The following is a 72,089-nucleotide window of genomic DNA, read 5'->3' on the forward strand; positions in this document are numbered from 1 at the left end:
TTGCTAATATGGAAACAGTGTGGGAGGAGAATGGGCAATTTCAAATCATTCCATACAGTGGTTTTGTGCTTAGAGCATACAAGTACAATCAAGCAAGGTCTTGAAGAAGCAGGATATGTTCAGAGACACAGTAGCAGTTCAACCATGCAGGTATTTTCTTCGCAGGTTTTGTTGGTTTCTTCTTTTCATGGTGGGAGGGAGGAAGATGTGACTTTTTAAAGTCCTGTAATTCTTCAGTATGTCAGTTTCTGAAATACAGAAGTCTGTACAAGTTTTGCCTAACTGTTAATCTGGAACAGCTCGTAGAATTGGTGTGCCAGGACCAATTTGACACACGCATTTAGTGGAGATGGCACAACCTGTCAGCTTGGACAGCAGCTTTTGAAGTAGTCTACATACCTTTCACATTCATTTCTAGTTCTGCCAAACTGTCATCGTGCAAAGACAAGTACATTTGTGTACCCGCTCCAGTCCTCAAGTGTTCGTAAGTTAATCTCTGTAGGTGATGCACTCTGGGCAAGACATTTGGTCAAGAAATTTCACTTTCATACTGGAAGAACAAAAATGTGAGCTGTTTGAATGACTTCTAGGAACTTCTCTTGCTCAGGGAACTCCTCAGTACGAGATGGCTACAGAAGCTGAAATCTATGTTCTGCTGAGCTGTGCCCAGTCATATTTAACAGGTTTATATTTATTTGTAGTATTTCACATAGCATTACTGAGGCACATAGATGCCTTTAAAATAATTGATGTGTACGTGATTGATGGTCAGTTTTGTGTCTGTAAGCAAGAGCATTACTCTGCGTACTCTTCTCATTATCCCACCTGAATAGCTTAACAGAAAAAGCTAAACCAGAAGTAATTTTTTTAGCCTGTATACTTCCCACAGTCTGGACTCTGGAAGCTTTACATAGAAGCTTTACATAGAATAAACCAGGTTGGAAGAGACCTTCAAGATCATCGCGTCCAACCCATCAACCAGTCCAACACCACCCAAACATCTAACCCACGGCACCAAGCACCCCATCAAGTCTTCTCCTGAAAACCTCCAATGATGGCGACTCCACCACCTCCCCAGGCAGCCCATTCCAATGGGCAATCACTCTTTCTGTATAGAACTTTTTCCTAACATCCAGCCTGAACCTCCCCTGGCGCAGCCTGAGACTGTGTCCTCTTGTCCTGGTACTGGCTGCCTGGGAGAAGAGACCAACATCCGTCTGTCTACAACCTCCCTGCAGGGAGTTGTAGAGAGCAACAAGGTCACCCCTGAGTCTCCTCTTCTCCAGGCTAAGCAACCCCAGCTCCCTCAGCCTCTCCTCGTAGGGCTTGTTCTTGTGTTGAAGGCCCCAGAGTACTCCAGGTGAGGTCTCCCCAGAGCAGAGTGTCAGTATTACCTCTCTATCTGCTAGCCACTGTACTTTTGATGCAGCCCAGGATGCATTTGGCCTTCTGGCCTACAAATGCACATTGTCAGCTCATGTTCAGCCTACCGTCAACCAGCACCCCCAGGTCCCTCTCAGCCTGACTGCTCTCCAGCCACTCTGACCCCAGCCCGTAGCTCTGCATGGGGTTGTTGTGGCCAGTGTGCAGAACCCGGCACTTGGATGTGTTCAGTCTCAAGCCCTTGGACTCTGCCCCTCTGCCCAGCCTGTCGAGGTCCCTCTGCAGAGCCTCTCTACCCTCCAGCAGATCAACTCCTGCCCCCAGCTTGGTGTCGTCAGCAAATTTACTGTGATGGACTCATGCCCCGTCGTCCAAGTCATCAATAAAAGATGTTTGAAGAGCATGGGGCCCAGCACTGATCCCTGGGGCACACCACTGGTGCCTGGCTGCCACTGCTGTGGCACCATTCACCACCCACTCTCTGGGCTCAGCCCTCACAGCCAGTTTCCTAACCCATTGCAGTGTGCTCCCATCCAAGCCATGGGCTGACAGCTTGGCCAGGAGTTTGCTGTCGGGGAACGGTGTCAAAGGCCTTGCTGAGGTCCAGGTAGACTACATCCACAGGCCTCCCCACATCCACCAGGCGTCACCTGATCATAGAAGGAGATCTAGGTTGGTCAGTCAACGTCGCTAGGCGTAACTAGACAACTGTACCTCGGAGCAGCTGGGAGAATAGCCCATTTGGGGTATAAGGTTGTTAATAGAATTCATTCCTTACAAGCATGTACTGTCTTGTCTGTGAATCACGAAGGAGGACTGTGAGACAGCTTGGGATACCTCAGCAAGCCTTTCTTCAAGGCTGCAGGTTCTGTAAAACTTGGCATCAGTAGTTCGTCCTTGTCATTTTATTCCTAATGGCCTATTTTTGCCAGAATTAAGGGTGATACCTTACTTAGTTTGGCATAACATTTGGGATATTTTAACTGTCCTTTTCTCAAACTCTGCATCAGGAAGTAGAGTAAATGAGTGATATAGATAGTGTTAGGGTATAGTCAGAGGTTTCAGCAAGGTGGCCCTTCATATTTAAATAAGCTGGGTGTGTAAATTTGTGCAACCTATTACTTCAGCCACTTAATAGAAAAATAAGATCAGTGTCTCTGAGGGCCTTTATGTTTAAGTAGTATAGTAATGTGACCAGTATTAGGCTATTATTGAAGGCTTTGCCAAGTCTACCCTTCTCATTTCCTGCTATCAAGCTTACTTACTTGGTTCCCTTCTCAGTTTCTTAGCTGTCTGAGAGTTGGGAGGAAGTAAGAACACTACTTTAACGTAGATAAATGTGTGGGATCTTTATAGCAGATTAGGCTGGGCTCTTTCTGAACAAGTACCTTCATTGTGACTCATTCTGCCATCTCTTTGCTCAGAGGGATCTATCTTTAGAGGTAGGCCACCACTAATTATGTGATACTGAAAAGCATATTGTTTATGGGACTACAATCTAGTTTTTGTTTTGTAGTTTAAAAATGTACTGTTGATTTTAAGCCTCAGATACATGTGAGAATACACTGTGGTTTGGAGTGTTAACTTCTCAAAACAAGTTGATTTCAAAACAATTGATCATAATATGACATGTTCATAAAGTTTATTTTCCCTATAAATAGGTTTGAGTAAATCTATTTATAGCAGAACTGTAAAGACAGAAGACATGCAAGCGCATACTCTTTGAACTCAAATGTGACATTGTATGGGTTTTTAAATGACTGTACTTCAGTATTTACTTCTGTGTGAGGCTTCTGACAATGTGCCTCTTCTTTCCTGTAAATTAATTTAACATAGGAGAAAGTGAAAGTGGTAGTTTTGTACTGTATACAAGCTGGTTGTAAATGTGGACTTCCATCCAGAAGAAGTCTTCTCACTGCTTCTGTTGATACTTATCTGATGATTGTGTAGCCTTGGCATTCACCTGGCTGGATGGAGGATTGTATGCGAAAAAGGGGAAAAACCTGTGTGTTGTTGAATGCGCAAGAGCCACGACAGCTGCACCAGATGGAATGTGGCCTAAAAAAAGTATCTTTAGGAGTTCATATTAAAATCCTTGTGAGATCACAAGGGGATTTCGAGTAACTCCATACAAATGTGACATGCTTTGTGAAATTTTGGTATTCATTTAGTTTGGGTCATAGTAATAGAATAGAATAGACCGGGTTGGAAGAGACCTTCAAGATCATCGTGTCCAACCCCGACAGGCTGGACAGATGGGCAGAGTCCAAGGGCATGAGATTGAACACATCCAGGTGCCGGGTTCTGCACGTTGGCCACAATAACCCCATGCAGTGCTACAGGCTGGGGTCAGAGTGGCTGGTGTAAAAATAATTTTAAAAAAATAACAAATTTGTCAACATAGGAGGATTTCAGAGGTTGATTCAGTATTTTGTCACATGTTAAAAATCCAGGCAGTTAATTAACCTGGCATTTGTAATTTGCGGGTCTGATCACCAGCAATGTAACTTTCAGCGGTGTCATGCTGGCAGTCTGAAAGCAGGGGACTTTAGAATTCTTTCAAGAGGGGATATTTTTAACGTCTGGCTTTTGTAGTACATGTAACTTGTTACTGGTCCAGTGTAGAATCAACATTTGGAAATGTTCTTGTTCTTGCTGTCTTAATGATTTAGCTGGAAAAAAATTAACTGTAAATCATTCCCCTAGAGAAAGTTTAGAGGGACAAATTTCACTTTCAAATCTTACTTCCTGTAAGCACTTTAACTTTTTAGACATATACGTATATACACATTCGTATATGCATACATGTATTTGTATTACAGACACACAGAGAGAAAAAATTGGCAATCTCATTCTTAGTTGTGAGTGTCTTCCATTTTGGATGAGCAGCCATATCCTGAACTGTATTCAAATAGGTAGGACAGGTATGGATAATGGTTTGTCTAGGGATCTTGAGGTTCAATTTTCAGTGTTTGAGGACAGCATTATTTTTGCTTCTGTCACAAGATGCTTTCCAGTGACCACTTTCAGGACAGTAGTCAATTGCAGCTAACTATTTTTGTGAAATTCTGCTTGAATTCTGTAACCACAATGGTTTTAAGGACCATTTTGGATTTTGTTTCCAGGGTCTAAAGAAGATTCCTACTTGACTCATGAGATAATGCGACCTTTCTTATTTCCAAATCTTTGAGATCAGAAGAAAGGAAAATTTCATACTCTTGATGTCAGGTAAATTACGTAATACTATTGAAGGCAGATATTAAGCAGACTGGATGGAAATGTTTAAATAATAAAGGATTTGCCAGCATTCAGGTCACCTGTTCAGAAAGATTTGAGTTATGATATGAATTAATAGAAATGAAGATTCCCTCTTTCTAAACCAAATTGCTCTGATTTGATTGGAAGAAGCAGCTTCAGGAGCAGCATGAAGTGTTGAAGCAACCTTATCTGCACTTTTCTCCTTACGCAGCCACATGACAAAGCTGTGATTGACTGCAGTCTTGTGTAGTGAAAGGTGGTTTGGCGTGTTACAACAGTCATTCTGTCTGGAAATGTAGGTCAGTCTCAGTGGTTTCAGGGTGACTCAGTCTTACTTCAAAACTGATGAAGTAGAGAGAAGTTTTTGTGTTTGGTGTAGCTGTTCCTCAACTTGGTTACGTTAACTTTATTGCAGTCTATAACTTATGGCAAAATAGGCAGGTAGACAATGGGGCACTGACGTTTTATGGCACTGCAGTGATGTTCGTCAGATATTGGTAATTAAAGTCGGAAGTTTTGTGAGAGGAGGTCATATTTTCTTCTCTCTCAATCTTGCATGAACTTTGATAACCTTAATAGAACATAAACATATGTTTTCCAGGCAAAGGATACTGATGCTTACGTCCCAGAAACTCCCAATACATTTTAATACTGAAGAGTATATTGTTTGTACTGCACCAGTAATATTAAACAGATTTATTACAAGAACTGTGCTGTGTAGCATTTCATCAGAATTTCAGCTCTAACCCTATCCTCCACAAGACTGGTGTAATTCTTTTGTCAGATTTAAGTTCTGGGATGCAGTTTGTTTATAACGTCCGATCATAGTTACAATTGTTGTTTGTAGTATGCAAGACAGAAGATTGTACTACATCTATAGGATGGCTAAATATATTTCCCTCCCTGCCCCAATCTGTTGCTTGTACAGCTTTGGAAAACACATCAGCACTGCATTATCATATTGTAGATACAAGCTTCAGTCTGAGTTCCACTGGGTTTCCCCACCTGAGCTACTTAGCTCACATTAGACACATTTAATTGAGTTCCACCTCTGTGCTTTTAATCAGAGCACTTTGGTCTGCATGTGCTGGGCTAGTTTTTGAGCTGAATTACTAAATGTGCCTTTTTCCTGTGCAAGGCTGATGGAATCTGGGAGTAAAATTGGTGTAAGGTTGTATGTAAGTCTGTTGAGAATTCTATCAAAAAAAAAGTTCCACTGATTCTTTGTTTTGTCATTGCTCCTCTGTGGAGAATAACGTGTTGAAAGCATCAGAAGGGATAGAGATATGCCCTGTAATACTTAGAAATCTAGCATTTATTTCTAATGCAGAATACAATTATGAAATAATCTTTCTATTTTGTCTCATTGAATGAGGTTTCTCTCACTGCATAAACACTATGGTAGTGTGATTTCCTACAAAATCTCTAGCCTGTTTGTAGGTTTTTTGGAGTGTGTTGCTTTAGCCTAAATAAAGTATTTAAGAGCTACCAGGGTATTAAATCCGGGTTTACTACGTCACTTTCAAAAGTTATTTAGCATGACAGGTTATTCAGCAATCAGATCACTGCTAACATTGTAAATGTTTGTCGTTCACTATATGGCAGTATTACATGTATCGCTCAGTCTTGGGGGTTGGGAATAATTTCTAAGTAAATTGATTTATGAATACAGTTTTGTAGTACAGATAATGTCAAATGCTGTTCTGTGATAAGGTGGCTGCACAGATGCATTTGTTAAGGTTAGTCTTTGATGTGTTGTCGTAGTCCCAACAATAAACTGAAAAGAGTGGCGTTAGGATAGCAAAGGATGGTGTAATGAGTTTTTGGTGTCTCTGCATCTCAGGAGCCAATGCCTATAGTGGGTATGCCTTACTGATCTCTTAAGTCAGACGCAGAGCAGAGCATATAGGTATCAGAATTTTTATTTTCTGATGAATAGAAATGATGAAAGATCTTGTAAGATTGCCTGGTGGATTTCTCTTGTCCCTACAGTGTTGAAGTACCTTTTTCTCTTGCCTTCGCTAGTGTGAGTTTTGTCAGATGTGGAGGAAGGTTGAGAGTACAGGCTGTGGTGTTGTAGAAAGCGCAAAATTAAGAGTTGTCTTTTTTTACAGGATTGTGATGAACCAGCAATAAAACTCTGAGATTTAATGGCTTAATTTCAACAGAATTGCCTTACTTGATGTCTCTTATTTTTGTAATAACTCCTGTGGACGGTTTGTACCCTGGGCTGAAAGCAGTTTATTGGGAGGAGGGGGGGTGTTCATGTATTCAAGTAATTTTCAAGGGGCTATACATAATCACTAAATAAAATTCTCTTTGAGATTTTTTTTCTGAACATCTCCCTGTCTAAAATATGCAGAGCATCTATATAATACTCAACTAGCACCTTCACAAAAAGCTGTCGTAGCAAAGAAGCATAACACAACTCGTTACTTTGGCCGTCCATTGTAAGAATGTGTAATCAATTAAAAACTTTGAAACCAGGCTGGCTGCAAGGTGGTAGGGACAACAGCTTGTGTTTATTTTGCTGTCAGTGTGCTTTTTTAGCAATATTATAGATATGTATGCTAGGATCTGCCCTACTTGCTGTGCTTTTAACCCATTAAACTTAAGTTCAAATTATGAAAGACTTCTACCTGTTACACTGCCTTGTGCTCTTGCGAAGATAGAGGCCTAGGAGTAACCATGTAGTTACAAGGAACTTAGGTCAAGATGTTCTTAGCATATGATGCAAAATTGCAAATATATGAAATTTTGCAAAGAAGGTTTGCGAGCATCTTGCAGAGGTCAGAGCAGAGTCATGCCCTTAGAGTCCTGTGGCTCCTTCATAAAAGAACTTTTTTAAATATAGTTTGTAAACTTTTTTTTTTCTCAAATCTGAATTCGATGGGCCATTGAAACTCTTGGATGATTCTATTTCCCAATTAATTTTCTTTTTTATATCCTAGTTGTGTGAAAACAATAGATTCAATATTAGGAAAGAATGCAAGGCTAATGCAGCTGAAGGTAGGCATGGCTGTGCATGAGCTGGGGACTTGCTACCTTGAGCACTAGAATGTGTACATCACGTGAAGTAGACTAGGCTTTTTGTCCTGATCATAGTTTAAGTCTTCTGTGTCTTTAGGTACTAGGGCAGTAAGTCCTGCTTGCATTTAAAATACCTAACATTTTTTTGGAATTTCCACAATCTAAATTATATATGGAGTCTCATTAGCCAAGAGTTGGCGTGGTGAGTGCTGTGGATTAAGCAAAGGATGATGCATTCCATGTGAAGCAGACATTTTCAGCTGCCATTTGGAGATGTTTAGCCTTCCTAATACCATGCAGTCAGTTTTATAACTGTTTCAGGCATGATCCAACAAAAGGAACATAATGTATTAGTAGTTAATTAATATTCAAATAGTCCTTAATTCAGGCTGTGTCATACCCCTCTCGGTTATATACTGCTACTAATGTTGCATAACTGTTGGTTGAATCTAATTATTTCTTTTATATTATATAATAACCCCTTTCTGGGATGGAAAACAAAAAGGATTTTTAATGTCAATATTTGTTAGTAAGGGAAAAATGTGACATTTACATAGAAGGTTAATGTTCTAATGACAGGTGTCAGCTGTTCTGTTGTATTTGACTTATGTTCCTAGGGGAGGAGTATATGTTAGCGTTTTCAAATACGAAAACAGGGCATTCATAAAAATTTGCACAAATATAGCTAAAAGGTCTATATTTAAATGGAAGTGAAAGGAATATTAAAAATTGTACTGCTGATTTGTTTTCTTTATCCTGCCTGCATCAATGAATCTTTCCAGAATAACTTCACACCAGATACTTTATTAAGAATAGTATTCAAAGATTTCAAGCCAGTTCTGTCATGAAACACTCCTGTGTTTTGAATGGCAGCCTTTCACATACTGGTAAACTAGTCTAGGCTCACTCTCAAATTGTTGCCTCAGGAGGGGTTGCTCTCTGGGAATGAGAATAGGTAAGTCTTGTTATGCAAAGGAGGATGTTCACCTTCCGCAGGACAGGGCAGTGGGAACGCCAGCTGGAATGACTTGGTGTAGGGGAGTGTGCCCTCCTCTCCATCCCCCCCCTCCCCCCCCCAAATTCCTGTAAGGCTTCCACTTAGTGCTAAAAGCTCCTCTTAAAAGATGGATCTTAATTGTATTGACATATATGTCAGAGAGTGTTAATAGTTTATAAATGTGGGACTTGGCTGGCTAATTCATAGAATCAATAATCTAATTCATGGATTTGAGTTCAGTAAAATAAAATCTTCTGTAAAACTGCTTAAAAAGGGGCAACACCAGAGATGAGAGATTTCACATTACAATAGTACATCCTGTGGCCACCCTAATAAGGTATTCCTGGTGAATGACCCATTAGTATAACTTTTCACAGAAAACTGCTAATAGGCTTCTCTCAATTTTTTTACAAATGCTTGATCAAAAAGTAGAGGAACAATTGTTTGGATTGTATTACTGCTTAATCTGAAGGTTTGCAATCAGACACTTACTTTCTGGTCTAAGCAGCAGTGCAGCAGAAAGAATAAAAGATGAAGAATTTGGTTTTCAAGTAGCAAAACACACTGAAGAATTGACAACAATGGGGGCAAATTATTTGACTTATGGTTAAATTTATCATCTGAAATTCATAGCTGCAAAGGTTTAGTGCAAGGGCTAAACCACCTGCTCCCCCAACACAAAAGTGAGGGGAAGCGTAACACACACAACTCACAGCTGAGGAAAAAAGATCAGTCTCTAATGTAACATAAGATATCATAAGCACAATGTGTAATTACCTTAGCTAATCATCTAATCTAAATGTACAATACACGATTACCTTATCTTAGCCTATTTGCAGAAGCAGCACAGTAAAATACACGGGGGGGAGAGGGAGAAACCAGCATAAACCAGAAAACCAAAACCAACAGCTACCTGACTCCTACTCTTTCTGCCACCACCCCTGCAGAAAAGAGACCACAGCCAAGAACCAGAGCCCAGAAGCAGCAACTGGAACAGGAAGCCTCCCATATTGCAATCTGAACTTCAAGCCCCATAATCTTTGCTCTAGGTAGCACTTTCCTCTTTTTGAAGCCGGTATGAGTGCAGCTCAGTATGAATAGCAGCGGCAGGTTCAACTCGATCTGTGGCACTAGTGCTTTTGTGAAAAGCTATCTTATATTTCAAGTGATACTGTATAAATAACTGTCAGTTGACATGCTTGACAGGAGTCTATTTAATATGTGACTTAAATCAGCAAACACAGGGCTGTAGCTGATTTGCTTGAAAGATTTTAGGATGTTCACACCAATGATTAATTTGACTAGAATTGTGTCATAAATAATATTGAAGGCATAGTACCTGATACTACTACTTCAGTTCTCAGCAGTGAAACTTTCAGATGCTTCTTCAATTTTACTTGGATTTACTGATCTTTTATGGGATCTCAGTGCATTGTCACCACCTCAGAGCTGAAATGTCTCTGTGCTATGATTGCTGCTCTCACTTGGGGCTCTGGGTAACCAAGTTACCCAGCCCAGGTTTGGCTAACATTGCTGATATCACTCTTAGGGGTGGGATTAGATGCTGACACCATAATCTGGAAAGTGTATTGTTTTTATCTGTTTGGGGTGGAGACTAGGCACTATGTACTTCTCAGGCCCTCAGAGAACACTGCTGTTAAGGTGATAATCACGAATACTCATTAACTTATTTTAATAGCATTTAGGTCTGATAACATTATGTAATGGGTTGGGGCAGATCCCCTCCCCACCACAGGCAGAAATAACGACTCAGACAAATGGATTGCAAAAAGCGATAGAAAGTTTAAATAGGAAAACAATAAAAAACAACAATGAAAGTTTTACAGAGACCCACAAGCACCATGACAAAAGAGAGAGAGATCCCAGAACATACCCAAGAACATCCCATCCCCACCTGGGGGTACACCCAAACCCCCCCAGGGCTTTTTCCTCCCCCCAGCCCAGCCTTGGTCCTGGGCAGGCCCAAGGGAGGCAGCTCATGCCATTTTACCTAGGCAGCAGCAGGGGACAAAAGAGGAAGTGAAGACCCCGCATGGACATTTTATAGGGGAGCAGGGCATTATGGGAATGGAATACCTGGTTCCCTGTGACCACCCCCTGGGCGGGGCCCACCCCTTGGGACCTCCCAGGTGTGGCCTGTGCAGTGGCATCTGGGCCAGCACCCAGCCTAAACCACCACACATTACAAGGAAATGACTCAATAATTTGGGATCTTACAGAAGTATTATTGTTGAAGTTTCATTGAATTTCATGTTTTTCTGCTTCAGTGTGTTCCTTGTGTTTGACATCTGCATATATCTGTTTCAGCTGTGATTTTAATGGATTTAGTATCATCAAAACTTATGTAAGTTTCTAGATGTGATTTTTTTCTGAATTTGCAGAAGGAACAGATCTGTGCAGACAACACTTGTATGCGTATTTCTTTAAAGCAGGATAGATTTTTGGAACTGTTAAGAGTACTTAATGTACAGTGGATTGATTTTTCTAAGAGATACTGGAATTAACACCTGTGTAAAGTGTTGGCAACACGTGGGGTTACTTGGAGTATTTTTTTATGTCGTACATGTATGCATGCATGTATAAATAAATGTCCTATATATTTAGTTAGAACGAAACCTGTGGTCTTCCATGTAACATTGAAATGTGAATACAATTCTCTTTTAATTTGGTGAACTTTCATAGCATTTCCAGTACATATGCAATGTGGAGGAAAAAACCCCACCTTCTTGTGTAATCTAAACACATTAACTTACGACAAAGACTTAACTTATGAAATGTACTTAACTTACCAGTGTTATAGGTAGCATGCATGTAGTCTTGGCATTTTCCAAACACAACTGTATCCAAAAGTCTTTACCTCTTCTACTTATTATTTGGTTTTATTCATTATATACTTTTTATTGCATTTACATCCTAGTTTAAATTTGCCGTCTCTTATCTTGTGTCTCTCTTTCCATCCCCCTTCTACAGTACTAGAATTTCCCTCTTGCCCTTTGAAGGGAACACACGCCTGAATTATGGGCTTGGATTAGTTCATCTGGACACAGTACTCTGCACAGAACAGATAGTGGAAATAAATAACCTGTTAGCATGTCTATGTGAGCAATATGGATATCTCATTTCTAGAACGGATTATTGAATTACATTACATAGAATTACATAGAATAAACCAGGTTGGAAGAGACCTTCAAGATCGTCGCGTCCAACCCATCAACCAATCCAACACCACCTAAACAACTAACCTATGGCACCAAGCACCCCATCAAGTCTTCTCCTGAAAACCTCCAATGATGGGGACTCCACCACCCCCCCCAGGCAGCCCATTCCAATGTGCAATCACTCTTTCTGTATAGAACGTTTTCCTAATATCCAGCCTGAACCTCCCCTGGCGCAGCCTGAGACTGTGTCCTCTTGTCCTGGTACTGGCTGCCTGGGAGAGGAGACCAACCTCTTCCCGTCTACAACCTCCCTTCAGGTAGTTGTAGAGAGTAATAAGGTCACCCCTGAGTCTCCTCTTCTCCAGGCTAAGCAACCCCAGCTCCCTCAGTCTCTCCTCACAGGGCTTATGTTCCAAACCCCTCACCAACTTTGTTGCTCTTCTCTGGACTCGTTCCAGCAAGTCAACCTCCTTCCTAAACTGAGGGGCCCAGAACTGGACACAGTACTTGAGGTGCGGCCTAACCAGTGCAGTGTACAGGGGCAGAATGACCTCCCTGCTCCTGCTGGCCACACTGTTCCTGATGCAGGCCAGGATGCCATTGGCCCTCTTGGCTGCCTGGGCACACTGCAGGCTCATGTTCAGTCTACCGTCGACCAGCACCCCCAGGTCCCTCTCTGCCTGGCTGTTCTCCAGCCACTCTGACCCCAGCCTGTAACTCTGCATGGGGTTGTTGTGGCCAATGTGCAGAACCTGGCACTTGGATGTGTTCAATCTCAAGTCCTTGGACTCTGCCCATCTGTCCAGCCTGTCGAGGTCCCTCTGCAGAGCCTCTCTACCCTCCAGCAGATCAACTCCTGCCCCCAGCTTGGTGTTGTCATCAAATTCACTGATGATGGACTCAATGCCCTCGTCCAGATCATCAATAAAGATGTTGAAGAGCATGGGGCCCAGTACTGATCCCTGGGGCACACCACTGGTGACTGGCCGCCAGCTGGATGTGGCACCATTCACCACCACTCTCTGGGCTCGGCCCTCCAGCCAGTTCCTAACCCATCGCAGTGTGCTCCCATCCAAGCCATGGGCTGACAGCTTGGCCAGGAGTTTGCTATGGGGGACGGTGTCAAAGGCCTTGCTGAGGTCCAGGTAGACTACATCCACAGGCCTCCCCACATCCATCAGGTGGGTCACCTGATCATAGAAGGAGATCAGGTTGGTCAGGCAGGACCTGCCCTTCCTAAACCCATGCTGGCTGGGCCTGATCCCTTGGCCATCCTCTAAGTGCTGTGTGATTGCACTCAGGATGATCTGTTCCATAATCTTGCCTGGCACTGAGGTCAGGCTGACAGGCCTGTAATTCCCTGGCTCATCCAACCGCCCCTTCTTGTGGATGGGTACCACGTTGGCCAGCTTCCAGTCGTCTGGGATGTCTCCAGTGAGCCAGGACTGCTGAAAAATGATGGAGAGTGGCTTGCCCAGCTCATCTGCCAGCTCTCTCAGCACCCTAGGATGGATCCCATCTGGTCCCATGGACTTGTAGGGGTCCAAGCTGCTGAGGAGAGCTCCGATCACTTGCTCATGGAACATAGGGAAACTATGCAGCTCCCTGGCTCCTTCTGCCAGCTCTGCAGGCCAGCTGTCTGGTAGATGTTCTGTCCTGCTAGTAAAAATTGAGGTAAAGAAGGTGTTAAGTACCTCTGCCTTATCCTCATCCTGTGATACAACATTTCCCTCCATGTCAACCAAGGAGTAGAGGTTGTCCCTGCCATTTCTCTTGCTATTAATATATTTATAGAAGGACTTTTTGTTGTCCTTCACATCAGAGGCCAATTTGAGTTCCAAATGTGCTTTTGCCTCCCTAATTTTCTTCCTACATGCCCTGGCAACCTCTTTAAACATTCCATGGGTTGCCTCACCTTTCTTCCAAAGATGATACACCCTCTTTTTTTCCCTTAGTTCTGTTAAAAGTTCATTACACAACCAGGCTGGCCGTTGTGGTGGTTTGAAAGGAAAGGCTCTGCTTTCCCTCCCCCACTGAGAAAGAGACCACGGCTAAACCCAGTCGGAGAAATGAGAGTATATTTTACAAGGAAACAGATTCTATGTAACACAACCAATACAGGTATTTTACAATATATACAGGAATATACAGCCAATGAACTCAACCAGAAACCAGACCCCCCACAGAGGGGGCTTCCCCCTGTGCCCCCCTTCACCCCCTACCTCCCTTCTCCCCCAAAGAGGTAGAAGAAGAGATGTGGACGGTTAACAGGGCAGGAAAGGAAGAAAGGCCTTGCACAGGAGTTAGTATCTTATCTTAGTTGGCCAGAATCCCAGAAGCAGATCCAGCCGAGAGGGACAGTGAAGGAAGGAAGACTGAGAGAAAGTTCCCAACTCCCCTGAGTCCAATCTCTCCTCCCACAATCCTACCAATGAAATTCGTTTAGAAAACCAAAATATTTTACAAACATTTAGCCAGTGTGCCCCTTCCTTAAAGGCACAGCGTCAAACGGCCACAGCCGTCTGCCCCGGCGGCTCCTCTTCCGGCACATTGGCACAGCCTGCTCCTGAGCCTTCATCAGTTCTTTCTTGAGGCAGGTCCAGCCCTCCTGGACCCCTTTATTTTTAAGGGCTTTGTCCCAAGGAACCCTCTGAATTATTTCCTTGAGCAACCTGAAGTCTGCCCTCCAGAAGTCCAGAGTGGAGGTCTTCTTGCTGCCCCTCTTAGTTTGACGGAATACTGAAAATTCAATTCTCTCGTGGTCGCTGGCCCCTAAACAGCCTCCGACCACCACATCACCCACCATCCCTTCCCTGTTGGTGAAGAGGAGGTCAAGCATAGCCTTGGCCCTGGTAGGCTCATGCAGCACCTGGGATAAGAAGCTGTCCTCCATGCACTCTATGAACCTCCTAGACTGTCTCCGCTCTGCTGTGTTGAGATCCCAGCAGATGTCAGGCAGGTTGAAGTCGCTCATGAGGACAAGGTCAGGAGATCTTGAGACAGCCTTAAGCTGTCTATAGAATGCTTCGTCAACATCATCCTCCTGGTTGGGTGGTCTATAACAGAGTCCAACCAGGATGTCTGCCCTGCTGGTCTTCCCTCTAATTCTTGCCCACAAGCATTCAACCTGATCGTCCCTAATCTCTAGCTCAATGGCATCTAGTGCCTCCCTGATGTACAGGGCCACCCCTCCACCCCTTCTTCCTTGCCTGTCTCTCCTGAAGAGCCTGTGGCCATCAATTGCAGCACTCCAGTCATGTGAGCTATCCCACCACGTCTCCGTGATGGCAACTACGTCATAACTTTCCTGCTGCAACAAGGCTTCCAGCTCCTCTTGTTTGTTACCCATGCTTCGTGCATTAGTGTACATGCACCTCAGCTGGGCTGCTGGTTTGGCCTCTGACCCTAGCTTACTTCCCCCAGACTCTTGCCTGAGGGGACTAGTTTCAGCCCCTTCCCCCTTCGAAACTGGTTTAAAGCCCTGTCAATGAGACCTGCCAATTCCCTTCCCAGAATCTTTTTACCTTTGGGGGACAGGCCATTCTCATATACTGTGACCTTTCCCCTTCTCTGGGACAGATGTACTCCATCTGTTGCCAGGTGGCCTGGTACAGTGGAAAGTTCTCCAAGATCAAAAAATCCAAAATTCTTTTGGCTGCACCAGCCTCTAAACCACTTGTTAACTATAGCTGCTGACCTGCTCCTTATGGTATTCCCTCCTGCAACTAAGGGTATTGAGGAAAAAATTATTTGAGCACCTGACCCCTCAACCAGATCTCTCAGGGCCCTGAAATCATTTTTGATAGCCCTGGGAGTTCCAATTACAACATCATCATTCCCTATCTGCATAAGTAGCAAAGGATAATAGTCAGAAGACTGTACCAGCCTGGGCAGCCTTCTGGTAACATCATTAACTTGGGCTCCAAGGAGACAACAGAGTTCCCTATGAGATGGGTCTGGCTGACAAATGGGGCCCTCCATTCCCCTCAGAAGTGAATCGCCAATAACAATTACCCTCCTCTTTTTTGGAGGGAGCAGGTCCTGATGTTCTCTGATGTTCTCCTTTCTTAGTGGTAGGATGGGATACGTAGATGTATACATAAAAGTTGGGTTGAACTTCAGGTAAAAATAGAAATGTGTGCACCATCTGTTCCTTTGTCACACTTTGCATAAAATTGCTGTGTTGTGTATGTTATTATTCATAGTCAGAAATAAACCCCAAAACTGCAGTTCTAACTGATTACTTGACCTTTTCAAACATATGGCTTGGTTTTGTTTACAGGTGTAAAACAAAAGTGTATGCGGACGCCCTTCCCACAACAAGCGTTGTCATTGTTTTTCACAATGAGGCGTGGAGCACACTCCTACGGACAGTTCACAGTGTGATAAACAGGTCACCACGGCACATGCTGGAAGAGATCGTCCTCGTCGATGATGCCAGTGAAAGAGGTAATAATGTTGATGCCCTAGCTTGCTGCTCTCTCTACTTCAGAGATTGAGACTGAAGGTCTGTGTGTTTAGCTGTCCTCAGCAAAACAGTTGTTGGGGCAGGCGAAGACAGAATGAGCAGTGCCCGTTGTGAGGTACAGGTGGGTCATTCCCCACTGAAAACTAGTGTAAATGTATGTCTGCTTTTCTGTTGGCAGTGCAGAGCTTGTGTTTGACAGTGGCTTTATCCTATTACTGATTTTATGCCTTGTGTTTACAATTTTAACACAAAGTCTAAAGCCTGAGCCTGTTCCTCAGACATCATAATTTGCTGTCATCTCTAACCACATGGAAGACAAGAAGGTTATCAGGAGTAGCCAACATGGATTTATGAAGGGAAGATCCTGCCTGACTAACCTGATAGCCTTCTATGAAATTATGACCAAATGGGTAGATGAGGGAAGAGCAGTGGATGTCTTACATCTTGGCTTCAGTAAGACTTTTGATACTGTCTTCAGAGAAAAGCTCAGGAAATGTGGCACAGACAGCTGGTCTGGGAGGTGGATTGAAAACTGGCTCCACAACAAGTTTCAGAGGGTCATCATCAGTGGCATAGAGTCAACTTGGAGGCCTGTGCCCAGTGGTGTTCCCCAGGGATCAGTACTGGGCCCAGTTTTGTTCAATATCGCAGAATCAACCAGGTTGGAAAAGACCTCAGAGATGATCCAGTCAACGTATTGCCTAACACCTGACAACTAAACCATGGCTCCAAGTGCCACATCCAGCCCTTTTTTTTGAACACCTCCAGGGATGGTGACTCCACCACCTCCCTGCGCAGCACATTCTAGTGGCCAATTACTCTTTATGGGAAGAACTTTCTCCTCACCTCAAGCCTAAACTTCCCCTGGTGCAGTTTGAGACTGTGTCCTCTCGTTCTGGTGCTGGTTGCCTGGGAGAAGAGACCAACCCTCTCCTGGCTACAACCTCCCTTCAGGTAGTTGCAGAGAGCAAGAAGGTCTCCCCTGAGCCTCCTCTTCTGCAGGCTAAGCAACCCCAGCTCCCTCAGCCTCTCCACACAGGGCTGTGCTCCAGACCCCTTCCCAGCCTCGTTGCCCTTCTCCAGACATCTTCAGGTATCTCAATGTCTTTCTTAAATTGAGAAGCCCAGAACTGGACACAGTATCTTTATTAACAATCTGGGTGAGGGGATTGAGAGTACCCTCAGCAAGTTCCTGATGATACAAAACTGGGGTGGGTGGGGGTTGGCTGACACCCCTCAGACTGTGCTGCCATCCAACGAGACCTGGACAGGCTGAGAGCTGGGTGCAGGCAAAACTCATGAAGCTCAGTAAGGACATGTGCAAGGTCCTACATCTGGGGAGTAATAACCACAGACACCAGTACAGGTTAGAGGCTGCCCTGCTGGAAAGCAGCTCCACAGAGGAAGACCTTGGACAGCAAGTTCTGCATGGAACAACAGTGTGCCCTTGTGTCCAAGACAGCTAATGGTGTCCTGGGGTGCATCAAGAAAAGTGTGGCCAGCAGGTCTAGGTAGGTTCTTCGCCCCCTCTACTCTGCCCTGGTAACACCACACCTGCAATAGTGTGTCCAGTTTTGGGCTCCCCAGTTAAAGAGTCACAGGGATCTACTCAAGAGAGTCCAATGGAGGGCTACCAGGGTGATGGGGAGTTGAGCATCTCCCCTATGAAGAGAGACTGAGAGCCCTGGGCCTGTTTAGTCTGGAGAAGAGAAGACTGAGAGGGAGAGCAAAACCACAGGACCACCAGTGGGCAACAGAGCTATTGGGGACTGGCACCAGGACTGGTGTGCTCGAGCTGAGAGGTGCTCTATTTTGGTTTCTTTTTGGGGCTTTTCGGGGCAGGAGGACCTCGGCAGGCAGCGAGGACCGGCAGGGTCCTCTTCTGGATGGGTGATGAGCTTCTAAAAGAACTAAGGGAAAAAAAGAGGGTGTATCATCTTTGGAAGAAAGGTGAGGCAACCCATGAAAAGTTTAAGGATGTTGCTAGGTCTTGTAGGAAGAAAATTAGGGAGGCAAAAGCACATTTGGAGCTTAGACTGGCCTCTGCTGTGAGGAACAACAAGAAGTCCTTCTATAAATACATTAATAGCAAGAGGAAGGGCAGGGACAACCTCCACTCCTTGGTGGACACGGAGGGGAATGTTGTAACAAAGGATGAGGAGAAGGCAGAGTTACTTAATAACTTCTTTGCCTCAATTTTTTCGAGCAGGACAGAATGTCTTCCAGACAGCCGGCCTGCAGAGCTGGCAGAAGGAGTTAGGGAGCAGCATAGTCTTCCTCTGTTCCAGAATGGGGTAGTTGGTGATCTGCTTAGCCACTTGGATCCCCACAAGTCCATGGGACCAGATGGGATCCATCCCAGGGTGCTGAGAGAGCTGGCAGATGTGCTGGCCAAGCCGCTTTCCATCATTTTTCAGCAGTCCTGGCTCACTGGAGACATCCCAGACGACTGGAAGCTGGCCAACGTGGTGCCCATCCACAAGAAGGGCCGGTTGGATGAGCCAGGGAATTATAGACCTGTCAGCCTGACAGGCAAGATTATGGAACAGGTCATCTTGAGTGCAGTCGCACAGAACTTGGAGGATGGCCAAGGGATCAGGCCCAGCCAGCATGGGTTTAGGAAGGGCAGGTCCTGCCTGACCAACCTGATCTCCTTCTATGATCAGGTGACTGCCTGGTGGATGCAGGGCAGGCTGTGGATGTAGTCTACCTGGACCTCAGCAAGGCCTTTGACACCGTCCCCCATAGCAAACTCCTGGCCAAGCTGTCAGCCCATGGCTTGGATGGGAGCACACTGCGATGGGTTAGGAACTGGCTGGAGGGCCGAGCCCAGAGAGTGGTGGTGAATGGTGCCACATCCAGCTGGCCGCCAGTCACCAGTGGTGTGCCCCAGGGATCAGTGCTGGGCCCCATGATCTTTAACATCTTTATTGATGATCTGGATGAGGGCATCGAGTCCATCATTAGTAAATTTGCTGATGATACCAAGCTGGGGGCAGGAGTTGATCTGCTGGAGGGTAGAGAGGCTCTGCAGAGGGACCTGGACAGGCTGGACAGATGGGCAGAGTCCAACGGCATGAGATTTAACACATCCAAGTGCCGGGTTCTGCACATTGGCCACAGCAACCCAATGCAGAGCTACAGGCTGGGGTCAGAGTGGCTGGAGAGCAGTCAGGCTGAGAGAGACCTGGGGGTGCTGGTTGATGGTAGACTGAACATGAGCCTGCAGTGTGCCCAGGCAGCCAAGAGCGCCAGTGGCATCCTGGCCTGCATCAGGAAGAGTGTGGCCAGCAGGAGCAGGGAGGTCATTCTGCCCCTGTACACTGCACTGGTTAGGCCACACCTCGAGTACTGTGTCCAGTTCTGGGCCCCTCAGTTTAGGAAGGAGGTTGACTTGCTGGAACGAGTCCAGAGAAGGGCAACAAAGTTGGTGAGGGGCTTGGAGCACAAGCCCTATGAGGAGAGATTGAGGGAGCTGGGGTTGCTTAGTCTGGAGAAGAGGAGACTCAGGGGTGACCTTATTGCTCTCTACAACTACCTGAAGGGGGGTTGTAGTGAGGCGGAGGTTGGTCTCTTCTCCCAGGCAATCAGTACCCGAACAAGAGGACACAGTTTCAGGCTGCATCAGGGGAGGTTTAGGCTGGAGGTTAGGAGGAAGTTTTACACAGAGAGAGTGATTGCCCACTGGAATGGGCTGCCTGAGGAGGTGGTGGGGTCGCCGTCGCTGGGGGTGTTCAGGGCGAGGCTTGACAGGATGCTTGGTTGTATGGTTTAGTTGATTAGGTGGTGTCGGATGATAGGTTGGACATGATGATCTCGAAGGTCTCTTCCAACCTGGTTAATTCTATTCTATTCTATTCTATTCTCACGTGCCTGCTTGGAGGAGGTGATGTCAGCCACGGGAAATTCACACGAGGCAGGGCTGAGCTGCTCCATCACCGTCGGCAGGAGAGCCTTCTGGCTGGACTGCAGTGAGTGGCTGTGCTGGGTTGAGGCAGCCCCCTCTCCCCCCACCACGGGCAGGAATAAAACACTCAGACAAACGGATTGCAAAAGTGATGAAAGTTTAAATAGAAAGCAGTGAAATGTTACAGAAAACCCAAAGCGCAGTGACAAAGAGAGATCCCAAAGCAAACCCAGAGGCATCCCATCCCATTCCCACCTGAGGGTACACCTGAGACCCTCAGGGCTCCTTCTTCCCCCTCCCTCTGCTGGGCTAGTCTCAGCTGGCCAGGCCTGAGACTGCCCATCCCCCCGTGGCCTTGGGCCTAGCCAGGCCCAAAGCCAGGAGACATCTCCCCCAGTTACCGGCTGGCGGAGGAGGAAGAAAAGAGAGCGTGCTAGACTCCGCACTGGATCTTATAGTGGTGCAAAGAATTATGGTAGGAAATACACAATTTCCTGTGTCCATCCCTCTGGGCTGGACTTCTGGACACAGGAAGTGAACACACCAGGGGGGCACCCAGCTCAAACTGCAACATGCCACCCCTGTATTTCATACCATAATCTCTGCACCTAAACACATCATCAAATCAGAAATCTTCCTGATGACTATGTCCGGTGAAGTCCACATCTTCATCTGGGCGTCCACTCAAACAGTCTCTTCCTTCAAGGCTCAAGTGTCAGTCCATTCCAGTTCTTCTCCTCTCATCTAACGGAACCTCCCGCGATGCAGAGTTCACTCTTCTGCAGTGCAAGCTCTTCATGGATCCGTTGGACATCCTGGTCACCTGGAAAGAACCTCACAACTTCTCAACCAAACCTTTATTCCCATCTCTATCTACTCAGCGGCATATTTCCACCCGTGGGGCAAGTCAGCCAGAACAATCAGGCTCTGCTGCTTTTCCACCCCTCCAGGAAAATAGCACGCTGAGCCTCTCTCAACAGTGCACGGACCTATCCCAAGCCCAGTGCTGACCGCTTCCAGCCGCGGCCCGAGGCTCCACAGACGCATGCCACAGGTACACCGCCCCTCCACTGGGCGTTCGCGTACCGCAGATGTGGCAGCTCCAAGTACACAGCCCCACCCCGGGAGGGGAGGGGCTGCTCCACAACCTGCTGAGAAGAAGGGAGGTGGAGCCAGGTGCTAGGCGCCATTTTCGGAACTCGTCCGAAAACGTTGGGGAAGAGAACAGGGCTGGCCCCGCCGCCGCTCCGAGTGCACGGCCCGAGCCGCCGCCGCCGCTCCGAGCGCACGGCTTGGCCCTCAGCCACCGCAACCCGAGCATAGAGCAGGGCTCCAGCCACCTCTAACACCGCGGTACAGAATCAAAATCGCCTCCACCCCTCGGGCATTCAAACGGCTCCTCCAGAGAAAGCCATAAACGCGTCCCCAGGGCCCTTGAGAACAGCTTTCGAACTGAGTTCCCGTTCGCCCTTCCTGGGTATCGGGAGTCGGGCTCGCCCGCTCCGCCGCGGCTGGCCCTACCCCGCAGCGAGAACGGACCCGACTTTGATCTGCTCGCCGCTGCCCCTTCCCCCACTTCACCCCCCGCCGCTTCAGCCGCTCCGCAGAGAGTAAAGGTGGAGGAGGGGCAGGTCCCGCATTCTCAAGCGATGCCCCAGTTCCGATGGTTAAGAGCCACCCCTGCTTGAAATAGCAGGAGGGGCTCCGTGCCACCGGCTACGCACCAGGTGCCCCCGGCAATCCACGAGAACTCGCACAATCGCCCCAACAACAACAACACTTGAGCCCCAACTGCCAGAGAACCAGAACGACGCCCAGAACTAAATTTAAACTCTCTTATCTTTTGCAATCCGATCTGCAGAATGCACAATAACAAAACTCCTCTCCTGGCTGGCTCGCCAAGAATGTGGTGGGTTCAGAGGCAGACCCCCTCCCCACAACAACCATCCTCTGCTACCAAGAATGTGCTGGGTTGAGGGAGCCCCCTCTCTCCCCACCACGGGCAGGAATAAAACACTCAGACAAACGGATTGCAAAAGTGATGAAAGTTTAAATAGAAAGCAGTGAATATTACAGAAAACCCAAAGCGCAGTGACAAAGAAAGATCCCAAAGCAGACCCAGAGGCATCCCATCCCATTCCCACCTGAGGGTACACCTGAGACCCTCAGGGCTCCTTCTTCCCCCTCCCTCTGCTGGGCTAGTCTCAGCTGGCCAGGCCTGAGACTGCCCATCCCCCCGTGGCCTTGGGCCTAGCCAGGCCCAAAGCCAGGAGACATCTCCCCCAGTTACCGGCTGGCGGAGGAGGAAGAAAAGAGAGCGTGCTAGACTCCGCACTGGATCTTATAGATGGTGCAAGAGATTATGGTAGGAAATACACAATTTCCTGTGTCCATCCCTCTGGGCTGGACTTCTGGACACAGGAAGTGAACACACCAGGGGGGCACCCAGCTCAAACTGCAACATGCCACCCCTGGAGGTTCCACCGGATAAACGCCATAGACGAATCACCCACACTTCCTTCTTTCACTTCCTACTTACACCTGAGCTGACGTCATATGGTATGGAATACCTCTTTGGCCAGTCTGAGTCAGCTGGCTCAGCTGTGTCCCCTCCCAAGATTTTGCCCACCCCTCAATGTACTCCTGGGGCAGGGAAATGTTGAAAGGACACAGCTTGAATACGGGATATAGCTGTAGCCAAAACACTGCTGTGTTATCAACTACTGCTGAAAAAAGAAACAAAACACCACAGCACTAGAACAATACTGCGAGGAGAATTAACTCCAGCTCAGTTCAACCCAATACAATCTCCACCCCTTATTCCATACCATTTACATCATGCTCAGGTTCTACACATTTCAATGCACTTAGCCATCTCATTTGATTCTTACACCAAAACAACAAAAGGAAAAGCTTCTTGCTTACATTCACAACCCGATCTACATACTTAAACTATCTCAATACTCCAACATATAAAGACTTATATCAATGTCTCAGTCCTTCAGATGTCACTTGGGATTATTCAAGACAGGAGATGCAGGATATTCTGTTCTTAGACACCAACTCCAGCTGGTCCCAACCACTGTGTCACTCTTGATCCTTGCAAACCTTCATCAGTCTGGGTTCTTCTTACTTCATTACTTTCTGCAACATGCAACTCACATTATTCACATTCCAAATCATCTTTCCCCCAGTGTTAGATCCCTTTGAGGCACACACTGAGTCTCCCCATTTCTTTTCATTACCCACCAAGTACATCCAGGCCCCTGAGCAAAGACAATCCCACGCATGGGTTTGCCTTTCCCCATGGGAGGAGCAACCCACACTGCCTTTCCTAGCCACTTCCCCATGTGTACTACAGGGACTTTATCCCCCGCCACAGTGTGCAAGGGTTCTGTTTGGGCAGGACCAGGACGGTTAGCAGATCCTCGAGAATTAACCAGCCAAGTGGCTTCTGCTAAATTTACATCCCAGTGCCTCCATGCTCCATTACCCAATGCTTTCAACATAGTCTTTAACAGTCCATTGTATCTTTCAACCTTCCCAGAGGCCTGTGGGTGGTAGGGAATGTGATACACCCACTCGATGCCATGTTTCTTGGCCCAGGAGCTGACGGTATTGTTTCTGAAGTGAGTCCCATTGTCAGATTCGATTCGCTCAGGAGTGCCGTGCCGCCACAGGATTTGCCTTTCAAGGCCTAAGATGGTGTTCCGGGCAGTAGCATGATTTACAGGGTATGTTTCTAACCAGCCTGTAGTTGCTTCTACCATGGTGAGGATGTAACGCTTGCCTTGGCGTGTTCGTGGCAGTGGTCCAATATAGTCAATCTGCCAGGCCTCACCATAGCGAAAACCCAGCCACCGCCCTCTGTTCCAGGGAGACTTGGCTCTGGTGGCCTTCTTGATTGCAGCACAGGTTTCACAGTCATGTGTGACCTGTGTGATGGCTTCCATGGTCAAGTCCACCCCTCGGTCACGAGCCCATCTGTATGTAGCATCTCTCCCTAGATGTCCTGATGTTTCATGGGCCCATCGAGCTACAAACAGTTCACCTTTTCGCTCCCAATCTAGATCCACTTGAGCTATGTCAATCCTTGCAGCCTTGTCTGCATGTTCATTGTTTTGATGTTCTTCATTAGCATGACTTTTAGGCACGTGAGCATCAACATGACGTACCCTCAGAGTCATGTTCTCCACTCGAGCAGCAATGTCCTGCCACAATGAGGCAGCCCAAATAGGCTTACCCCTGCGTTGCCAATTGGTCTTCTTCCACTGCTGTAGCCATCCCCACAAGGCATTAGCCACCATCCAAGAATCTGTGTAAAGATAAAGTACTGGCCACTTTTCTCTTTCAGCAATTTCTAGAGCTAGTTGGATGGCTTTCACCTCTGCATACTGACTCGATTCACCTTCTCCTTCAGTGGCCTCAACCACTTGTCGTGTAGGACTCCATACAGCAGCTTTCCACTTCCGATGGTTTCCTACTACACGACACGATCCATCAGTAAACAGAGCATAAGGCCTTTCATCTTCAGGTAATTCATTGTATGGTGGTGCCTCTTGGGCACAAACCACTTCCTCAGGCGATGCTCCAAAATCTCTGCCTTCTGGCCAGTCCATAATCTCTTCCAGAATTCCTGGGTGGTTTGGTTTTCCCAGTCGAGCTCGCTGTGTAATCAGTGCTACCCACTTACTCCATGTAGCAGTGGTGGCATGATGAGTAGAAGGGATGTTTCTTCTGAACATCCAGTGCAACACAGGCAGCCTGGGTGCTAAGAGGAGAGGTGCTTCTGTGCCCACTACTTCCGACGCAGCTCGAACTCCCTCATAGGCTGCTAAGATCTCCTTCTCAGTTGGTGTATAGTGGGCTTCTGATCCTCGATATCCTCTACTCCAAAATCCCAGTGGCCGACCTCGGGTTTCACCTGGTGTTTTCTGCCAGAGACTCCAAGTGAGACCCTGCTCCCCGGCTGTGGTGTAAAGGATATTCTGCACCGATGGTCCTGTGCGAATGGGCCCAAGTGCCACTGCACGAGCTATCTCTTGCTTGATCTGTTCAAAAGCTTGTTGTTGCTCACTACCCCATTCAAATTGATTCTTCTTTCGGGTTACTCGATAGAGAGGGCTGACAAGCTGACTGTAGCCTGGAACATGCATCTTCCAGAACCCCACAAGGCCTAGAAAGGATTGTGTCTCTTTCTTGTTGGACGGTGGAGACATGGCTGTTATCTTGTTGACCACGTCCATAGGTACATGACGGCGTCCATCCTGCCACTTTATTCCCAAGAACTGAATTTCTTGCGCAGGTCCTTTGACCTTGCTTTTCTTTATAGCAAACCCAGCCTTTAAGAGTATTTGAATGATTTTTTCTCCCTTCTCGAACACTTCCTTTGCATTATCGCCCCACACAATGATGTCATCAATATACTGTAGATGTTCAGGGGCCTCACCCTTTTCCAGTTCACTCTGGATTAGTCCATGACAAATGGTGGAGCTATGCTTCCACCCCTGGGGCAATCGATTCCATGTGTATTGAACCCCTCTCCAGGTGAAAGCAAACTGTGGCCTGCACTCTGCTGCCAATGGAATTGAGAAGAACGCGTTGGCAATGTCAATAGTAGCATACCATTTAGCTGTCTTTGACTCCAGCTCGTACTGGAGCTCTAGCATGTCTGGTACAGCAGCACTCAGTGGTGGCGTCACTTCATTCAGGCCACGATAGTCCACAGTTAACCTCCATCCTCCATCAGATTTTGGCACTGGCCATACGGGGCTGTTAAAAGGTGAGTGTGTTTTGCTGATCACTCCCTGGATCTCCAGCTGGTGAATCAGTTCATGAATAGGACCCAGGGAGTCTCGGTTTGTACGATACTGCCGTCGGTGCACTGTTCTAGTAGCAATTGGCACCTGTTGTTCTTCAACCTGCAGCAATCCCACAACGAAGGGACTTTCTGAAAGGCCAGGCAGGGTCGACAGCTGTCTGATCTTCTCTGTATTCACCGTGGCCACACCAAAAACCCATCTATAACCCTTTGAATCCTTGAAGTACCCTCTCTTGAGGTAATCAATACCAAGAATGCAAGGGGCCTCTGGGCCAGTCAAAATGGGATGTCTTTCCCACTTGTCCCCTGTTAGGCTCACGTCGGCTTCTAACACAGACAGCTCCTGGCAGCCTCCTGTTACTCCAGAAATCCAAAGAGATTCAGCACCTCGGTGTCTTGACGGCATCAAAGTACACTGTGCCCCTGTGTCTACCAGTGCCTTGTATTTCTGTGGCTTTGATGTGCCAGGCCATCGAATCCACACAGTCCAGTACACTCTGTCGTCCCTCTCCTCCTCCTGGCCGAAGGCAGGGCCCCTCTACTCCTGATCATCATCAGAGCATTCACTGTCTGATCTGGGTAGTACCTGGCTAGAGGTCCCCTCATCGGGATCAAGGGATGTAACCTCTGTTCTTTTTCTCCTGAGAGATCGTTGATTACTTTCTTGGCTTTTAACAGCAGATACCTTTGCTGTTTTCTTAAATGATCCTTTTTTAGTTGTTGCCTTCCCTTTCAGTTCACGGACCCGAGCTTCCAATTTATAAGTGGGTTCAGCATCCCACTTCCTCATGTCCTCCCCCTGGTCACGAAGCAAAAACCAGAGTACTCCTCGTGGTGTGCGTCTGGGGCTCCCTTTCCCTCCGACTGAGGCAAGAGGTGATGGATTTCTTGGGGTACAGCTGGTCGATGAGGCATTGGCACGTGGAAATGAGTTAGTACAGAGGTTATCTTCAAAATTCTGGAGCCAGGCTGACACAACCTCCACAGACCGTGCATCCTCATCCAAATAGTACATCATTGCTAGGCTGTTAGAATACGATGCTGGAGCACTTTGGATCACTTTCCTCCACATGGCCCGTGTGCATGGGACATCTTCTGGATCTGTGGAGACACTTTGATCATCTAAATCACCATAGATAACTTCCAACACCGCTAATTCTCTTAAGTATTGGATTCCTTCATCTGCATTATTCCACTTCCCTGGGGAACTCATAAGGTCCTCCTTGCATGGGTACCTTGCCCTCAGTTCTGCTGAGGTTAAGGACCGGGTAGTCTCTGCTTCTTGTTTAATTTCACTCACTTGCTCTGGTTTCTCACTCGATGGACCAGCCTCTTGATCATAATCTTCCTCATCCCTTATCAATCGATGAGAGGGACCTGTTGACCTCCTTGTCCACTGCTGCTTTTTTACGACTGGAGCAATCTCCCTGGTTGCTGTTTGGGTCCCCATCTCCACCATGGTAACCTCAGGTAGTGTTTGGGTGCCTGCCTCAGCCATAGTCCTCATAGAATATTGAACTGTGGCTCGGTAAGCGCAGGCCAGGCCCCAGTAGAGTGCAAGAAGTTGTTTGTTCTCATTGGGATAAGTGAGGCACCCTTCTATCAGATGGCGAGTCAGTTTAGTAGGATCGCTCGCCTCTTCTGGGGTAAAGTCCCAGGCTATGGGAGGTGATAACCGTCCTAGGAATCTGCCCAAGTCCTTCCACACACCCTGCCACCCAGGGACTGGCCGCTTCAGGGCACACTTCAATATATCCCCACCCAAAGACTGTCTCTTTTCATACCATGATGGCATCAAACTCCACAAAACCCGCAACATGCCAGTGATGTTGATTAGCAATACTAGGGAGCTCACGTAAGGATGGATTAAAATCTTGGGGGCCTGCATAATAAGATTCTCTACATTCATTTCGGGTGAGGAGACAGAGATGATGACCTCTCTAGCATAGCTCCCACAAAGCAGCAGCCCTACAATCAGAAGAAAGAAACACATAGCCATTATCTGTTTCGGCATGTTCCTAAACAAATGAAGCGTTTCCAAAACAAAGCAGAAGTTACCAGCAAGCCACGTGACCAGCACAGAAGCCTGCAGCATAAGGAAGCTTATAGAAAAAAAAAAACCGCAGAAACTACAGCTAGTTTCGTTATATTTTCGTTTCCCGGCCAACGCACCAAAAAGGACTGTGGTGGTTTGGCCCTGGCCTGGAGGCCAGATACCCACCAAGCCGCTCTATCACTCCCCCTCTTAAGTGAAGAGGGGAAGAAGGGAAAGAAAATATAACAGAAGCCGGGGATAAGATAAGAGCAATTTAATAACACTAATGAGCAAATAGCAATAGACCGCGCGGAAGCAAAGAAAGCAGAGAGAGAAATGTTAGTCTCTACTTCCCATCGGCAGGACGGTGGTCGGTCTCGGGAAGCAGGGCTCTCTAAGCTTGATGGTTCCTCGGGAGGATAAACGCCATAGACGAATCCCCCACACTTCCTTCTTTCACTTCCTACTTATACCTGAGCTGACGTCATATGGTATGGAATACCTCTTTGGCCAGTCTGAGTCAGCTGGCTCAGCTGTGTCCCCTCCCAAGATTTTGCCCACCCCTCAATGTACTCCTGGGGCAGGGAAATGTTGAAAGGACACAGCTTGAATACGGGATATAGCTGTAGCCAAAACACTGCTGTGTTATCAACTACTGCTGAAAAAAGAAACAAAACACCACAGCACTAGAACAATACTGCGAGGAGAATTAACTCCAGCTCAGTTCAACCCAATACAGTGGCATGTGCCGGGTCAGCCAACAGAGAGCAGAAGCCTCTGTAGTAGCTTGGGCAAAATATAGTAGTCAGGTGGAATACATATATTTAACCACAAACAACAAAATCCCCAAAATTTAATTTCACCTACCTGAAGGTAGGAGGAGTGGTCCTGGATATTAGGGAATCTCTTGATGCCACAGAACTTGAGGTAGAGGATGAATGGATTGAGTGCCTGTGGGTTAAAATCAGATGGAGGGCTTAACAAAACTGACATCCTGGTTGGAGTCTGTTATAGACCACCCAACCAGGATGAAGAGGTTGATTAATTATTCTATAAGCAGCTGGAAGCTGTCTCAAGGTCATCAGACCTTGTTCTTGTGGGTGACTTCAACCTGCCTGATACCTGCTGGGAGGCAGTCCAGAAGGTTCTTAGAATGTATGGAGGACAGCTTCCTGATGCAGCTGTTAAGTGAGCTGTTAAGTGAGCCCTGCTTGACCTGCTGTTTTCAAGCAGAGAAGGGCTGGTGGGAGATGTGATGGTAGGAGGCTGCCTAGGGTGCAGTGATCATGAGATAGTGGAGTTTTCAAAATGCAGGGAAATAAGGAGGATCAATAACAGAACCCTCACTTTAGACCTCCAGAGGGCAGACTGCAGCTTATGTAAGCAACTTATTTGGAAAGTACCCTGGGTAGCAGCCCTCAAGAACCGAGGGGTCCAGTATGGTTGGACCTACTTCAAATAGGAGCTCTTGAAGGTACAGGAATAGGCTGTGCCCACGTGCCAAGAGATGAGCCAAGGGGAAGGCTCTGGGCCTGGATGGGCAAGCAGCTCTTGAAGGTATTAAGGGGGAAAAATAGAGGCTGTATCACCTTTGGAAAGGGGGGAGGCAGCTCATGATGTGTTTAAGGATGTTGATAGATCATGCAGGAGAAACATTAGAGAGGCAAAAGCCCAGTTAGAACTCAAGCTGAACACTGCTGTGAAAGACAATAAAAACATTTTTATAGCTATATCAATGCTACAAAGAAGGGCAAGAAGAACCTCCACTCCTTATTGGACCTGGAGGGGAACACTGTAACTAAAAATGAGGAAAAGGCTGAGGTTCTAAATACCTTCTTTGCTTCCATTTTCAACAGTAAGGCAGGAGGAGTTCAGGATAACTGGCCTCCTGAACTGGTAGATGTGGTCAGGGAGCAGTGTAGTACCCCTGAAATCCATGAGGAAGTAAGCAGGGACTTGCTGAGCCATTTGGATCCTCACAAGTTCATAGGACCAGATGGGATCCATCCTGCGCTGGGAGAGCTGGCAGATGAGATGCCAAGATACTCCATCATTTTCCACCAGTCCTGGCTCACCAGAGAGGTCCCGGATGACTGGAAGCTGCCAGTGTGATCCCTATCCACAAGAAGGGTCGGAAGGAGGAGCCTGCAAACTCCAGGCCAGTCAGCCTGACCTCAATGCCAGGGAAAATTATGGAGCAGATCATCTTGGGGGCAATCACAGCACACCTGAAGGATGGCCAAGGGCTCAGGCCCAGCCAGCATGGATTTAGGAAGGGCAGATCCTGCCTCTCCAAACTGATCTCCTCCTGTGCACAGGTGACTGCCTGGTGGATGTGGGGCAGGCTGTGGATGTAGTCTGCCTGGGCTTCAGTAAGGCCTTTGACACTGTCCCCCACAGCAAACTCCTGGCCAAGCTGTCAGCCCCTGGCTTGGACAGCAGCACTCTGAGCTGTGTTAGGAACTGGCTGGAGGGCTGAGCACAGAGTGGTGGTGAATGGTGCCACAGCCAGCTGGCAGCCAGGCACCAGTGGTGTCCCCCAGGGATCAGTGCTGGGCCCCATCCTGTTCAATATCTTCATTGATGATCTGGATGAGGGCATTGAGTCCATCATCAGTAAATTTGCAGATGACACCAAGTTGGGAGCAGGTGTTGATCTGTTAGAGGGTAGGAGAGCTCTGCAGAGGGACCTTGCCAGGCTGGACAGATGGGCAGGTTCCAAAAGGATGGCATTCAACAAGTCCAAGTGCCAGCTGCTGCACTTTGGCCACACCAAACCCATGCAGTGCTACAGGCTGGGGTCAGAGTGACTGGAGAGCAGCTGTGGTGGTTTGAAAGGAAATGCTCTGCTTTCCCTCCCCCACTGAGAAAGAGACCACGGCTAAACCCAGTCAGAGAAGTGAGAGTATATTTTACAAGGAAACAGATTCTATGTAACACAACAAATACAGGTATTTTACAATATATACAGGAATATACAGCAAACGAACTCAACCAGAAACCAGACCCCCCACAGAGGGGGCTTCCCCCTGTGCCCCCTTCACCCCCCTACCTCCCTTCTCCCCCAAAAGAGGTAGAAAAGAGATGTGGACGGTTAACAGGGCAGGAAAGGAAGAAAGGCCTGGCACAGCAGTTAATATCTTATCTTAGTTGGCCAGAATCCCAGAAGCAGATCCAGCCGAAAGGGACAGCGAAGAAAGGAAGACTGAGAGAAAGTTCCCAGCTCCCCTGGGTCCAATCTCACCTCCCACCTATACTTGGCCAATGAAATTTGTTTAGAATACCAAAATATTTTATAATCATTTAGCCAGTGTGCCCCTTTCTTAAAGGCACAGCATCAAACGGCCACAGTCCACCCCTTCTAAACAATTTCATTGGTCGTTCGCACTGTCCATCCAATCGGAAACAATATTTACAGTTTGTGAGTAAAGTTCATAGTCCGTTCCAGCTATACTCAGATGTAGATGATTCAGAAGTCCAAAAAAGTCAGGAAATAAGAAAATGGAAACAGCTTGTCTCTCTGCAGACGAAGTGAAGAAAAGGCAAACAGGAACACAGGGACTCTCAGTTGACTCAGGGCTCTCAGGGTTCTCAGGGTTCGTGCACTGTAGATTCCTCAGGGATTCTTCCCTTGGGCGCGTTGTAGCTGTACAACAGTCTGAAATTAAACTCTTTCAGCTAAAGTTAAATTTCTTTGTGGAATACACTGAATTTGACCATTCTCCTGCATTACCCAATAAGTGTGACCCAGACCTTCTGCTGAAACCACCCCTTGGACAGGTTTAGCCTCTCCTGAGGGCGAAAATACCCAAACAGTTTTACCTAACAGATTCTTTTCTCTAACAACAGGAACTCTATCACCTTCTACTCTCCGTAGCAGATCAGAATGTGCAGGTCCAGCTCGGTTCACTGAACCTCTACTAATCACCAGCCAGGTTGCTTGTGCTAAATGTTTCTCCCAGTTTTTCAAAGATCCACCTCCCATGGCTTTGAGAGTGGTCTTCAACAAACCGTTGTAGCGTTCAATCTTCCCTGCAGCTGGTGCATAGTAAGGAATGTGGAATATCCACTCAATACCGTGTTCTTTTGCCCAGCTCTTTACAAGGTTGTTCTTGAAATGAGTTCCGTTGTCTGACTCAATCCTCTCTGGAGTTCCGTGTCTCCACAGGATCTGTCTCTCCAGACTGAGAATGGTGTTGTGTGCAGTTGCATGTGGAACTGCATAAGTTTCCAGCCATCCAGTATTCGCCTCTACCATAGTAAGCACGTATTGCTTACCAGAACGAGGACGTGGTAGAGTGATGTAGTCAATCTGCCAAGCTTCACCATATCTGTATGTAATGGGTTGGGGGCAGATGCCCTCCCCACCACAGGCAGAAATAACGACTCAGACAAACGGATTGCAAAAGTGATGAAAGTTTAAATAGAAAGCAGTGAACGTTACAGAAAACCCAAAGCGCAGTGACGAAGAAAGATCCCATCCCCACCTGAGGGTGCATCCAAAACCCCCAGGGCTCCTTCTTCCCCCTCCCTCTGCTGGGCTAGTCTCAGCTGGCCAGGCCTGAGACTGCCCATCCCCCTGTGGCCTTGGGCCCAATCAGGCCCATGGCCGGGAGATCTCTCCCCCAGTTACCAAGTCTCAGAGAGGGAAGGAAAGAGGAAGTGCCAGACTCCGCACTGGATCTTATAGTGGTGCAAAGAATTATGGTAGGAAATACACAATTTCCTGTGTCCATCCCTCTGGGCTGGACTTCTGGACACAGGAAGTGAATGCACCAGGGGGGCACCCAGCTCAAACTACAACACTGTACTTGGACCATCTGTCACCATACCACAAGGGCTTAATTCGCTTTGCCTGCTTAATAGCAGCACAAATGTCACAGTCATGGATGACTTGGGTGATGGCATCCATGGAAATGTCTATGGATCTGTCACGAGCCCATTGGTATGTTGCATCTCTGCCTTGATGTCCTGATGAATCATGAGCCCACCGAGCTAAGAATATCTCACCTCGGTGTTTCCAGTCGAGATCAAGTTCAGAGTCCTTGTCTACTTGAGAAACTCTTGCAGCTAAATCTGCCTGATGGTTGTGCTGCTGTTCCTCAGTAGCTTTGCTCTTAGGAATGTGAGCATCGATGTGTCTCACCTTCACTGGAATTCTCTCGATTCAATCAGCAATGTCTTGCCACAGTTCAGCTGCCCAGATGGGTTTTCCTTTCCTCTGCCAGCCATTTCTCTTCCAGTTCTTTAGCCAACCCCATAGAGCGTTGGCTACCATCCATGAGTCGGTGTAGAGATAAAGCTTTGGCCATCTCTCACGTTCAGCTACGTCGAGAGCTAGCTGGACAGCTTTTACCTCTGCAAACTGACTGGATTCTCCTTCTCCATCCTTAGCCTCTGCAACTCGGCGTGTTGGACTCCACACAGCAGACTTCCACCTTCGCTTGTTCCCGACGAGACGACAGGAACGTCTGTGAACAAAGCATATTTCTTTTCATCATCAGAAAGGTCATTGTAAGGAGGAGCTTCCTCAGCACGAGTTACTCTCTCCTCTGGAGGTTTAGCGCAGTTGGTACCTTCAGGCCAACTTGAGATCACCTCCACCAGACCAGGTCTTTCAAGATTTCCCATTCGAGCTCTCTGTGTTATCAGAGCCATCCACTTAGACCAGGTGGAATCTGTGGCACGATGTGGTGTGGAACCCTTGCCTTTGAACATCCAATTCAAAACTGGCAATCTGGGAGCTAAGAGAAGTTGTGATTCAGTTCCAATCACTTCAGAAGCTGCTTTCACTCCTTCATAGGCAGCTAGAATTTCTTTCTCTGTTGGAGTGTAATTAGCCTCTGAACCTCTGTAACCTCGACTCCAGAAACCAAGAGGTCGTCCACGCGTCTCACCTGGAGCTTTTTGCCACAAGCACCAGGTTGGACCATTGTCACCTGCAGCCATGTACAAAATGTTCTTAATGTCTGGACCATCTCGGACAGGTCCCAGTCCCACAGCTTGTACCACTTCTTGCTTTATCTGGTCAAAGGCTGCTTGTTGTTCAGGTCCCCAGTGGAAACTGTTCCTCTTCCGAGTCACATCATACAGAGGTTTCACAATCTGACTGTATCCAGGAATGTGTAGTCTCCAAAATCCCACTACCCCAAGAAACGTAGAGTTTCTTGCTTGTTCGTGGGATTTGCCATGGTAGAGACTCTATTTACCACATCCACTGGAATGTGTCGGCGTCCATCCTGCCACTGCACTCCCAGAAACTGGATCTCTGTGGTAGCCCCTTTCACTTTGTCTCTCTTGATGGCAAAACCTGCATTCAGAAGAATGTCCATGATTTTGTTACCTTTCTTGAAGACTTCCTCAGCAGTTTTACCCCAGATGATGATATCATCGATGAACTGGATGTGTTCTGGAGCACCACCTTCCTCCAGAGCATCATGGATCACTGCATGACAGATGCTGGAGCTGTGGATCCAGCCCATTGGCAGTCTGTTGAAAGTGTACTGGATTCCTCTCCAGGTGAAAGCAAACTGAGGCCTGCACTCCTCTGCTATGGGAATAGAGAAGAATGCATTAGCAATGTCTATGGTAGCATACCATTTGGCCTCTTTGGATTCCAGCTCGTACTGGAGTTCCATCATGTCTGGTACTGCTGCACTCATAGGCGGAGTTACTTCATTCAGGGCTCGGTAGTCCACTGTCAGACTCCAGTCTCCATTTGGCTTTCGCACAGGCCACACTGGACTGTTGAAAGGTGAATGAGTTTTGCTGATGACTTTCTGACTCTCCAACTGACGAATCAGATTCTGAATGGGCAACAAAGAGTCACGGTTGGTTCTGTATTGTCTGTGATGCACAGTCCGAGAAGCAACCAGTTAAAGGCACAGCCTCAAACGACCACACAGGAAGAGGAGCAATGGCTTCAAACTGAAAGAAGCTGGAGGAAATTCTTCCCCAAAGGTGGTGAGACACTGGAACAGGCTGCCCAGGGACATTGTGGATGCCCCATCACTGAAAGGACTGAAAGCCAGGCTGGATGGGGCCTTCAGCAGCCTGGTCTAGTGGAATTCTCTGTCTATCCAAACTTTCAAAGATAAAATCACTTTGTACAGAGAGTAAAAAGCCCAAACCAGAACCTTGCCCTGAGGTCTGTTCCAATCTTTTTCACAGTATAGGTGCTTCAGCTGCAGCTCTGCACCTCTGAGCATCTACTCAGACTAGAAAAGCGACTGGAGCTCCTCTGCCTGGGGAAGCTGTGGTGAGTGTTTAAAGCCCATTTACTTGGTTCCAAAACTGAGCAGAATTCTCCCCACAATCCACAGTGAGGCATTTGGGTAAAGGATAACACAATGGACACCAACTCAGGAATCATGCAAAAGCAGCTGGAGCAGCAGATCATTTTCATCATAAATGGATATAGAAAGTTAGCTACAGAAAAATAATTTAGAAAGCAAACTCAAGCTTTGTTTGCTGTAGTTTTCTAGAAAAGGAATCTCTAGAGTTGACATACTTCTTCTGGGCAAAATTATCAACTAGAGAGAATTAGAGAAGCCTGAGGTTTGTCAGGAGTGTTTACCATATACATGGCACCAATAACAAGCAGAGTTTAAATAATAACACTGGAGCTCTTTTAGTTGTGGTTAAAATTTTAACTTCTGTGTTTAATGTTTTCTGTAGTCCTTTCACTCAGGGAATCACAGAATGGCAGAGGTTGGAAGGGACCTCCAGAGATCATCTGGTCCAACCCCGCTGCCAGAACAGGGTCACCCAGGGCAGGTCACACAGGAACACATCCAGGTGGGTCTCAAAAGTCTCCAGAGGAGATTCCACAACTTCTCTGGGCAGCCTGTTCTAGGCCTCCAGCACCCTCACACCAAAGAAGTTTGTCCTCATATTGAGGTGGAGGAGAAACTTGACTGATTCAGACACCTGAAAAGAAAAGCATTTAAAATTACTTTGTGTAAGAGGTCTGTGCAGGCTGAGCAGGCAGCACTGAGCTGGCAGATGGAGTCCCTGTGCCTTGGCTGTGAGAAGAGAGCCGTTCAGAAGGAAGGTTGTAGCCTGGAACGTGGCCCAGCTGTGCACTCCCTGCCACCAAGTAGGCACTGCTTGGAGGTTGTCCTGCATAAACCTGGGAAGGTAAAGAAAGGAATATTAAAAACAAAATACAAACCAGCTTGGTGTTTAGGATCCAACTCGAGAACTTAAGGACTGCCCCCTGTCTTAACAGAACCCAACAGACTGTCTTCTGTTAAGTGCTGCAGCAGAAAACATCACCACAGGCTCAAAGGACACTGATCACATTCTACCCTCAGGCTCCAGCCTCAAAAAGATCAAAGAATCCACTGGGAACTTTGCATTCCAAAGTTTAGCTTAGTGACTCTCACTCATGCTCATGAAGACCTTCTGCCAGAATATACGGAGAGCTTTGAATCACGTAACAAAGGGCAGCCCAGAGCAGAACACTTTGTGAGGCCCAGCTGTCACCAACCAGAAGGGCTGAACTGCAAAGCCAAGAACCGGTGCCTGTGTGTCAGAGCTACCTGACCACTGCATGGAGCTGCTGGGACTGCAACTGGTGAGCTGTCAAAACAGGCCAGGAGAGAAAAAGAGCTCCTAAGAAAATGGCAACTGAAAATAATGTCCTGCTTTACAACCAGCTAGGGGGAAAGCTTGCCAGGAGATTACAGAATCAGAGAGTGTTAGGGGTTGGAATGGACCTCTGGATTGTCCAGTCCAACCCCCTGCCAGAGCAGCACCACCTAGGGCAGGTCACACAGGAACACATCCAGGTTCCACATCCTGGGTTCCAGTTTGTATCCATTGTTCCTTGTCCTGTCACTAGGCACCACTGAGCAGAGCCTGGCACCTTCATACTGATCCCCAGCCCTCAGATATTGATAGACATTGATCAGATTCCCTCTTCGCCTTCTCTTCTCCAGATTAAAAAGCCTCAGTCTTTTTTTCAGCACAGAGATGCTCCAGTCCCTTTATCATCCTTGAAGCCTCTGTTGCACTCTGTCCAGCAGGTCTCTGTCTCTCTGGAACTGGGGAGCCCAGAACTGGACACTGTATTGCATGTGTGGTCTCAGCAGGGCAGAGCAGAGAAGGAGGAGAACTTCCCTAGCCCTGCTGGTGACACTTTTCTTGATGCACCCCAGGCTGCCACTGACCCCTTGGCCACTAGGACACAATGCTGGCCCATGGAGAACTTGCTGTGCCAACTGTATGCTCAATCAAGACTCTGCTTTGGTTTACTGATGAATTACTAGGTTCAACACAAATAACTAGAAGCAATGATCAGGTCCACACACAACTGAATTCACATCAAGTTGGCAATACACAGTTCTTCTGTCCTGAGACCCCTGCATCTCAGGCGACATATACAGAGTAGGCTTACTGCTATGGCAGCAGTATTTTAGAAGGTAGCAAATGCAGCAGACCTTCTAGCTTCAGAACTTTGTCCTGACTCATTTTCCCCCCAAAACCCAGTTGTCTTATTTCAGAATCCCCCATGAGATGCCCATTTATAAAACATTTAAACCACCTGAGAGGGTCACCACCTGGCTGCTTATGGGACACCACTGGCAGTGTCTCAAGGACACAAGAGCCAGCCAGCCTCTCCTGAAGAGGCACGAAAGGAGAGTGCACATTTGTAGGAAGCTGAAAGACCTGCATCTGCTTCAATGTTTCTATAGCACTGCACAGGTACTAGTATGTTGGCTTCAAATGATCATTGAAACTCCAGTTGGCAATGTTCTTTGTTCCAATCAAAGGAAAAAGAACACAGCAAGGCCACGAGGAAGTGTCCACTGCACTGTGGAATTAACAGGTGGATGCTTACAAGGCCTTTTGAAATACCACGGCACACAGATAAACCAGAACTCCTCAGAGCAACAGAGTGATGCTGCCATGAAAGAATTCTGCTTTTTAACTTCAGCCAGTGCAGTGCTAGATCTTCTTTACTGATATGTCACCAAAAAAAGATAAACCCACCAAAAGGAAAGTGAAAGGAGAGGCTGATTGTAGGGTGGAAAGGGCATCATGTTGAACAGGAATTGTAATCCCTGGGTTTTTTGCTTTCTTTGTCCCACTCTGCATAGCCAGTGGCTTCAAGGGTGGCAGCTGTAATTTTCTGTGCAACTCAAAGCACAGAGTGGGTTTATTCCTTGATTAAAACCAACTGAACAGAAAAGAACCAAAAGTGTGAGAACCTGCAAAAGGAGACTCTCCAAGGTAAACAAACTTTGTTTTGACACAGTCATGAGATGAAACCTTGCTCCTTCAGCTGAGATGACAGCTGAGCAGCACAGAATCATGGAGTGGCTAAAGGTGGAAGGGACTTCAGAGATCATCTGCTTCAGCTTCCCCACCATGGGCAGGGACACCTCTCAACTACTAGACTCAGCTGCTCAAGGCCTCATCCAACCTGGCCCTGAACACCTCCAGGGAGGGGACATCCACAACCTGCCTGGGCAGCCTGTGCCAGAGTGTCAGCACCTTCATACTGAAGAACTTCTTCCTCAGCTCCAGTCTAACCCTGTTCTGCCTCAGCTTCAAACCATTCCCCCTTGTCCTGTCTCCAGACCCCCTCAGCAAAAGTCTCTCTGCAGCCTTCCTGCAGGATCCCTTCAGCTACTGAAAGGTAGCTCTGAGGTCCCCCTGGAGCCTTCTCTTCTCCAGGCTGAACACCCCCAGCTCCCTCAGCCTGTGCTCACAACAGAGCTGCTCCAGCCCTTGGAGCATCTTTGTGGCCTCCTCTGGACTCACTCCAACAGCTCTGTGTCCTTATGCTGGGGCCTCCAGAACTGCAGGCAATATTTGAGGTGGAGTCTCAGCAGAGCACAGTAAAGGGACAGAATATCCTCTCTTGCCCTGAGGAAGTTGATTTTAACATAGCATCGAGGTAACAAAGGTCATAAAAAGATGTTTCCATCTCAGGGGTGGGGACAGAAGGGCAGAAATAAGAACCAAATGATGACCTGCAATCAAGGTGCTCCATCACACTTTATATATCAGTCTGTATTTCTGGGTACTGTGAAAAAGTGTTTGAGCTCATGGGGAGAAGTGCTTCTCATTAGTCATTCCCAAGAAACCAACCCCAGCTTGCCATGTGTGACAACACCCATGGCTTCTGGGGCTCCCATACAGACCTGAGAGCCAGAAACCCCAAGCGGCTGCAGGTAGTACTGTTGGTTCTGTAGCTTTGCATACATGGAGCACATTGGGTCTTCAGTCATCAATTTGTTGTACAAAGAAAGAGCCTCCATTGCTTTAACATTGAGCTCTGAAAGTTCTGAATGTTTCCTAGAAAAGAGAATTTACAGCTTACATTCTGCAGTTTCTCCATCTTCAGTACCCAACAGAAAACACAGGGCATTTCCACGTGATAAGCAACAAACTCTTACTGCCTGGGAAGTGAGGCCAGGGTGTCAAGTGGTGCAAAACCATCAAATATTACATGACTAGGCAAAACCACAACCTTTGGGTCTCACAGATTCACAGAATGGGTTGGGTTGGAAGGCACTTTAAAGGTCATGCAGTTCCAAGCCCCTGCCATGGGCAGGGACACCTCCCACTAGCTCAGGTTGCTCAAGGCCTCATCCAGTCTGGTCTCGAACACCTCCAGGAAGACCTCCCTGAGCAACCTGTTCCAGTGTCTCACCAACCCCACTGGAAAGAATTTCTTCCTCATCTCCAGTCTAAATCTGCCCTCCTCAAGCTTCAGTACATTGCTCCTCATCCTACCACTCCAAGCCCTTGTCCAAAGTCCCTCCCCAGCTCTCCTGTAGCTCCCTTCAGGTACTGGAAGGCTGCTTTAAGGTCTCCTTGGAGCCTTCTCTTCTCCAGGCTGAACAGCCCAAACTCTCTCCACCTGTCCCCATAGGGGAGATTCTCCAGCCCTCTGATCAATCTTTGTGGCCTCCTCTGGGCCTGCTCTAGCAGCTCCATGTCTTATGCTGGGGGGGCCCAGAGCTGGATGTAGTGCTGCAGGTGGGCTCTCATGAGAGAAGCTCCCAATGCATCCTCCAGTTTTCTTTGCCAGTATTCAGAGAGACAATTCAGAAATCACTAAGCACCAACACTGCTATTTCAACACACAGGACACTTTTTACCTGTCTCTATCTTCCAACTTCTCATCCATGAGAGGTCCCATCTGGTGGCACATTGCTAGAACAGAAAGACATTAGAACAGATCAGAGTAACAAATATTTTCACGCTGCACAGTCAGAAAGCAGCTTTAAAGAAACAAATGATCAGATAGAGATTTGTAAATGATGGCCCAAAGTGTTTGAAAAGAATTTGTCATCTGTGTGCCAAAAAAGGGTTCTAGTGACAGAGGTGGTGTCATGGCAAACTGAAGAGATCAACAGAAAATCAAAATGCAGCAAACCAAACCACATTTCAGGTGCAGAGTGTAGAGCTGGCACTATTTTGTGTACAGATGTTCAGGTCCATCTGAAAGGTGACCTCTTCTGCCAGGAAGGGAATGTGCCACCTCCATCACATGCTCAGCTAAGGTGACTACAAAAAGACTGTGAGAGTAAGGCAAGGGAAAAGAGGCTGAAAGGATTCAAATCCCATGCAGGTCAGAGGCACAAAGAGTTACTGCTCCTCACTGCAGTCCTCCTTTGGAGCAGGAGGCTTTGCAAACCTCTAACTCATACAAACACTACCTGCAAAGCTTAGCAGAAGTAAACTGGACAAGCATTCCAATAAACAAAATGCACCCTCTGTCACTTCCAGCTCATGGAGCTGCCAAGCAAACCACAGTTAACTGACAGAGACTGTGTCAAATGTAACATGGAAAGACAAGGCAGCTGCAAGGGGATACTGCAGTCCAACCCTACTCCAGAATCTAGAATGTGCTGCTCAGCCAAGCAAGGAGCTCTTTACTAACCAAGAGATACATTTATCTCAAGAGCCACTCAACATTCAGAGAGCTGAAAAACAAAGATTGAGGCAACAGAGATGATCTGAATGCATTGTAAGCGGCTCTGGAACACTGTCATCTCCCACATTTCCCAAATGGAGATGGAGAAGGCCCTGAAAGCCTAGGGGCCGTGACGGGTGAAAGGTCATCAGTGATGTGTTCCTTGGTGGCATCTCCAGGGGAGAGTCATATGAAAGGTCCCCAGCTGCTTCTGTGAATCTGAGATCAGCAAAACAGTGGCAGAAAAGCTGTGGAATGATCTAAACCTGCTGGAAGTTCTGCCAGTTGTATGTATAACATCAAGTCTGGTAAAAGGCACAACAAGGACTCTTGGAATGTATGGATGCTAACAGGATGACTGCACTACTGCCAGCCACAAACCCCAGGCTCCTGGAAGTGCTGGGATGAGCTCTCCACTTTAAAGATCTTTGTGGATGGACACCTGGATGGCAGAAGAATCTGAAATGTCTTTGTCTCAACTGTTGATCTGCACCCGCCACCACGGGTAGGAACCCGAGATTGCACACACCTCTAGAACAAAATTCCCAGGCCTGTGCTGAGAACAGCAGCTCCCCAAGGCCTGCTTGAGCCTAGACCACATAGAGGTCTTGCATCTGGCACTGAAGAAATATCTGCAGCCGTGTGTTTGGCAAGAGCTGTTGTAGGTGGCTGTGGAGGGAGCATCTGACCGCACCACAGCTTCCAGACTAGGAGCAGTCCCAGCAGTGCAATGTCAAGTTCAGCCTTGTTCCAATAACCTCTCAAGGTATTTAGAAAGGAGATTCTAAGGTAAGCCACATCTGGAGGTTGTTTGACACCCATATCTTCAACTTCTTTTGCCTCTGTCTTCCACCAGGTGCAGGCACTCTGCTTCTTGGGCAACAGCCTCAATAGCTATGGTTGGGACTTGGGAGAACAAAACCATTCCTGTTTCTTTTTCCTTGCTTTAGTCAACTGGAGCAGGTGTGGATGTGTCACAGACATGCAGTTCCTAAAACAGGATTCATGTAAGGTGTGATGAACCAGATAAGTGTGGAAAGATGCCAGACACCCAAAATCTTACAACCTTACGCAACTCTCCTGACTAAGCTCTGTAGAGCTCAGACGTCTGCCGAGTTCTTAAGGTCTGGTTCTGGCTGAACTGCCAACTTCAGGCCATCTCCTGTCTCACCAACCAGCTAACCAAGAAGTTTCTTTTATTCCTTTTCCAGAAATCCCTTCCAAGAATTTCAGTGCATCCATCAACCCAAGCAGAATCACAGAATGGTTTGGGTTGGAAGGAACCTTAAAGGTCCCAACCTCCCTGCCATGAGCAGGGGGACCTCTCACTAGCCCAGGTTGCTTGAGGCCGCATCCAGCCTGGCTTTCAACACTGGCCAGCTTTGCAGCCTCCACAAGTTCTCTGGGCAACATGTTCCAGTGCCTCACCACCCTCATGGGGAAATTTTCCTCCTAACATCTCATCTCCATCCAGCATCTTCCAGTTTGAAGCCATCACCCCTCAGCCTGTCACTCCATGCCTTTGTCAAAAGTCCCTCCCCAGCTCTCTTGTAGCCCCTTTAGGTACTGGAAGGCTGCTCGAAGGTCAGCCAAAGCCTTCTCTCCTCCAGGCTGAACAGCCCCAACTCTCTCAGCCTGTCCCCATCGCAGAGGTGCTCCAGCCCTCTGATTATCTTAGTGGCCTGCTCTGGACCTGCTCCAGCAGTTGTGTCTAGAACAGTCTGTAAAGCCTCTTTGCAGAGGTGTTCTGAAGAACTGGAGCCTGCAGGACTACTCTGATGTGCAGCACACTAGAAGGTATTTGTAAATATTGAAGTGAGGTGGAAGTGAAAGCATGTGGGACACCCACAGGTCTGTTCTGAGCCTCAGCAGCATTTCTGCTTCCTCTCACAGAATCTTCCTTACACTCCTTTTGCAACTCATTCTATGCTACTCTAGGAAGGGGGCAAAAAAGGATGAATATGATTGAATTAGGTATTCCTGGCTCTTGAAAAAGGAAAGAATGTGGAATATACTTCTCTTGAGACAGAACTTTGCTTGTTTTAAGCTAAAATTTTGGTCTCTTAGATGTGGGAAAAAGAAAGTGAGAAGAAAATTACAGCTCAGGCCCTTTCCTCATGCATGCTGGTGATGTACACATAAAGCTCAAGCAGTTTCAGCCCAGTGCCAATTTGTTTTGATAGAAGTAATTACTAGAGAGGAAAACAACAACAACAACAACAAAAACCCTCATGAGATTGTCTTACCCTCAAGATGAAGAAGTTCTGGGATATCTGGCTGGTCATCAGATGGATCTGCACTTTGTAACATCTGCAAGAGTTGGTCCATTTTATCCTAGAACACAAATCCTGCAATCAGGGCATGTGTGGGGGTGAGAATTAACCTTTCAAGGACAGAAAATGAAAGCAGCTATTTACAGGAGACATTTGAATCCCCTGGGACCTGGAAAACACCTAGACTAACAATATCTACATCTAAAATACATGCTACCCTACAGCAATAAAGATGCTTGAACAAGGAAAGCCAAATGACATAAAACTATCAGCAGTAACAAGTGGAATGCATAGAGTACTCTGTCATTCCCAGACATCCTTCTACAAGGTCTTCTGAGCAGCTTCTTCTTCCCCACTCCAGTTATGGCACAAGCAATACACCACCTGGTGGGTTTAGTGGCACTGTTGTGACAGAATACAGAGAGGGCTTTGAAAAGAATCACAGAATATTAGGGGCTGGAAGGTACTTCTGGAGATCATCCAGTCTAACCTCTTGCCAGAGCAGCATCACCCAGGGCAGGTCTCACAGGAACACATTCAGGTGGGTTTGCAATGTCTCCAGAGAAAGAGACTCCACAACCTCTCTGGGCAGCCTGCTCCAGGCCTCCAGCACCCTCACACCAAAGATGTTTCTCCTCATGTTGAGGTGGAATCTCCTGGGTGCCAGCTTGTACCTCTTGTTCCTTGTTCTATCACTGGGCACCACCAAAAGGAGCCTGGCACCTTCCTCTTGACAATCACTCCTCAGATATTGATAGACATTGATCAGGTCTCCTCTCAGCCTTCTCTTTCCCTAACTAAACAGCCCCAGATCTCTCAGTCTTTCTTCACAGCAGGGATGTTTCAGTCTCTTCATCATCCTCGTAGCCTCCTTTGGACTCTCTCCAGCAGGTCTCTGTCTCTCTTGAACTGGGGAAATGAAAACTAAGAAATGGGAACCAATTCACTGAAAAACAATGCTGGATTTTGTAAGCCCATGAGGCCTATCAGCACCTGAGCAAGGGCATTACTGACACTTATAAAATGAGGGTTTTTCAGATGATGTTTGGAGGGGTTGCATGGCTGCCTTGATTAATACCAGTTTAAGTGCAACCCATCTATAAAAACAGCAAAGGGAGCTGTTCTTTATTTCAAAGAACAGTTGCAGAACCCTAGATGAGAAAGAAAAAGGGAAAAATTGTGAAGAAAACAATTCTAAGTCCCCTGGGAAGGAGAGGACAAAAATACAACAACAAACAGGAAGAGAAAAACTGGGCTGAGAGTTCCTGGGAACCCTGCAGAATCACTGCAGTTATACTGTGTGGCTCTTCCTTACAGAGCAACACAAAGCTCAGAGGAGGAAAGACAGCTTTCAGCCCAGGATGAGGCAGTGGGAGGTGACAGCATTCAAGATGGGTACCTCTGAGGCATCCTGAAGCACTTACAGCAAAACCTGAAAACAAATGTGTCCCTGCCCCAGGAGCTTGCAGCGTGGAGGTGAGCAGCTGCAGAAGCCTGGAGTAAGGCCCTCAGTGGAATGCAGTTTCCAAATTCAGTTTCAGAAATCCCAGACTCACAGAATGGCTCAGGTTGGAAGGGACTTCAGAGAATGACCTACTCCAACCTCCTGATCATGGGCAGGGACACCTCTCAACTGGACTTAGTTGCTCAAGGCCTCATCCAACCTGGCCTTGAACACCACCAGGAGGGGGCATCCACAGACTCTCTGGGCAGCATGTTCCAGAGTCTCGTGACCTTCATACTGAGGAACTTCTTCCTCAGCTCCAGTCTAACCCTGCTCTGCCTCAGTTTCAAATCATTCCCCCTTGTCCTGCCTCATGAAAAGTCCCTCTTCAGCTTGCTTGTAGGATCCCTTCAGGTATTGGAAGGCAGCTCTGAGGTACCCTGCTGGAGTCTTCTTGATTCTTAAGAATTTCAAGATACAGGAAAAAATGAGAACACTGCAGCTTATTTTTTTGAGTCGTCCACTTTTGCTTCCCATTTCCCTTTGATTATGTTCTCCTGATATTTCAAATTGGTTTTGAAGTAGAGGTGAATGGATTGAACTCCACATAATGCAAATGTACCAGCAGCTGGAATCAGTATGTTCATCAGGCTTACTTCACCAATATAAACTGGCTCAGGCTCAGGCTCTATTGTCTCGACTTGAATTTCATCACTGAACTGCACGGTTTTCTTCTCAGCTTTCACTGTAAGATAAAGGGGCAGGTTTTATTTTATCCAATAAAACCAAACGAAACAAGGAGCTAGATGTGACACAGCCAGCATGCTGCCTCAGTGCTTTGCACCTGACACATCTGCTGTGAAACCCCCCCAAAAAAGTAATTAAAAGAACCTCTGATTTGGTGACAGGTGAAGGCCTCTGCACAAAGGGAAACAATTTCCTTAAACAATCTGTAAAGTGCATCACAAGAGGGATCAGTTCACACAAGGCCAATGAAACTGATTTTAGCAAGCAAATTAAATGTCTTGATCATGGTGTCCCTGCACACAGCACACTTCTTAATAAACCAGGACAACAGGAGGAGGGAAAGGGACTGGAAGCAATGGGGTTACTGAGACAGGTTTAAGAGAAAGCCAGTGGCAGCAGCTCTGACAATCTGGAGCTCTCTTTTCTGCAGAGGAAAGTACAAAACCTACAGTTCTCCAATTTTACTACTCGTTCTTCATCCTAGAATCACAGAACCACCAAGGTTGGAAAAGAACTTTAAGATCATTGAGTCCAACCACAACCCAACTACTGTGACCACTACACTACACCCTGGAAGCACCACATCTACAGCTTCTGGAACACCTCCAGGGATGGTGACTCCAGCACCTCCCTGGGCAGCCTGTCCCAAGCCCTCACCACTAGTGCAGCAAAGAAATTGTTGCTAATCTCCATCCTAACCCTCCCCACGCACAAGTAACGACTGCAAAAGCGTCTCACTCCTCAGTCACAAAGCAGCACCAACCACACTGCCCAATGCTACTCTCAGCACACCTCTCTCACCACTTAGTCTGAACAGAGAGTAGGTGACTACTACCGATGGAATCCTGCTTATCCCTTTGGCCCACTCCTACTGAAATCACAAGACATTGGTCTTACAAACCCATATGGGTTTCAAGACCTTCAAGCCCTGTCTCATCAGCCTTTCTGCAATGTATTTAGAGTGGGCTAGGCTGATACAAAGAGGTGCAAGAAGATATCCAGCAGGCAGGAAGCACCCCTCCTGCCATTATGTCACACATTCCCAGAAGGTCTCTGGCATTATCTGAAGAGTGGCAATCTGCCTCCCACTCCTATCTGCCCAGGGGCCTTCTGTTTTCCTTGATTAGGAAAAAGGCAGTTTGGGAAAACTCTGCTGCTGCCTGCATGCATCTAGGTGTGGGTGGAGCTGTTAAATGAGGCTCAAGGAAGCTACTGCCCAAGCCACCAGTAGGCAGCATCGTATCTTCCAACAGGTGCCAGCTTGGGCAACCTTGGCTTGACACATAAAGAGATTTTTGACCTAAAAAACCCATGAAGAGCAATAGTACCTCCAAAGTGTCAGGAAAACCATTTAACATTCAAACTTGATCTCCACATGGACCACAAGACACACCATAATCAAACATAAAGCTTCTTGTCAAGAGTCAACAACTGTGACCACTTTGGAATGAACCAGGTCCCTGCATGCCAGAGTGACACTGCTGGCCAAGAAGCCACTTTCTGGCACAGCACTATGTGTAGGTGCTTCTACTTTCTCTGAGAGATTACAAATGATGAGATGCAGACATCAACACCTCGAACATGCACTGAACGTTCCATTTCAGTACAGCTGCAGGTGAGGGTAGCAGCAAACGATCACTGAAGCTAAAAGAGCATTTTTAAAGGAAGTACCAAGGCCTCAAATTTGTTCTGGAACTGTTGGTTTGTTTGTTTTCTTTCCAGAGAATGCTGGTTGATTTAATTGTATTAACATCAAGGGCTTCTGACTTTTGAGTATTAACTTGCAACTGAACCCTACCATCAGGAAAATGAAAGAGGGAAAATAAATCACTACAGAAATATCCCTTGGGCTAGTGCAAGCTCAAAACATACGCAAATGTGATGTTTCTTACTCACTGCTGGCTTAGCAGAGAGGTCAGCTGTTACAAAATTTGATGGAAACAATCCTACACCCTGATGAGTTTCACCTTTCCACCAATTTGGACCACTAAAGATAAAAGAAAACCAAATTCAGACCTTTACACATTAAAAACCCTCACAGTCCAATGGAATTCTCCTACGAACTGCACAGGACAGGAATTTATATTCCTTGTACATAAATACAACTTGTACAGACACACAGAGCTTCACAATAATCTGTAAGCATGTAGAAAACCCTTTGTATGTTAAAAAAACCTAGGAGATCACTGAATCAAGTATTTAATGTGTAAATAGATTTTACTGTCTGCTTGTGCAAGGAAGATATCACACAACAGCCTGAATTGGAAGGGACCTCAGAGACCATCAGGGACACCTTCCACAAAACCAGGTTGCTCAGGCCTGAACACCTCCAGTGAGGAGGCATCCACAACCATTCTGGGAAATCTGTTCCAGAGTCTCAGCACCCTTGTACTGAGGAACTTCCTCAGCTCCAGTCTAACCCTGCTCTCCCTCAGCTCCAAACCATTCCCCCTTGTCCTGTCTCTAAACATCCTCTGGAAAAGTCCCTTTCCAGCCTGCCTGCAGGATCCCTTTAGCTATTGGAAGGCTGCTCCAGTCCCCCCGGAGCCTTCTTTTCTCCAGACTGAACACCCCCAACTTCCTCAGCCTGTCCTTGTAGCAGAGCTGCTCCAGCCCTTGGATCATCTTTGTGGCCTCCTCTGGACTCAATCCAGCAGCTCTGTGTCCTTCTCCTGTTGGGAACACCAGAAATGGAGGCAGCATGGGAGGTGGGGTCTCACCAGAGCAGAGCCAAGGGGCAGAATCCCCTCTCTTACCCTGCTCCCCACACTGCTCTGGCTGCAGCTCAGCACACAGCTGCCTGCTGGGCTGTGTGAGGGCACTGCTGGCTCCTGGGGAGCTTCTCACCAACCAACCAACACCCCCAAGGCTCTTTCTTCAGACATGACAATTATCCTATCTTTCTACATCGTTTTTCTCCACTGATTTCTGCAGTCTAAGAGGACTTTAGCAGACAATCTCCTAAAACTTACCTGTCATCAAGGCTAGTTATGAGCTCTCCAGCTTTAAAGGTCAGATCGTTGTCTTCGGCAGCCTCAAAGTCATAGATGGCACGAACGGTATCACAGTGTCACACAGTCTCACAGTATAACTAAGGTTGGAAGGGACCCCAAGGATCATCAAGTCCAACCTGTCTCGACAGACCTCACGACTAGACCATGGCTCCAAGTGCCACGTCCAGTCTCCTCTTGAACACCTCCAGGGACGGTGACTCCACCACCTCCCTGGGCAGCACATCCCAATGACGAACGACTCGCTCAGTGAAGAACTTTCTCCTCACTTCGAGACTAAACCTCCCCTGGCGCAGCTTGAGACTGTGTCCCCTTCCGGCCCTCGTGCTTGTGATTGGTGAGCAGGCTGGAGGTGCTTGGGTACAGACTGGAGGTGCTTGGGTACAGACTGGAAAGAGCTGTTTGTTGCTGCCTTTGCTCCTTCAATGACAGCTCAATAGCTGCAAAAGAAGAGTTACTCACATGAGCACTTCCTAGGGAAAGGGGATGAACCACAGGACAATTTAACTGCAGCAGCAGAAACTTCTGCCTTTAACCTCAAAACAACATCAGGAAACAAAGAGATGTTTGACAGCTAGAGAGCAGGGCTCTGCCCAGAGGTTTACTGCAGCTTTCAGCATGAGCAGGAGAGCTAAACAACACACGCAACCTGATGGGATACCACACTGCATCCAGCCATTCATTGTTCTGTGATTGCTGTTACCCTGAGCTGCTCAGGCTACAGTCCCACTGAACTTCGGTAGATTGCTTCAAAGCTTAAAGAGAGCCAGCTGCTCAGGGAGACAGCTTCTCTGTTACCTCACACAGTCACAGACTGAGGCTGGCAGAAACCTCTGGTGGTCATCTTCTCCAAACCCCTGCTCAAGCTGCATCACCTAGAGCTGGCTGCCCAGGACTGTGTCCAAAAATGGAGACTCCACAACCTGCCTGGACAACCTCTGCTGGAGCTCAATCACCAGCCTGGACAACCTGTGCTGGAGCTCAATCACCAGCCTGGACAACCTGTGCCTGGACAACCTGTGCTGGAGCTCAATCACCTGCCTGGACAACCTGTGCTGGAGCTCAGTCACCAGCCTGGACAACCTGTGCTGGAGCTCAGTCACCTGCCTGGACAACCTGTGCTGGAGCTCAATCACACTCACAGTAAAAAACTGCCTCATTAATTCATAAATAAGAAAAAGATTTTTGCTTAGCCAAGCCAAATTTTGTCCATTTCTCTCTCCCCATAATTCCTTGAATAATTTTACATCTCTTGGTGATTCTCAACAAACTTGACTGAGAAGAAAGGCTTCACTCATATTAAACTCCTCCTAGTTTATGAAAACATGGTTACATTTTAGAAGGGACAAAAATCACCTGGGAGGCCACGCCTTGAAAGCTGTGTTCAGTTTTGGGGCACTCACTCCAAGAGAACAAATATTAGAGAACCTACCCTTTTAAAAACAGATTTTGGTGGGTCAGCTGGTGAAGAAACTCTTAGTAAGATGTACAGAGGGGCTGCTGGTGTGTCAGAGGGGCTGCTGGTGTGTCATTCAGTAACAGTTACTAGGTTGCATTAGGTAAGAGCTGCCCAACAACAGATTGTGCCAGAGAGAGGAACTGTAAACATCCACCACTGCCAGTGCAAGAACATCCCTCACACTGTCAGCAGGCATCGTCACAGCTTTAAGCCCCAAGCCATGGTGTCATGGAATCACAAAGCCAGAGCAGCATCACCTAGGGCAGGTCTCACAGGAACACATCCTCTGCTCAGGCAGAGGGGCTGGGCTAGATGATCTCTAGAACTCCCTTCCAACCATTCTGTGATTCTGTGCCATAGCAAGGTAAAGAAAAAGCTCCTCAGGGACAAGTTTGAAACCAATATGCCACAATGTCTGAAGTTCTCCTGCAGTTTGGAGTTCTTGTGCTAGGTTTCTTAACTGGGATCTGCTTTCATCTCTTAACCAGTTCTGGTCCCAGACAAGCTGCCTGTTACTGTTTTAGGCAGAGGTTTGGAGTGGAAAATGTCTGGATTATAGGTTTTCTTTGCACCAGTCTGTGAGCTCCACTGCAGGCCTGCAGCATTTTCGATGTAGATCCTCTTACCCCTGAAGCCAGGGTAGGCTGGGGCTGCTCTTCATTCAGCAGCAGGTTTTGCCTTAGCGTTACATGACACAGCCTCTCCTTTAGGTCTGCCAGCCACTTGTTTGCATCCAGAGTCCTTGTTTGAAGATTCTCATGCTTCAAAGATGCTGCATTTTCTCTTCAGATAAATGAATTATGGTTCAGTAACAGAATCAGGAGCAATCCTCTTCAGCCTTTCTCTGTACCTGAAGTATTTCAGTGTATCTCCAATAGCTGAAAAGTCTCTTTCTTCACTTCAGCCAACCAACTAAATCAGGTTTTACCAAGTTAGGATTTTACTGACTATTTTCTTTATGTGTTGTGAAATCCAAAGGCTAAATGATTACAGGTGATGCCTGAAAGTTTAGAGAAAACACTGGAAGGAAAATAAATTCTCAGAGTCATAGAATGGTAGTGGATAGAAGGGACCTCCAGAGATCATCCAGTCCAATCCCCCTGCCACAGCATGGAGCACTGTCACTTGTCACTGAGCACCCCTGAGCAGAGCCTGGCCCCTTCTTCTTGACACCCACTCCTAAGATATTGATAGACATTGATCAGATCCCTCTCAGCCTTCCAGACTAATCAGCCCCAGGGCTCTCAGTCTCTCTTCCCAGGGCAGATGCTCAAGTCCCCTAAGCATCCTTGTGGCTCTTCCTTGGACTCTCTCGAGCAGGTCTCTGTCTCTCTGGAACTGGGGAGCCCAGAGATGGACACAGCATGCCAGGTGTGGTCTCAGCAGTGCAGTGTAGAGGGGCAGCTGAACCTCCCCAGCCCTGTTGGCCACACTTGTATTGCTGCACTCCAGGATGCCACTGGCCCTCTTGGCCACCAGGGCACATTGCTGTCCTGAGGAGAACTCAGTATTTAAAAGGGCTAAGGCTTGATATCTTTTATGTTGCTGAAGGTTGAGGTCAATAACCAGTATCCAGACCAAACCTGACCTTTAAATGTACTTCAGTACAACAGTAAATCAAAAGAAACCCTCTTTGTTTTCTTCACTGGGCCTGCAGGGAGACATTCAACAGCCACTTACCCTTACAATATACCTTTAAAAGATACCAAGCAGCATTTAAAGGAATATAATTTTCAAGTAGAATACCCAAAATCTTTGCATAAAACTTGCTTCTCTCCTTTCATAAATGTTGGCTTTGCAGTGCATGTGCTTCACTTGCTGCAAGGAAAGGGAAAGCCCAAGTGCAGAACTCTGATCAAACGCATCCAGAGCGTCCTTGACAGGGGAACAGTTTTTAACTGCATTGTTTCACTTTGGCAAAGAGAAACTAAAGGGAAAAAATATGGGGTTCTTTCTATTTTTTCACCTGTGTATAGTTTTAACCTCCAACCCTCCAGGAAGTGCACAAGAAGAAAGAACAGAAATGATTACTACAATCCACAAGCACGGCAGGCATGTGGAGAAAGGAAAGGAAGCTTTGTTCTCCTGCTTTATTTGCTATTGGCCAATGTGCTACTCAGGTCAGCAAGTAAATGCACTCACCTTTAGCTAAATCCTCCTCTTCCTTTTTGTTGGCCACTGTACCAGGATCTTTGGCAACCAGGGCTGGACTTGCTTTTGCCTGTTCAGCAGCCTAGGCAAAAGTGAAAGATGTAAAAATGAATTCAGCAGCAAACTGGCAGTGCATGAAGTTCACTGTCTGGATCTGTATTCATCTGCAACATAAACATACAAAGTACATCAGAGAGCATCCTGCATCACATCATCCTGGCCTGGATCAGCAATTGTGTGACCAGCAGGATCAGGGAAGTGACTGTCCCCCTGGACTCAGCACTTGGGAGGCCACACCTTGAATTCTGGGTTCAGTTTTAGGGCCCTTGCTCCAAGAAAGGCATTGAGGTGCTGGAGCAGGTGCAGAGAAGGGCAGCAAAGCTGGTGAAGGGTTGAGGACCAGCAGGGTTGGTTAGTCTGGAGACCACCTTGCTCTCCACAACTCCCTGAAAGGAGGCTGGAGCCAGGTGAGGGTTGGTCTCTTCTCCCTAGTAACAAGTGATAGGACCAGAGTAAATGAATAGAATAGAATAGAATAGAATAGAATAGAATAGACCAGACCAGGTTGGAAGAGACCTTCAAGATCCTCGTGTCCCACCTATCATCCAACACCACCTAATCAACTAACCCATGGCACCAAGCACCCTATTAAGTCTCCTCCTGAACACCCCCAATGATGGTGACTCCACCACCTCCCTGGGCAACCCATCCCCATGGGCAATCACTCTCTCGGTGTAGAACTTCTTCCTCACATCCAGCCTAATCCTCCCCTGGTGCAGCTAGAGACTGTGTCCTCTTGTTCTGTTGCTGGCTGCCTGGGAGGAGAGACCAACCCCCACCTGGCTACAACCTCCCTTCAGGGAGTTGGAGAGAGCAAGAAGGTCTCCCCTAAGCCTCCTCTTCTCCAGGCTAAGCAACCCCAGCTCCCTCAGCCTCTCCTCATAGGGCTTGTGCTACAAACCCCTCACCAACTTTGTTGCCCTTCTCTGGACACCTTCCAGCAAGTCAACCTCCTTCCTGAACTGAGGGGCCCAGAACTGAGGAGGTTTAGGCTGGAGCTTAGAGGAAACTTCTTTCCTGAAAGGGTTCTCAACACTGGAACACGCTCCCCAGGAAGGTGCTTGATTCCCCATCTCTGGAGGTGTTTCAAAGAGGGAGAGCTGTGGTGCTGAAGGACATGGAATAGCAGCAGCCTCGGGAGAGTTAGAGAATGGTTCAGGGAATCATAGCTCATGCAGCAGCACCCCCCACCCCCACCATGGCAGGAGACATTCCACTAGGCAGTCAATGATCTTAAAGGGCTTTAAAACCAAATGGCTTTTGCAATTCAGCTGTCAAAGGAAAGCTTCATTGAGACAAGAGAGAGAGAATTTTGTTTGCTAAACACATTCTAGAACTCAAGACTCCAACAGAACTGAGGATGACAGAAAAATCAACCAATAATTGTGATACCTTCTAAGAACAGGCCAGCAGTGAGCATACCTGGGAACCAACCGCTGGGAAAGTGACCCCTTGCTCCTTCAGGTTTTTAATCATAGCAGATATTAAGCTAAGCTGTGGGTCATTCTTGAATTCATCAGTCCATTCCACCATGAGGGCCTTCAGCTTTTCGCAAACCTTTGGATGACCCTGCAAGAACAGCAGAAAGTAGTTAAATAATGTGGGAATTACTTTGAACTTTCTGCTACAAATCATTTCATGTTCCTGGCACGTTAGGTTGAAGCCTATTGTACTCCTAAGGGATACCTTTATTAGAAAGGGAGCACAGTGCCCCAGCCTTGTGTTTTGGGATAAGCACTGGACCCAAAATCAAGTAAATAAGGTTACAGGGAAGCCCTGTGGTCTCTCCAGCTCACCACACTTGTCTCCAGAGTTTCATTGCTACTATTCAAGGTGAAAATCAATTGCTAGATTTATAAAGTAAGATCCCACCTCCCCCAAAGAGAACATATGAGTAAATGCAGTAGGATGTGGCATTCAAGGAAACCTTTGCCACAGTCTTCCCAGTCATTCTGTGCCATTCCCCTCTGCCACCAAATTCCAGCCTCCTGAAGGCAGACTCTGCTCCACTTCCAGCCCAGCCCAAGTTGTGTCTGACTTTGCTCTCCTGTGAGCTGCAGACACCTTACCTTATTCAACACATTGCTTACTTCACTGTCAAAATCTCTTGAACAGACTTCTAAATGGAAGATTTTCCCACAGTTTGATACACAGGCTCCTAGAAGTTGAAGAAAGAAAGATTCCAACTCAGAGCAAACTTTTTGCAGCAGAGCTCTGCAGGAAGGAGAGGCAGAAGGTTCAAAAGAGCTTACTGTTAATGCCTGCATAGCAACATGAGGATCTTTGTGGTTCCCTCTCTTCATGACAGAACGAAGGCAGTCCTTAGGCCTAAAAATCACAGCAGAGGGAGAAAAAACCACAATGAAGTGAACAGTTTCAACTGCATGGCAAGTGACAGCAAGTTCTCCCAAACATCATCAGGGAAGTATTTAGTCATTTGAATATAACATTAAACAAAATAAACCAACACAATTAAGGAATAAAAATCTTCACTTTGAGGCTGGCAGAGCACTGCTACAGAGAGCTTGTGGAGTCTCCACCTCCAGAGGTATTCAAAACCCACCTGGATGTACTCCTGAGTGATTTCCTCTGTGTGATCCTGTTTTGGCAGGGGAGCTCAACTAGCTGATCTGTAGAGGTCCCTTGCAGTCCTTGACGTACTGTGATTCTGTGTTTACTTAAGAGTTGTGGCCAGGGCTGTGAGCTTCCTTAGTCAGCAAAACCTCAGAACAGGTTCTCTGACCTCGTGTAAACAGCCTAAAAATGCACAGAATCCCTTCAGTTAGAGAACTGGGATTCTCTGCAGTCCGTGCAGCTACTCCTCTTGCCCTTCACAGACATACATAGAATATCTGCTTCCATACCAATAACACCCAGAGTATGTTCTTCTATTTATCTTTTGAATCATATCCAATTGTGATATGAAAGAATTCATCATGCAATGAACCAGCAAGTGCTACAGAATTTGTTAGCCAGGATACCTCCAAGCTTTGAAACAACCAAAGACAGAATTTAAGTGCTAGCTCTGTTGTGGTCAACAGAAATAATGTGAAAAGGGAATTAAGAGGTTCAGACAGCTCAGTGTCCAACATCTCTGTGGATTCCTGTGGTTTTGTTCTCTCTTTAAAGGTGCTGGAAGGCTGAGTGAGCTGGAGGTAGGAATTACCATGGCTTACAAACATTATCCTCTGCATCCAGAGGAGTGTGGCCAGCAGGGCAAGGGAGGGGATTCTGCCCCTTCATTCTGCTATGCAGAGACCCCACTCCTAATGCTGCCTCTAGTTCTGGTGTCCCCAGCATAGGAAGGACACAGAGCTGTTGGAAGTGAGTAGAGAGGACACCACAAAGATGATCCAAGGGCTGAAGCACCTCTGCTATGAGGACAGGCTGAGGGAGCTGGGGGTGTTCAGCCTGGAGAAGACTCTGGGGAGACCAGAGAGCTGCCTTCCAATAGCTGAATGGATCTTACAGGAAGGCTACAGAATGACTTTTCATGAGGGTATCTAGAGACAGGACAAGAAGGAATGGTTTGTAGCTGAGGCAGAGCAGGGATCTTAGGAACAAGTCCTTCAGTCTGAAGGTGGTAAGTCACAGGAACAGGTTGCCCAAGGAGGTTGTGGATGCCTCCTCTCTGTGGGTGTTCAAGGACAGACTGGATGAGGCCTTGAGCAGCTGAGTCTAGTTGAGAGGTGTCCCTGCCCCATGGTGGGGAGGTTGGAGGAGATGGGCTCTGAGGTACTTTCCAACCTGAGGCATTCTTGGATTCTACAAATATCCCTCAAAAGATGTCCCTGAAAGAGGGTAAGTAGGGAAAGAGGAAAAGAGAACACAAAATGAAACTAAAAGATCTTCTGCATTTCTGGACTACTCACAGTAGTTTTTTTCTTTTTAGTATTATGATTTTTCTCCTGACCTGATACAAAAGAACTAACATGAGCCCTAGCTGTACCTCTGCTTGGCTATGTCTACATGTGATTGCAATGGCCACCTCATGCCAATTACAGAGAATGCTCTCACAGAGCAAAACACCCTGTCCATCATGGCATCCCCTCCTAGAAACACTTGTTCCCACTGAAGGCCACAAGGCAAGCTCTGCCTTTCATCTATTATTGATTCAGGACTTCTCCTTTGTTCACATTAGCTGAGAAAGAACCCATGCCAAAAGGCTCAGAAATCCCTGCTGTCCCGTCCAGCAATTTCTGCATCAACTGTTAAGTCACAACTGGCTGCAGGATCAAGAGCTTTGCAGTTCCAAGAACAGGATCACTAGCCTAAGATTTGTTTTATTAAGGAATCCAAAGGCTTAGTTAAAAATAATAAAGTAACAAGAAAGCCTCCAAGACAGATGATCTTCATAGAATCATACACCAGGTTGGGTCAGAAGGGACCTTAAAGGTTGTCTAGTTCCAACCCCCTGCCATGGGCAGGGACGCCTCCCACTCCCCCAGGTTGCTCGAGGCCTCATCCAACCTGGTCTTCAACACCTCCAGGGAGAGGGCATCCACTGCCTCCCTGGGAAGCCTGTGCCAGGGTCTCAGTACCCTCACTGGAAAATTTATTCCTCATCTCCAGTCTCAATCTGCCCTCAAGCTTCAACTCACTGCTTCTCATCCTGTCTGTACAAACCCTTGCCAAAAGTCCCTCCCCAGCTCTCCTGTAGCCCCTTGAGGTACTGGCAGGCTCCCTGGAGCCTTCTCTTTTCCAGGCTGAACACCCCCTAACTTTCCCAGCCTGTCCCCAAAGGGGAGGTTCTCCACCCCTCTGATCATCTTCATGGCCTCCTCCAGATCTCTGCAACAGTGGGTTCAGAGGACATCTTAGAATACATAGAATCCATAGAATAAACCAGGTTGGAAGAGACCTCCAAGATCGTCGCATCCACCCATCAACCAATCCCACCCACGTAAACAACAAAACCATGGCAACAAGCACCCCATCAAGTCTCCTCCTGAACACCTCTAATGATGATGACTCCACCCACCTCCCAGGGCAGACCATTCCAATGGGCAATCACTCTCTCTGTATAGAACTTCTTCCTAACATCCAACCTAAACCTCCCCTGACGCAGCCTGAGACTGTGTCCTCTTGTTCTGGTACTGCTTGCCTGGGAGAAGAGACCAACATCCGTCTGTCTACAACCTCCCTTCAGGTAGTTGTAGAGAGTAATAAGGTCACCCCTGAGTCTCCTCCTCTCCAGGCTAAGCAACCCCAGCTCCCTCAGCCTCTCCTCGTAGGGCTTATGTTCCAAACCCCTCACCAACTTTGTTGCTCTTCTCTGGACTCGTTCCAGCAAGTCAACATCCTTCCTAAACTGAGGGGCCCAGAACTGGACACAGGACTCAAGGTGTGGCCTAACCAGTGCAGTGTACAGGGGCAGAATGACCTCCCTGCTCCTGCTGGCCACACTGTTCCTGATGCAGGCCAGGATGCCATTGGCCTTCCTGGCTGCCTGGGCACACTGCAGGCTCATGTTCAGCCTACCATCAACCAGCATCCCCAGGTCCCTTTCCACCTGACTGCTCTCCAGCCACTCTGACCCCAGCCTGTAGCTCTGCATGGGGTTGTTGTGGCCAATGTGCAGAACCCGGCACTTGGATGTGTTCAGTCTCCTGCCCTTGGCCTCTGCCCATCTGTCCAGCCTGTCCAGGTCCCTCTGCAGAGCCTCTCTACCCTCCAGCAGATCACCTTCTGCCCCCAGCTTGGTGTTGTCATCAAATTTACTGCTGATGGACTCAATGTCCTCGTCCAGATCATCAATAAAGATGTTACAGAGCATGGGGCCCAGCACTGATCCCTGGGGCACACCACTAGTGACTGGCTGCCAGCTGGATGTGGCACCATTCACCACCACTCTCTGGGCTCGACCCTCCAGCCAGTTCCTAACCCATCGCAGTGTGCTCCCATCCAAGCCATGGGCTGACAGCTTGGCCAGGAGTTTGCTATGGGGAACGGTGTCAAAGGCCTTGCTGAGGTCCAGGTAGACTACATCCACAGGCCTCCCCACATCCACCAGGCAGTCACCTGATCATAGAAGGAGATCAGGTTGGTCAGGCAGGACCTGCCCTTCCTAAACCCATGCTGGCTGGGTCTGATCCCTTGGCCATCCTCTAAGTGCTATGTGATTGCACTCAGGATGACCTGTTCCATAATCTTGCCTGGCACTGAGGTCAGGCTGACAGGCCTGTAATTCCCTGGCTCATCCAACTGGCCCTTCTTGTGGATGGGTACCACGTTGGCCAACTTCCAGTCCTCTGGGATGTCTCCAGGGAGCCAGGACTGCTGAAAAATGATGGAGAGTGGCTTAGTCGGCTCATCTGCCAGCTCTCTCAGCACCCTAGGATGGATCCCATCTGGTCCCATGGACTTGTGGGGATCCAAGTGGCTGAGGAGAGCTCCAATCACTTGCTCATGGAACACAGGGAAACTATGCAGGTCCCGGGCTCTTTCTGCCAGCTCTGCAGGCCAGCTGTCTGGAAGACATTCTGTTCTGCTAGTAAAAGTTGAGGCAAAAAAGGTGTTAAGTACCTCTGCCTTTTCCTAATCTTTTGATACAATGTTCCCCTCCTTGTCCACGGAGGAGTGGAGGTTGTCCCTGCCCTTCCTCTTGCTATTAATATATTTATAGAAGGACTTTTTGTTGTCCTTCACATCAGAGGCCAGTTTAAGCTCCAAATGTGATTTTGCCTCCCTAATTTTCTTCCTACATGCCCTAGCAACATCCTTAAACATTCCATGGGTTGCTTCACCTTTCTTCCAAAGATGAAACACCCTCTTTTTTTCCCTTAGTTCTATTAAAAGTTCATTACACAACCAGGCTGGCCGTCTGCCCCGGCGGCTCCTCTTCCGGCACATTGGCACAGCCTGTTCCTGCGCCTTCAAGAGTTCTTCCTTGAAGCAGGTCCAGCCCTCCTGGGCCCCTTTATTTTTAAGGGCTTTGTCCCAAGGAACCCTCTGAGTTAGTTCCATGAGTAACCTGAAGTCTGCCCTCTGGAAGTCCAGAGTGGAGGTCTTCTTGCTGCCCCTCTTAGCTTGCCTGAATACTGAGACTTCAGTTCTCTCGTGGTCGCTGGCCCCTAAACAGCCTCCGACCACCACATCCCCACCAGCCCTTCCCTGCTGGTGAAGAGGAGGTCAAGCATAGCCTTGCCCCTGGTAGGCTCACGCAGCACCTGGGATAAGAAGCTGTCCTCCATGCACTCCAAGAACCTCCTAGACTGTCTCCTCTCTGCTGTGTTGAGATCCCAGCAGATGTCAGGCAGGTTGAAGTCGCCCATGAGAACAAGGTCAGGCAATCTTGAGACAGCCTTAAGCTGTCTATAGAATGCTTCGTCAACCTCATCCTCCTGGTTGGGTGGTCTATAACAGAGTCCAACCAGGATGTCTGCCCTGCTGGTCTTCCCTCTAATTCTCACCCATAGGCACTCAACTTGATGATCCCTGATCTCCAGCTCAATGGCATCTAGTGCCTCCCTGATGTACAGGGCCACCCTTCCACCCCTTCTTCCTTGCCTGTCTCTCCTGAAGAGCCTGTAGCCATCAATTGCAGCGCTCCAGTCATGTGAGTTATCCCACCGCGTCTCTGTGATGGCAACTACATCATGACTTTCCTGCTGTTTGTTTCCCATGCTTTGTGCATTAGTGTACATGCACCTCAGCTGGGCTGCTGGTTTCACCTCTGACCCTAGCTTATCGCCCCCAGACTCCTGCCTGAGGGGACTGGTTTCAGCCCCTTCCCCCTGTGAAACTAGTTTAAAGCCCTGTCAGTAAGACCTGCCAATTCTCTTCCCAGAATCTTTTTACCTTTGGGGGACAGGCCATTCTCATGTACTGTGACCTTTCCCCTCCTCTGGGACAGATGTACTCCATCTGTTGCCAGCTGGCCTGGTGCAGTAGAAAGTTCTCCAAGATAAAAAAAACCAAAATTCTTATGACTGCACCAGCCTCTAAGCCGCTTGTTAACTATAGCTGCTGTCCTGTTCCTTGTGGTATTCCCTCCTGCAACTAAGGGTATTGATGAAAAAATTATTTGTGCACCTGACCCCTCAACCAGATCTCCCAGGGCCCTGAAGTCATTTTTGATAGCCCTGGGAGTTCTGGTTGCGACCTCATAATTCCCTAACTGCATAACTAGTAAGGGATAGTAGTCAGAGGGCTGCACCAGGGTAGGTAGCCTTCTGGTAACATCATTAACTTGGGCTCCTGGGAGACAACAGAGTTCCCTATGAGATGGGTCTGGCCGACATATGGGGCCCTCCGTTCCCCTCAGAAGGGAATCACCAATAACAATTACACTCCTCTTTTTTTTGAGGGAGCAGGTCCTGATGCCGGGGGAAGGCTGTTTAACCTTCAGCTGATTTGCCTTAGGCTATTTAACCTTAGGCTCTTTAGCCTCAGGGAGAACCCCAGATTGTGTGTCCTCTGGAATCAGGATCACCTCACCCTCGATCTCCAGTGCCCCATACCTGTTTTCCAAGAGCAGCGGGGAAAGTGCGGGGAGGCAAGGAGGTTTTAGTATAACCTTAGTTATACTGTGATACTGTCAGCAACCCCATGCAGAGCTACAGGCTGGGGTCAGCTACAGGCTGGAGAGCTGCCAAACAGAGAGGGACCTGGGGGTGCTGATTGACAGCTGCCTAAACATGAGCCAGCAGTGTGCCCCGGTGGACAAGAGGACCAATGGCATCCTGGCCTGAATCAGGAACAGTGTGGCCAGCAAGAGTAGAGAGGTCATTCTCCCCCTGTACTCTGCATTGGTTAGGCCGCACCTTGAGCACTGTGTCCAGTTCTGGGCCCCTCAGTTTAACAAGGCCATTGAGACACTTGAAGGTGTCCAGAGAAGGGCAACAAGGCTGGGGAGAGGCCTTGAGCATAAGCCCTATCAGGAGAGGCTGAGGGAGCTGGGATTGTTTAGCCTGGAGAAGAGAAGGATCAGGGGTGACCTCATTGCCCTCTACAACTACCTGAAAGGTAGTTGTAGCCAGGACGGGGTTGGTCTCTTCTCCCAGGCAACCAGCACCAGAACAAGGGGACACAGTCTCAAGCTGCGCCAGGGGAAGTTTAGGTTTGAGGTGAGGAGAAAGTTCTTCACCAGAGAGTCGTTCGTCATTGGGATGTGCTGCCCAGGGAGGTGGTGGAGTTGCCGTCCCTGGAGGTGTTCAAGAGGGGATTGGATGTGGCAGTTGGTGTCATGGTCTAGTCGTGAGGTCTGTCGAGACAGGTTGGACTTGATGATCCTTGGGGTCTCTTCCAACCTTAGTTATACTGTGATACTGTCTTTTGAGAGGAACCTGTGTCCATTCCCCTCTGCTTTTTGGATAGCAAGTCTCTGCTGGGGGAGCCTGCAGAGCCTGCTTACTCTGGTTCATCTCTTTCCTCCTCTGGTTCATCTCTTTCCTACATTCCCTTTCATCTCTAAGACTAGCAACCTCGTCCAGTCTGGCTACCAGGTTAAGCAGATAGTCAATCTGCTCACACCTTATGCAAGAGTTGCCCCCACTACCCTGCGTCTCAAGTGCCAGGCTCCAGCATTCTCTGCAGCCAGATGCCTGGACAGCTACCTCTTGCTTATGACACCTACCTACCTGCTTATATTCCCCCTCAAACTGAGTCGAGACTGATTTTTTAAAGGAGTTATTGCGGCGATTTACCACCATGGTTAGCCCTGCCCACGGGACCTACTGGACAAAGTATCGGAAAAAGTGCGGTGAGAACCCGGGCTGAAATGGAGCCACCCGCGAGTACTGCCGGCTTTTAAAAGCGCTGCGGCCGGTAACGTAGCGAGCCCGAGTGTTCCTGAGCAGCAACCACGTGGAGGAACTGCAGCGCCAAATCTAGCCGAATGCTGAGGTCCCACACGGGTCCCGCTGTTCCCGTAGATTGAAAAAGAAAGCAGTTAGTCCTTCTCCAAGGCTCCCAGTCACAGTGTGTTCCCGAGAGAGCACCTGGGCTGAAATGGAGCTGCCCGCAAGTACCGCTGCTTTTAAAATCACTGCGGCCGGTAACGTAGCGAGCCTGAGTGGTCCCGAGCAGCAACCACGTGGAGAAACTGCATCACCAAATCTAGCCGAGTGCCAAGGTCCCATGTGGGTCCCGCTGTTCCCGTAGATTGAAAAAGAAAGCAGTTAGTCCTTCTCCAAGGCTCCCAGTCACAGTGTGTTCCCGAGAGAGCACCCGGGCTGAAATGTCTCAGAAATGTGCAGTTTGCAACTGTATTGAACAGCATGTATCTCAGCACAGGAAAGAGGTAGGCCAGAATTCAAATGCTCATTTTCACTCCCTCCAATGGGTGATCATATGGAAAACACAATTTGGTATTATGCTTTTCCCTTAAGGTTTTACCCCAACAATGCTTTGGTTATATTCAAATTGTCTCAGAAACTTACAGTTTGCAACTGCAGAGTACAGCATGAATCTCAGCACAGGAAAGAGGTAGGCCAGTATTCAAATGATCATTTTGACTCCCACCAGAAGGGAGATCATATGGAAAATGCAATTTGGTGCTAGGCCTTTCCCTTTAGGTTTTACTCTAACAATGTTTTGAGTAGTTTTTAGCATTTTTGCAAATATATTAACACTAAAAAGGAGGGCAAGAAGTACCTGCACTCCCTACTGGACCTGGAGGGGAACACTGTGACTGAAGACAAGGAAAAGGCTGAGGTCCTGAACACCTTCTCTGCCTCAAGGCAGGAAGAGTTCAGGACGAGTGGCCTCCTGAGCTGGGCGATGGGGTCAGTCTAATGCCCCGGAAATCCATGAGGAATTAGTTGGGAACCTGCTGAGCCACTTGGACACTCACAAGTCCATGGGACCAGATGGGATCCATCCTAGGGTGCTGAGAGAGCTGGCAGATGAGTTGCCAAGCCACTCTCCATCATTTTCCTCCAGTTCTGGCTCACTGGAGAGGTCCCAGATGACTGAAACTGTCCAATGTGGTCCCCATCCACAAAAAGGGTCAGATGGAGGAACCCAGAAACTCCAGGCCAGTCAGCCTGACCTCAGTGCCAGGGAAAGTGATGGAACAGATTATCCTGGCGGCAATAACTGCGCATCTGAAGGATGGCCAAGGGCTCAGGTCCAGCCAACATGGATTTAGGAAGGGCCGGTCCTGCCTCTCCAACCTGATCTCCTTCTATGATCAGGTGACCCGTCTGGTGGACGTGGAGAGGCCTGTGGATGTAGTCTACCTGGACTTCAGCAAGGCCTTTGACACCGTCCCCCACAGTAAACTTCTGGCTAAGCTGTCAGCTCGTGGTTTGGACCACAACACTCCGTGCTGGGTTAGGAACTGGCTGGAGGGCCAAGCCCAGAAAGTGGTGGTGAATGGTGCCACATCCAGCTGGTGGCCAGTCACCAGCGGCATCCTCCAGGGATCAGTACTGGGCCCCATCCTCTTTAACATCTTCATTGATGATCTGGATGAGGGGATAGAGTCAGTCATCAGCAAATTTGCAGATGACACCAAGTTAGGAGCAGATGTTGGTCATTTAGAGGGCAGAAGGGCTCTGCAGAGGGACCTTGACCGACTGGACAGATGGGCAGAGCCCAATAGCGTGGCATTCAACAAGCCCAAGTGCCAGGGGCTGCACTTTGGCCACAACAACCCCATGCAGAGCTACAGGCTGGGGTCAGAGTGGCTGAGAGCTCCCAAACAGAGAGTGACCTGGGGGTGCTGATTGACAGCCGCCTATACATGAGCCAGCAGTGTGCCCAGGTGGCCAAGAGGGCCAATGGCATCCTGGCCTGCATCAGGAAGAGTGTGACCAGCAGGAGCAGGGAAGTCATTGTGCCCCTGTACTCTGTATTGGTTATACCGCACCTTGAGTCCTGTGTCCAGTTCTGGGCCCCTCAGTCTAAGAAGGACATTTGGAGACTTGAAGGTGTCCAGAGAAGGGCAGCAAGGCTGGGGAGAGGCCTTGAGCACAAGCCCTATGAGGAGAGGCTGAGGGAGCTGGGGGTTGTTTAGCCTGGAAAAGAGGAGGCTCAGGGGTGACCTCATTGCTCTCTACAACTACCTGAAAGGTAGTTGTAGCCAGGAAGGGGTTGGTCTCTTCTCCCAGGCAACCAGCACCAGAACAAGGGGACACAGTCTCAAGCTGCACCAGGGGAAGTTTAGGTTTGAGGTGAGGAGAAAGTTCTTCACCAGAGAGTCGTTCGTCATTGGGATGTGCTGCCCAGGGAGGTGGTGGAGTTGCCGTCCCTGGAGGTGTTCAAGAGGGGATTGGATGTGGCAGTTGGTGCCATGGTCTAGTCATGAGGTCTGTGGTGACAGGTTGGACTCAATGATCTTTGAGGTCTCTTCCAACCTTTGTGATACTGTGATACTGTGATTAATCTCAAAATCAAGCATTTTGCATCTGCATTGAACAGCATGTATCTCAGCACAGGAAAGAGGTAGGCCAGAATTCAAATGCTCTTTTTCACTCCCACCAGAAGGGAGATCATATGGAAAATGCAATTTGGTTCTAGGCTGTGAGAGACTAAAAGCTTGTCTCTCCTGGTGTGACTCAACAAAGATAAAATCACTTGCTGCTTGCCCAGACAATAGCTGATGTGTGTTGGGCAGAGCCACTGGAACGACTCTTGGAAGGTGCAAAGATATCATCGCTCACTGGACCACAGCTGGCCTGACAACAATGGACTGAAGCCACCTTCGGGAATATGCATAAAACAAGATAATCTCTACCCATCAAGTACCCTGGAAAGGGAGGGTGGTGAGACAATGTGTTCACCACCTGTTCCCTGATGTGTAATGAGTGTGTGGGCAGGTAGATAGAGAAGGAGGAGGCAGAGGCCTCCCCTCCCCCCCATCCAGACCCCTGCCCAAACACACAGGAATGCACAGAAAGATTTCCTGGGGAATGATACCTGGATACTTACCTGAGGATGATTTCCTGGCCCCTGATTTCCTGAGGACACATACCTAAGGACTAAAAAACTGTATAAAAGACTTGAGCAACTACTGGCTCAGCAGAAGAAAAACGGAGAACCGAAAACACAGATGAAGGAAAACACAGGATAATGCTGCTGAGAAAGAAAGCATGAGAGATGGAAAAGCCCGGGACAATGCTGCTCCAAAGAAAAGAGGCCATGGCACCTGGAAGAAGCAGACTGAACCCTCTCTCCTTGCCCTAAGGTCCGCCTGCTGCAACTCATGGAGCTGAAGAGGCTGCCCAGAGGACCACATCTCTTCTCCAGCCAAAGCCTCAGCACCCTTCCTCTACAGACCCAACATCTCCTGCAGCACCTTTCCTCCACAGACTCGAACTGTCTTGAGGGGGTGAGTGGTGTGGTAATATAATTCCTCTTCTCTTTGTCTCTCTCTTCTCTGTCTCTGTTCTTTCTCTCTCCCCTTCTGATCCATCCACTTATTTATGTAATCAATAGTCTAGCTGTTGATATTTTGGCCTCGTTTGTGCCTCTAATTTCACAGCACAGGAATATTCAAAAGAACTGAGTCTCTTTCCCTCTCCAGACCGAGACATTCAATTGGCGTAGTCGGCAGGATTCCCGTGCAGTGAAAGTATCACAGCAAGACTATTGCATTTCTGAGCACCCTGGAATGTGTGTGTGTGTCTGAGACGTGCTCTGAGTACAAAGTGAGTGTGGAGCCCAGATTCGTGTTTTCACTCTCCCAAGAGGGAAGTGGCTGGAGAAGGATGAAGCGAAAGTTTTCAGAAAGACTGTGTGGGAGTTCTCAAATGCTTAAATGTGATGTCCTTTCTTGGGGAAGATTAACTGGGGTACAAATGTTGAATTTATAGTGTGACCTCCTTGAGAATCCTCTGTACCCTGCTTTAAATGTGTGTGCTTTCCTGGGGAAGATTAACTGGGGTACAAATGTTGATTTTATAGTGTGACCTCCCCGAGAATTCTTAGTACCCTGTTTTGGGAAACCTAGTTTTGGTGATATTTGTGAAGTGTGTATTCTCTTGGGGAAAGTGTGGCTCCCCCGAGAAGCCCAGTATTGAAGCAAAAGTTGAGAAACCTCTGCAGGTGTGTGCTCTCTCAGGGAAGCAGAGTGACTCTTCCCTAAGAAACACAGGTTTATTATCCTGGTATAACAGAAAATTTGAGGAACAAAAGCTGAGAAGCTTTTACAAGTGTGGGTTCTCTCAGGGAAATAGTGCGACTTCCTTGAGAAGCCCAGATTGGTTGTTTTTCTTGTGTGTGACCTCTCCTGAAAAATCTATTGTGCATTTTTCCTGGAGAAGATTATTTTGGAGTAAGTGTATGTGTTTCCAGGGAAGATTTTTTTGGTACAAACAGTGGTCTTGATCTGACTCCCTTGTGAAACTTAGTGCCCTATTAAGAAATGCTTTGTGAAACAAAAGAGATGGCCTGGAGTGAGAGGCTTTTGAACCTTTTAGAAGCTCACGGTACCCGCCCATCTGTACAGGTACCTGACTGGGCCCGTGAAAATTGGCATAATTTCCAGAGTGTGGCTGATAGAATTGTGGCTCTGCAGAAAGATGCAAGAGCAAAACCCAGAAAAGGCAAAGCTTTTATTTGCGCAGTATTAGGCACCTGTTTAGCTGCTTCAGTGAACGAAAAAGAGGTATGGCATGAGCAGGAGAATAAACCTATTTCCTCTTTGCAGGACTTAGTTTCGTCACTACAAAGCCATGTTGCCACTTTGAAAGACGTAGTGGCAGATCTTAAAATTCAATTGGAAAAGGAGAGGAGGCAAAATTCGTATTTGGACTCAGAACAGGGTGTGAATTACTTGGAGTCTGCCCCTGTGTACCCTCGGCCAGAATTGACAACAGCTAAGGAAGCTGCTGTGCATGTCAGACTTCTCATTAAAACTGAAGTTTTATATGAGGATGGGGAAACTACCCCCACTGTCACAACTAAAGATGCACCTTTCTCCTATACTGTGATGGCCAAAATTCGTAAAGAATTTGCATGCTCTGCTGGGGAATCCAAGGTGGAATATGTATGGTGAGTTTCACAAACTGGAGGTGATCAGGTTTTACCCCAACAATATTTTGGTTATATTCAAATTGTCTCAGAAACGTGCAGTTTGCAACAGCAGAGTACAGCATGTATCTCAGCACAGGAAAGAGGTAGGCTGCTGCTCAAGCTTTACACAAAGTATCCTATTCAGTTTTGGATTCCACTTATCACAAAGTAAAAATAAAAAATGTCAGAGGGAAAGCGAACTCTACCTCTGAACTACATAAAGAAATCCTGGAATGAAGGGGGCATTTCTTCTGCTATTACTAGATAAAGGTAACATGAAAACCGATGGGCTAAATCAACAGGGCGAGATTAAAATAAATATTAGACAGAACAGAAGATACAAAACTTCAACTACATCTATTTATCAACGACTCTAATTAGATAACTTTAATTCCATAACTTTACTGAATTCAAACAAGCCAGTTTGTGAAGTGTCTTGGGTGCAGGCGGTTGACAAGGATTCGTGCAGAAGGCAGATGCGAGGGAAGAAGTTCTGAGCTTTGCTGCAGGCTGTCCTGCGGGTTCCCATACCGACTCTTTCCTGTACATCACCGCAGAATGAGTGGTGTGAATTTTGTCTCAAACCAGCTAATAAGACAACCTCTGCTTTTTCCGTGTGTGCCTACATGGGTTTTGCTTCGTCTTTCCCTCATGCTCAGTATGGCATTCGGCTGTAGAACAAGGCTCTGGACAGCCAAACCAAACACATGTACTGAAGAAAAGTAATTGGAAACACAGGCTGAGCCCGTGAACTCTAAACATTCACTGAACCCCAGGAAATGCCTGTATGTGCTGGCTGCTGCCACATCCTCGTTGCCGTGCTCATGCTCATTGGAGGCTGTCTGGCAAAAGCATCTGTCCCCACTTTCCTTGGCATACTTTGAATACCCAGATTGGAAACCTAAGAGGTAATGTACTAATGGGAAAGCATGTTCCAGCGTGCGTGTCTGGAGGCTGGGCACTGATGTCTAAGTTCACTGATGCAAACTTAGCATGATGAACCAAAGCTCTTCAGCTTTTTCTATTGGTGAAAGCACAAAAGGACAAACTTTGTTTCTCAGGTAACAAGGCACAAAACTCATTAAGGGGATTCTAGGCCAGAATCAACACCTACCCATAATCTGAAACCCTTCTGGCTGCTTCTGCATGTCAGCAAAGTAGCTATTCATCTCTCTGGGAGAAATTCCAGTGGCTCAGGAGAAGATGATGTTTCCCACTGGAACGATCCCACTCTTAGTCACGCAACAAAGATCCCCTTTGTGCTGGAAATACATATTCTAATAGGGTAAACTATGGTGAAGAGAAAACACTGCCATTTTGCAAATAACCAAAAGCACTTTTAGACCTGTTGCAAGAATATCTGTAAACACTGGTGTGGTGGTTTGAAAGGAAAGGCTCTGCTTTCCCTCCCCCACTGAGAAAGAGACCACGGCTAAACCCAGTCGGAGAAATGAGATTATATTTTACAAGGAAACAGATTCTATGTAACACAACAAACACAGGTATTTTACAATATATACAGGAATATACAGCAAATGAACTCAACCAGAAACCAGACCCCCCACAGAGGGGGCTTCCCCCTGTGCCCCCTTCACCCCCCTACCTCCCTTCTCCCCCAAAAGAGGTAGAAGAAGAGACGAAAAGGGAGTTAGCACAGCAGACAGAGGCCTATGCACAGGGAGTTAGTTCTTATCTTAGTTGGCCAGAATCCCAGAAGCAGATCCAGCCAAAGGGGACAGCGAAGGAAGGAAGACTGAGAGAAAGTTCCCAACTCCCCTGGGTCCAATCTCTCCTCCCACAATTCTACCAATGAAATTCGTTTAGAACACCAAAATATTTTACAAACATTTAGCCAGTGTGCCCCTTTCTTAAAGGCACAGCGTCAAACGGCCACAGTCCACCCCTTCTAAACAATTTCATTGGTCGTTCGCACTGTCCATCCAATCGGAAACAATATTTACAGTTCGTGAGCGAAGTTCATAGTCCGTTCCGGCTATACTCAGATGTAGATGATTCATAAGTCCAAAAAAGTCAGGAAATAAGAGAATGGAAACAGCTTGTCTCTTTGCAGACAAAGCAAAGAAAAGGCAAACAGGAACACTGGGACTCTCAGTTGACTCAGGGCTCTCAGGGTTCTTGCACTGTAGATTCCTCAGGGATTCTTCCTTTGGGCGCGTTGTAGCTGTACAACAGTCTGAAATTAAATTCTTTCAGCTAAAGTTAAATTTCTTTGTGGAATACACTGAATTTGACCATTCTCCTGCATTACCCAATAAGTGTGACCCGGACCTTCTGCTGAAACCACCCCTTGGACAGGTTTAGCCTCTCCTGAGGGCGAAAATACCCAAACAGTTTTACCTAACAGATTCTTTTCTCTAACAACAGGAACTCTATCACCTTCTACTCTCCGTAGCAGATCTGAATGTGCCGGTCCAGCTCGGTTCACTGAACCTCTACTATTCACCAGCCAGGTTGCTTGTGCTAAATGTTTCTCCCAGTTTTTCAGAGATCCACCTCCCGTGGCTTTGAGAGTGGTCTTCAACAAACTGTTGTAGCGTTCAATCTTCCCTGCAGCTGGTGCATAGTAAGGAATATGGAAAATCCACTCAATACCGTGCTCTTTTGCCCAGCTCTTTACAAGGTTGTTCTTGAAATGAGTTCCGTTGTCTGACTCAATCCTCTCTGGAGTTCCGTGTCTCCACAGGATCTGTCTCTCCAGACCGAGAATGGTGTTGCGTGCAGTTGCATGTGGAACTGCATAAGTTTCCAACCATCCAGTATTCGCCTCTACCATAGTAAGCACGTATTGCTTACCAGAACGAGAACGTGGTAGAGTGATGTAGTCAATCTGCCAGGCTTCACCATACCTGTACTTGGACCATCTGTCACCATACCACAAGGGCTTAATTTGCTTTGCCTGCTTAATAGCAGCACAAATGTCACAGTCATGGATGACTTGTGTGATAGCATCCATGGAAATGTCTATGGATCTGTCACGAGCCCATTGGTATGTTGCATCTCTGCCTTGATGTCCTGATGAATCGTGAGCCCACCGAGCTAAGAATATCTCACCTTGGTGTTTCCAGTCGAGATCAAGTTCAGAGTCCTTGTCTACTTGAGAAACTCTTGCAGCTCCACATGCAACTGCAAGTTGTGGTAGCAAATCCTGTGATGGACTCTGATGGACTCTGTATGGGAAAGGTGAGGAGTCTGAAGTGAACTTATGAGCATATGCCCTGTGTTGAATTAAATGAATTAAAATATTTACAGTAAACTATGGGGAAGTGTGACTTCGGTTTTGGAGAGCCTCTCTTTAGAGATCATGTAGGTAGGAAATGTTGAAGAAGGCTGAGGAAAGTAGTCATATTTAGTCAGTAGTCAGGAAAACTTCAACACCAGCAGTTGGGTCCCAGGCAAATGCAAGGTTTTTTTCTCACACGTTTAGAACTAAGAGGCATATAAAAAAAGCTGACAGATGTAAACATACTGTGTGAGATACTGAAATGTAAGATGACAAGGAAGAATGGAGAGGTCAGGTTGTCCTGAGGAGTAGGTGTTACTATACCTTGAGTAATAGAGATAGAGAGACACATGCGCCCTGGAGAGCCTCGAGCTTCCAGGTTCACTGAATGATTTGCTCTTCATGTGCCAAGTGTGATTTTCAAGGGAAACAAACTGCAGCATCTGGATTGAGTTTAAATCCAAGTGTATGGCAGTACAGATGTTCCTGGAATATCCTGATACGTCCGATCCACATGACATTGTCTTTCAGTCCCCATTCTGATGTTTTGCAGCACAGCCGTCACATTATTTATTTCTCTCAAGTGCTTTGAACTGAAAAGTCATGCCTGAGAATCAAAATAAAAGAAGAATAGGTTGGAAAAGACCTTTGAGATCACTGAGTCCAACCTATCACCCAACACCATCTAATCAACTAAACTGTGGCACTAAGTGCCTCACCCAGTCTCTTTTTGATCACTTCCAGCAACAGTGACTCCACCAGCTCCCGGGGCAGCCCCTTCCAATGGCCAATCACTCTGTGAAGAATTTCTTCCTAACATCCAGCCTAAACCTTTCCTGCCGCAGCCTGAGACTGTGTGAGCAAGAAAGAGAACATACCTTTGCCAGGGAAAGCGAGAGCATTTCCTTCCCCCCGGAGCGGACAGCGGCTTGCAGGCACCCAGGGCTGCTCAGCAGCCTGCCAGATGCCCAGGCCTGGGCTCTGTGGCCACAGCTTCCTGCAGCAACAACAGGAGAACAGCAACGATGGTCACTTACCTGTCCTTTAAGAGCGCACTGCACATGAGAAGCAACGGCTCTCTGCTGCTTCAGTTGGGAAGTACAAAGTACATTAAATAAATCCCAGGAGTAAAAAAACATGAGAAATACCACAGAAACACAGCACACACAAAAGCCTTTTACAGCAAACACAGCCCAGACCTTTAACCTAACACAGGCTCAAATCCCCTGGCACCATTGAGTGACAGAGGCCATTCACACAAATGGTGATCTTCACAGAGACAGTCCTGATCAGCAAGTAGCAGGCTCAGCTGAAGACCTCAACTGCTTTGCCCACCACATCAGCCAGATCCAGACAGCTTTTTTTGCTTGCTACCCACTGACTGTAAAGTGATTTCTCCAAGGGAAAGAACTCCCTGCCAGAGATCTAAGCTACACCACATGGATCGGTGTTGGTGGAGCGGAGGCTACTCCCCAGACCTGAAAACTCCCTTCGCTTTTCATCACTTCACAGCCTAAACTGTTCACCCTTGGCAAGCATTGGGACTTGGAAAGACCTAAGGAAAGCTCTGTGCTACTCTGCTTGGCAGATACTCACAGGTGAGCCACAGGATCCTCAGCATTTGGCAGCAAAACCAAGTATTACAAACCTGCTGCGTCTTCTCCGGCCAAACTCTTGGCAGAGCAGGAGAACCACAGGGGCCAAGAGTCACAGAGCAGTGGAGGCAGAAG

The sequence above is a fragment of the Dryobates pubescens genome (genome assembly GCF_014839835.1).
Source record: "Dryobates pubescens isolate bDryPub1 chromosome 38 unlocalized genomic scaffold, bDryPub1.pri SUPER_38_unloc_1, whole genome shotgun sequence".
In the NCBI taxonomy this organism is placed as follows: Eukaryota; Metazoa; Chordata; class Aves; order Piciformes; family Picidae; genus Dryobates; species Dryobates pubescens.